General features: G+C 34.9%; 2 protein-coding genes, 3 long non-coding RNA genes and 1 pseudogene across 9 annotated transcripts; 2 read left to right on the plus strand and 4 right to left on the minus strand.

The window, feature by feature from the left end:
* Nucleotides 1–5,159: 5,159 nt before the first annotated feature.
* On the minus strand, nt 5,160–6,973 carry LOC147519354 (uncharacterized). The gene is made up of 3 exons (XR_015214216.1): nt 6,505–6,973; nt 5,844–5,977; nt 5,160–5,433 (listed from the first exon to the last, which is right to left on the minus strand). It is a non-coding gene; the product is annotated as an uncharacterized LOC147519354 (long non-coding RNA).
* A 104-nt stretch (nt 6,974–7,077) lies between these two features.
* LOC147519355 (uncharacterized) lies at nt 7,078–12,219 on the minus strand. 3 transcript variants are annotated; one of them, XR_015212178.1, is made up of 5 exons: nt 11,821–12,219; nt 11,610–11,720; nt 8,378–8,519; nt 7,286–7,412; nt 7,078–7,121 (listed from the first exon to the last, which is right to left on the minus strand). It is a non-coding gene; the product is annotated as an uncharacterized LOC147519355 (long non-coding RNA). The 3 variants fall into 3 exon arrangements; XR_015212177.1 differs by having other exon boundaries at nt 7,087–7,412; XR_015212176.1 differs by having other exon boundaries at nt 7,087–8,519.
* A 565-nt stretch (nt 12,220–12,784) lies between these two features.
* On the plus strand, nt 12,785–13,979 carry LOC147519356 (uncharacterized). Of its 2 annotated transcripts, XR_015214218.1 has the most exons (4): nt 12,785–12,930; nt 13,068–13,145; nt 13,344–13,436; nt 13,683–13,979. It is a non-coding gene; the product is annotated as an uncharacterized LOC147519356 (long non-coding RNA). The 2 variants fall into 2 exon arrangements; XR_015214217.1 differs by lacking the exon at nt 12,785–12,930 and having other exon boundaries at nt 12,949–13,145.
* Nucleotides 13,980–38,780: 24,801 nt separating this feature from the next.
* LOC147519357 (beta-mannosyltransferase-like protein) lies at nt 38,781–40,902 on the minus strand. Its single transcript, XM_086590964.1, is given in 3 exon segments — nt 38,781–39,121; nt 39,124–39,229; nt 40,581–40,902. Coding segments are annotated over 3 exon segments (351 nt in total). The 5' UTR covers nt 40,761–40,902; the 3' UTR covers nt 38,781–39,056.
* A 590-nt stretch (nt 40,903–41,492) lies between these two features.
* On the plus strand, nt 41,493–43,707 carry REME1 (Pentatricopeptide repeat (PPR) superfamily protein). The gene has a single exon (XM_086590965.1). The coding sequence runs from the start codon at nt 41,623–41,625 to the stop codon at nt 43,513–43,515; it is 1,893 nt and encodes a 630-aa protein (XP_086447091.1). The 5' UTR covers nt 41,493–41,622; the 3' UTR covers nt 43,516–43,707.
* A 592-nt stretch (nt 43,708–44,299) lies between these two features.
* LOC147519359 (cyclin-D3-1-like) lies at nt 44,300–53,817 on the minus strand (annotated as a pseudogene). Its single transcript, XR_015213142.1, has 13 exons — nt 53,731–53,817; nt 53,494–53,575; nt 50,393–50,544; nt 49,908–50,019; nt 49,708–49,806; nt 49,349–49,550; nt 49,111–49,243; nt 48,785–49,005; nt 47,614–47,685; nt 47,375–47,470; nt 46,451–46,735; nt 44,642–44,761; nt 44,300–44,557 (listed from the first exon to the last, which is right to left on the minus strand). The product of XR_015213142.1 is annotated as a cyclin-D3-1-like (transcript).
* Between the last annotated feature and the right edge of the window lie 18,272 nt (nt 53,818–72,089).

Here is a 72,089-nt window from a genome sequence, read left to right on the forward strand (position 1 = left end):
GCTGTTCTAGAGGGTAGTCTGTTCTAGTGCAAAGTCAGACTGCTGTTAACCATTGAATCATGTGAGGAAGACGCCACTGCTCCCTTTCTGCACCATTGGAAGGGGCGAAATATTTCCTTAAGGACAGCCTAATCCGCGCCTTGGTTATTACCTGTTAATTCTGTCCTTGTCTACTATTCCTTCTGTTCTACTCTAGTTGCTGTGTTGATACAACTATTCTAACAATCTTAAGGAAAGATTTTCGTAGTAGAACAAAAGAGAGTGCTTTAATACGGCAATCAAAAGACAAGTCTTTTACTTTGAGTTATTGTTTGTGTTATTGGGTTATGACTTTAGAAATTTTCTAATAATTTCGTTTTTGTTAGGGAAACCAATTAAAGATTGAATATTTATTAATCTTTTGTGGTTTATCAAACCCTATATGGTTGTAGACCTTTCTCCTACGTTTGTGGGAGTCAAATATGAGATTTCTATCAAGAAAAACGTCAAAGTTCGTCTTTTTTTGACAGTTCGTCACTGTTACTTAAAACTGCTGTAACTTTCAGCTCAGAGCTCGGTTTTACAATCCGGTTTTTGTGTTGGATAGCTGATTCAAAGAGCTTTCCAGTGGTATAAGGCTTGATACCCAATTCGACCTGAGCTGGTTCAGAATTACAGTTCTTTTGAACTATTTTTTCTAGAAGGAGGAAAATATGGTAATCCGGTTTTTCAATCGGTTAGGTATCGTATTCTTTCACTCTTTGCAATTCTTTTGGTTTGATTATATGGTGATATTCTTGCCTTGAGTTGCATGTTAGTTTTTCTTAGGAGGGAAATCCCTAAGCTTAAACTTTTTTAATAACCTAGTTAACAAATTATACATGTTTTTCACTAAGATATTAATTGGTTTGACTAGAAGTATTTTGATATTATTTTTCTTTATACATATGTAGATGTATGTAGATGGTCTAAGAGAGATCTTAAGATATTTAATATCAATCACACTCAAATCTTGGATAGTAATTATAATGTATTTAATGCATAATTGCTTACCTCTACTGAGTGTACGTATTGTTAGACGATGGTTATAATTGTACTATTGTGAAAATACATGTTAGATGAAGTAACTTGTAGCTTATATCAAATATAGCATATGTTAAAGTTATATAGCATGCTAGTTTTGGATATTAATCATCGTGGATTTACTTTGAACTTAATGATAGTTTATTGGTAAATTTTTCTAGTTGAAGACATTAATGGGTTGAGCCATTAGATGTTGTGGTAATACTTGAGGTCTTGTTGATAGGGTATCCTATCTTGCTTAAGCTCATGTAAAAAGAGGAGGTGAAGTCCTCAGTTGTTTTGCATATTCAGTGGCTAGATTTGCTTAAATATCGTATACTTTTTGTTGTGAGGGGTACAGTTAAGTTTACTTTTCCTGAACTTATGATATAATATTAACCATGTTTGGCATGAATGCATTATTTAATATAGGCATGAAGTTTAACCATGTCATATATTATTAAGTAATGAGCATCGTTGTCTACGAGAGAAAACAATATGGGAAACAATCAATATTCTCCTAAACCTAATTTAGTCAAGGAGATGTAAGGTTATGGATTGTCTTCTTAGACAATATCCTCCAGTGACTATTTTAGACAAGGAGATGTAACACTTGTAGATTGTCTTATTAGGCATTATCCTCCTATAACTATGAATAAATAGTCAAGGTGATGTACAAGTGCGTGAATTGTCTCACTATGTAAGTTGGAATGTTGAATGATGAAAAGAAGAATGATAATGATATTATCTTGGGTAAAATATTTTCATCTAATTCTTCTATTCTTTAAAATTCATTTGAATCACTTGTGGATTTCCTTTCATATAGATAGCATGAACATAATATAAATATGTTTAATATGATCTATAATCATAGACTTGAGTAAAGTATATTCTTGTAATAAGAGTGCATATTATTATTGTTGCTTCTTTTAGTGTTTGTAGCGGTATAATGTGTTTTGCATGTAAGTTTGATTAGGTTGAATAACCATTGAAATGTGAGGGGTGGTGACTCATATGCATGACACTGTTTTATCATAGTTCATCTCACAAGATAATTGGAAAGACACTGAACTACAAAGTATGGAAAGGTCTTGGGTCTATCCAAAAATGTTTCAAAATATGGGGGGTGTCTTGCCAAGGCTATTGTGAATGAATCTAAAAGAAATATTTTTGAGGCCTAGAACTATCTAGTAGATGTTCATTGGTGAAACTCATAATAGTGATATTTGTTTTAGTTGTCATGCGTGATAACAATCTTTTAGATATCACACTATTATTGAATGTCTTATATGTTAATTTTATTTGAGGACGTGCTTTCTGTGAAATTGGCATAGAGTGGTTGGATGTTCATAATGAACTATGTAAGAGGATCCCATAATTTCTGAACAAAAAATTTGGAAGACTATCAGTAAGTATATCCACCATTCATGGTGATGATGTTTATAAGTTTCTTGAGGAAAATTCATTAACCTATAAGGAAGTTATCTGTCTATGAGAAGTGTCCTTTTTTTAAGGATACAACTTCTCTAAACTGGACTCTTGTTTTATTGGGGGATCTATAGGTTGAATTGGATATTCAAGAGAAAAATAAAACGTGATAGTTGTATTGCAAAATACAAGGCTAATAATAATAGCCAAGGGGTTTCAATCAAAGACAAGATTTATACTACTTTGAAACCTTACTCATGTAACTAGAATTTATTCTACATAATTCTAAAGACTCTAGTTGAGTAGTTGTGCGGAACTACAATACCAAGTAGTACCAAGTGATGAGCTGAAGGTATACAATTTAGTTAAATCTTTGTATGAGTTGATTCAAGCGCCTATAAATGGCATGAGCAATTCAACAACATATTAGTGTCATATGGATGTCAAAGTACCGTTGTTGATAAAGGTGTGTCTTTTCTTTAGAGTAAAGCAAGACATATGTGTTCATCTCCCTTTGTTTAGATGATTTAATATCATGAGTGCTAGCATTGAGAATGTGTATGAGACAGAGAAATTCCTATTTGAAACACATAATAGACCGTCATTGAAAATGATAGTTCATTATGTTGTTAAACTCATTTCTCAGAATCGCTATATTCAATTGTCAAAATGTTGACGTTTGAATATGGTTGAAGCCCACAGTGTACCTTAAACCAGACCGGCCGGATGGTCTAAGGGAATTTCGGGCACTATAGAATTGAATGACTGGTGAATATAGGAATTATAACTCATGTTGGTCTTATTATATTATTTTAGCACGTAGTATAAATATTTTTCATTGAAAAGTATGGGTATTCTGATAGTAAGTATGCGTTAACACCTTTTGTGGCAAATATTCATCTTATGAAAAATAATCTACTTGTGTTTTCTCATACTAAATATGTCAATATCATTGGTAGCCTATTGTACTTGATGAATTATATATGTGAGACATGACATACTGAGTTGATAACCCATTGTTCTTATAAGAAACATTGGATGTATATTGTCAGTTTATCCAAGTACTATAGCGGAGCCATTGATTATGGAGTTATATTTAGTAGATTTCCATCATTGTTGGAAGGGTAATGTATTATAAACTGGATCCAGTAATGTTTATGTGTTTACCCTTGGTGGAAACTAAGTGTCTTGGATATTATCCAAGCTTATCGCCTTATAAAAGGCATGTGATGATGTTAAGTGGGTTAGCAACCTCTTGACAAATCTTCCCATTGGCTCTAAACAGCCTCTTGATGTGTCTATGTTTTGCAACTGTCTCATTGCAATAGCTAAGACATAAAATATATATATGCAATGGGAAATGTATACACATAAGTTTGAGATATAACTTAATCAAGCAGCTGCTAGAGATTATGTTAGGTCGGACTTAGTTTGGCCACATGTCTGACCGCACCACTTATTTGGAGGCAAGTGGTTATACGTCGAGGGGGATGGGACTTATGCCCATATATAGGGCGACACTGACGGCAACCCTACCTATGTGATTGGAGATCCCATGAAGTAGGTTCAAAGGGAAAAACAAATCACTTCGTCGTCCTGCAGTACTATCGTCTTATTTATTTATGAGACGTCCCACCCTATGGCGAGATGGTATTATAGTAGACTTTGTATAACTAGAATTGCAATGAGTAAGGATGAGTTATTTTACTCTTATTGGAATCCATAGTCCATTTTATAATGAGATAGTGTATTTTAACTGCAATGTACACTTGATGGATATCCACCTACATGAATGTAGAACTGGGTCGGTTCTTATGAGTATATGAGCAAGTACTCTAGAGCATTCATGGAACACGTGTATGAAGGGGCCAAAAAAGCACAACACCGCTTGAAGCAGGGCATATAATAAAAGAGCAATGTGTGTGCATATGATCTATTTTACTACAAGGGAATGTTGGTTCAAAGATTTTTTAATCCACCACTTTCACGTATTATAAGACATGTTACCCTATGACTGGTTCAAGCCCGTAAAGCACCAATATCTTATGCATTATTTTTTCGATTCTCTCTGGTATTTAGTTAACCCTTTTCTTTTGTAATATCCTATTCTAAAATAGTGGGGGACTATTAGTATTTTGAAATAGTGGGGGATTGTTGGAATTTCTTGTGTATTTCTAAAAACTAGTGTGTGTGTGTGTGTGCAAAGTGGAGGAGATGAACAAATAGTGCTCTCTCCACTTTAGTGCATAATAGATAGTCCCACATTGGTTATCCACCACATCGAGTCGGGTTCAGGCTTGGGCTTGGGCTTATTGTTGTGGGTAGTGGTTGGACCAATTGCCTAAACTTGTTTTGTTTTTTTCTTGCACTACACCAGAATTTGTGATTTGCGACGGTCAAATCCGTCGTTTTTTCTGATTTGCGACGGATTTTTGTGTCCCACGTTCCCGTCGTTAATCGCCCTGTCGTTAATATTTGCGACGGGATAGTCCGTCGTAAATGGAATTAGGAAACGACAAAAATATCCGTCGCAAGGTCGTCGCAAAGATAAAAGACGGCCTTAGCCGTCGTTGTTTAGAAAAATTATTTTAAAAAAAAATATGCAGGCCAAATGACCTGCAACTGCTTAGAGTGGCTGATTCAAAAGAGATCCCCCACCCTTACTACACATACAGACTACACAATTGTCACATACCAAATTTTAACTTCATAACAAAAGAATACAACATATGAGTTTCTTAGATAACTATAAATACATTTAAAAAGCACATAGTAACTCCATTGCATAAATATCATTATTTGCTAAGTGACTCTTTCAATCAATAATTTAGATGAACAAATAAATAAAAATCAAAGAGCTATTAACTAAACTTCATAACAAACTATAGGCTTTAGCTTTCCATCACTTGCACCATGCTTCCATGTATATTCTCGATAAGCTAGCCCTTGTGTAACATAAGGAGCCTGCACCGACAAAAGTTTTTAAAAAAAGATATAACTTGATTCTAGAATCTAAAAATAGGACATATCTAATAAACAAAAATTGTTATAAAAAGGAGCAATACACTAGTTCATCATATTTGAAGACGCAAAAAGCTAGAATATAGTTTATTCTTTAGACAATTCTAAGCATGAAGTAAAACAATCTTCTTCCGGTCAATACCACGCATACATAGCTGCATACACTTTAACATGTATCATAACCTTATAAAATAATAAATAGACTAGCCCTTTGATAAATCTAACTTCAGTAAATTATTTGGCTTATATGATACTAGAGGCATAGGGCTCGGATCCCGTCAACATCAATAAGTTACTATGTAAAAAAAATGTATAACCTTAGTTATACTGAGATACATGAAAAGATAACTTACTTGGATCAGTTAAAACAATCAGTCCATCTACTCCGAGTGGTTGTGTAGGTACATGGCTGAAAATACATGGCTTACTAGATAGTTTGGTGTGTAGCATGGACAACAATCTTTCTATACATTGCTACATAATCAACCTGAAAACAACGAAGTAATATATTTCGACTTAGTGAGGGATATTTAACCATAAAAAGGTACATATCCATGCAATAAAAATGATGTAAAGGTTCCTCAACCCTTTTGCTATCCATTATACTACTCTAAACTACAAACCAACCCATCTAGAAATCAAGTCCATCAATTTAGGATTAACTAAACCATGTTGTAATATCCAACTTGGTGATAACTTGAATTCATTCTCTCTGGCCATAATAGAAAGTCCAAGAAAAAAAAAAGACGAGTGAACAACCCTTACTCAAAAACCAACAAACAAATTCAAGTTCAAACGATTAAAATGCTAACAAGCTAAAAGACTTCATTGAAATGAAAGGTTCACAACTACAAGTAAAGATCAGAAATATTAAATCATCACAACTAACAATAATATTGAATTCAAAAGAAAACAATATAGAGTAAAGCTCAATACCAGTTTAGTAACTTAGCTACAGTTCTGCGCGCTTCACAGAGTTAAAAACTTATTTTGTGCAACGTTGCCAGAACTTACCTGATTCAAAGAATTCTGTGGAGTTGCATATTCAGCTGCTAGAAACACAAAAACCTGCAACATTTGGAAGGCAGTTAAATGAAATATGAACTTCAACATAAGAGTTAGTTCCAACTTGTTGTACAGAAACTTCTCTTTATACTAATGTCTGGCATTGAAATTAAAACTACATTAAGGGTATCAACTTAGAATGCCTGAGAGCAACACTTCCAAGCAAAACTAATTTTATCCGAAAATACATGAGAAAAAGAGATGGACGACAAAATAAAAAGTTTTAGGAGCTCATCCTACATTACATGAACAAATTAATTTCATATAATTGAATCCCTACGGAAGAGGATGGATACTATTTGTTTAACTGTGACCAGATGAGGAAAGGCATCCCTCAATTCATACTGCTGCTGCGTGTCTCGCTTGTTACAACCATACCAACAGCAGCAAGCACCAGCAGGTTCATGGCAGCAGCAGGCACCAGGCAGCGACGACACCAAAGAAGCACCAGCCAATGACAAATGAAGCGGCAGACAATGGCAGCAAGCAGCACCGCCAGTCCATGGCAGCAAAGCGGTGGCAGGTAGCAACACCCAGCAACAGCAAGCAGCAGCACCCAGCACACACTCCACCCAGCACACAGCACAAAACAAAACAGTTAGAATGAATGTCTAGAATGGCATAACCAAAAGCAGTTAGAATGGAGCAAATTTGAACAAACCAAAAGCACGTACTTTTCACGAATGGCATAAGAAAAACTATTGAAACTAAATGACACATGAGTACTCACAATTCCATAAAGCAGATGAGTAAAGCAACAAAAACGCTCACACCAACTAAACAATGAACCATCAGGCTGTCTCACAAACGCTTCAACCTCGTCCCACTCAGACTTGACAAACTAAACTAGATGGCACCTACAATGAGAAAAACTTTTATGTGAATTATCCTTTTTAAGCAATCTGCCTCTACTAAGCGACCTCTTCTAGCTACTTAAAATGTCTCTACTATGCAACTTGACTCCTAAAAGCAGTTGAATTTCCTCCAATTCCTGGCAGATATTTCATGTAAAGTCTTCAATATTTCCATCCAGCCCTTTGAGAGAGCTCCTTTTTCAGTTCTTTATATTTATTTCATATTTTCAAGCTTTTCCTAGTGCATTACAAGGGCAGTGAAATTTTTTAGAAGGGATAAAATGCTCAACTATGTGTCACACCTAAAGCCAATATAGAAATCTTCGATAGTACAAAGATCTAAAGAATAACAGTGGGGATTTTACATAGTTTCCCATCTGCTTAATCAGCCCTTACCAACATGAAGTCATTAACTGCCTAATACAAAGGGAATTCAAAATAGATCCATTTCAACCTCGTACTTCGTAAATATAAAACGTGGCATGTTCAGGAGTTTGTGATTATTACCAGTCTAAAGTGGTTTGCAGTTTGCAAAGTGACATGTCTACTCTAACCAATAGTTACTTCCAATAACCAAAATTAGGGATTCCATTTCAATCGATGAGAGTGATAGCCACCATTTCAAATACTACTCTGGCTAATTCCGCCCCCAATAACAGTATCCTTCTACATCACTTCTCATCATTTTTATTTCCTAACCTTCTCAACCTACACCTCCTTTACAACATCTACCTTTCAAGGGAAACCCCCCAATATGGCCCTCTTTTTCATATCAGTATCCTTCTACATCACTTCTCATCATTTTTATTTCCTAACCTTCTCAACCTAAACCTCCTTTACAACATCTACCTTTCAAGGGAAAATTTACACACAACGTAACTCATATCAATAAACAAGACAACAATATGAAACATTAAATAACAATATCACACAATAAAAACAACAATGCAATTAAAATTTGGACTTACGCGATTGTTTCCTGCCCACCACCTTGTGTCCCAGTACTAACAAAAATACCACTAGGCTTCCCAGCAAGTTTCTGCTCCTTCCACAATTGCCCAGTAGAATCGAAAAACAACTTCATTTGTACGTGCAGCCATTGACCCATACCTAGTAGGAAACCCAAACAAAATCCCATCAGCCTCAACCAAAATCTCGGCATTTGACATAACTTTAATCCCACCATCTTTCTCAGGAACTTTCATTTGTTCCAAAACTTGAATTGATAATGTTTCAGGCACCCTATATAAATACCCTTCAACCCCTTCAATTAAATCAACCCCTTTTTGTCCATACATTGAGTAAAACACTATAAAAATCTTCAGCTTTGAAGCTGTTGTTGAGGGTAATGGTAGTAAATTTGAATTGTTGTTCTCTTCTATGACAATGTCATTGTTACTAGTACGTTTGTTGTTCAATGTCTCTTTCTTCAGGTGATGCTACTGTTGGTGCTCGTTTCCATAATATATACACTAGTAGCCACATATATCATTAATCATCCCCACAAGCTTGTAAAATTAATTTATATAGACTTTTCAAGATGCACACAAATATCAAACAATCTACCCATAAATGGAATGAAATGAGAATTACTAAGAAAGAGACTTTGAGCACAGTACTTTTGTGTTTACGAGCCAAAGTTCTAGCACACGAAAGTCTAAGTATATACTTTATTCGATACAAACTCTTTTTTTTTTGAAGATCCGCTGTAATAATGAGAAAGACGTCTACATATACGAACAAATCTATCGATATTATCAGAATCTGATGAATCGGAACATTTCCCCTCTACTGAGCCTACTTCGGAAGCAACTAAGGATTAGAGCGGACGGGAGGGTACCACCCCTTCCATCCATCCGGATAAAACCGGATTGCACGGATTAGGCAGAAGAAAGATACCATTTACCTATGTTATATGCGACTGTGGAGCACGAGTATGACAACAAGAAGACCAATTATGGAGAGATATGCTACCAAATCAGAAGAGCAACTATCAGAGCACATAACAGATCAAGAGGACACACGAACAACTCTGTTCAGGACCTTTCTCGATGCACTCACCGGCTTCTGACCAAAACGAGAAGAGCTCCACAAATGTTTGAATGCTATTGGGCTACTCCATCTCCAGGCATGATAAAAGTTAATGCAGATGGGTGCTCTAGAGGCAACCCAGGAAGAGCTGGATGGGTCTAAAGGGGCGGAAGCTAGTAGCAAGCGAAGCGATAAACCAAGTACTCCTTGAAAACAAGCACTGCTTTAAAGGCTATTCCTCATTCTTGATAGCACAGGAAAGATTCTTTTATCAATGGAGCAGACGAGAATCCGATGTTTTAGAAGACTTTGTTTTATTGTCTGCTAATTATCGTCTTTTAATGCTATTCCCTTCCACAATGAATTCCTGTAAATGCATCTAAGGAAGCCCTGATCGCTCTACTGCTTGGAAAGGGACATCGCACTAAACCAGCCCACCTTTTTTATAGTAGGGCTTTTCTACTTCCTAACGAAGGGGTTTTTTCTTTCTATTTTTTTAAGAAAGATTCTTTTTTGAAGCTAGCTCTCTCACCCGCCTATCTGCCATTTCAATATCTATTGTCTCCGTTTACTCAGGACTCTTGCAGGGGCGGTCCCTTGCTCGGCTATTCGAACTCGCCTTAGGGCATACTTATTAGATCTCTTAAGGTGCTATTGGCAGAGGGGGAAGCGTCACTTAGATACTTTCAATCTGAAGGAAGGCAGTCGGGAAAGCCCTAAAGGTAAGAAGGTCTTTGTTCAAGTCAAGTCACGAACTCCTAATCAAAATGAATATAAAGAATTGAACTTGTTAGTCTTTCTATCCGAAACGTTTGTTATTATCCCTTTTTTAAATCTATTGGATTAAGGAATAATCTTTCGTATCAATCATAGTCGAACTGAAGAAGAAAAATATTGAAGATCTCAATAAATAGATGTAAGTACAAAGAATAGATATGCGATCTCAAGCATTCTTCTTTTTGGTCGACAATAAAGACGCATAAACGATATAGGAAATGGGAGAGACCGCCACTTATCTGGGTAAGTCAGTCCGCTTCCAAGACAGCTAATCACTAGTTGGCCAGCCATCCAATTTGAAGGAGAAAACCCATTGGCTTTGAAGCCGTACCGTAGCTCTTTCAGATCCTCTGTTTGCTACTACTTCTTTCTAGTTTAGTTCCGTCATGTTTAAGAATATCCTATCTCTCTCTTTTGCTTCCCCAACCGATTGCCAAACCTCTATCCTTGTCTCTATTCCGGACCACTGCTTTGTAACTCCACTAGAAAACCAACAAAGCGTAGGCCCAAAGAAGAAGATACACGCTGAAACTTCGAGATGTTCTACTTGAATGAAGGAGCGATCTATATAGAATAAGAATTGAGCGAAATATTGAAGGTTGAGTGTGATATACCTGGGGTGTTTTCTGCTAGATCGACAAAAGGAGAGTTGTATGGGATTGAGCTACGGCAGGTTTGCCCGAATGGTTCCCTCGCAGGTCTTAATCGAAGCAAAGAAACTAGCTAAAGAACATAACTTTCTGCGGGAGGTGAAAGAGACTCTTTTATAGTAACACGTATATCCTATGAATCAAAATTTCAACACTCAGTCTGCCCTTAAGGAACCACCGGATAATGGTATATGCTATAGAAGGTGAATCCCCAGTTCAGCTAGACGTTAGCCTGTAGTGACAGCTATTCCCTAGGGCATGAAAATCCTCGGTGATAGTTCTTTGCCTGCTACTCCTACTACCAGTCGACTAAGGAAGAGCGGGGAGGGAATGTTTACAGTAGTATAATAAAGAGGGTCTTGGTGCTAGATACACCGCTACGGATGCTGGTGGATCTGGTAATGGACTTGGTCTAGCTACCTCCGTGACTTCTTCTACTGGTGCAACTTCCCCTGCCATTTGTGGTTCTAGTGAAAGGGCTGGTATCACTCCAGTTTCTGGTCGATAAGTCAACTCCTCCATTCCCCGATGCATTGTTTCACTCAATTACTGCCTTCAGTAGACAAGAACACGGTTTGTACCAGCACAAATCGCAAAATTTCATCAATTGAATCACATCCTATTACTCAATAAATATTTTAATTCTTAAAACTAGTAACAGACCAAAACACATCTTGAGACTCCTTGTACACCTCTCTAGAGACTAACAAAAAGTGTAGTACAAAATGAGGGTTTAGCTAACCTTGGAATTTTTTGCTCCAAATGAGTGTAAACCCAACACATTCGAGGATTTTCATGTCATCCCCAACACGAAAATCAATTTCTCAGCACCGCTCAACCATTTTTTTGAACCCTAACCCACAAACAAACAAAAATTAAAAAGAAAAAATCTATCCAAATGCTATTAACTAGTAAATAGAGAGTCTCCAATCAATAGGAAAGAAAAATCGTACCTTGAAGCCTTATAGGAAGGGGATGAAATACACTGATCCAAGAGAGAAAGAGATAAGGAGGAAGACTATGGCTGGTGGGGATTGAATACTTTTGTTGGTGGAGAAATCATTGATGGGTTGAAGAAATTTTACAAAAATCTTTCAGCGAGACAAGGGTTACAGACGAAGAAGACAAAACTTTAGTTTTGAGGCAACTAGGGTTCAATTGACTGGCGACGACATAAAAGAAAATTAGATATGCTTTCGCCCGTCCTAGATTGAGGACAAAAAAAGTTGTCGCCTATTTTTCGGGTTAAGGCCTTGCGACGGATTTTCTCACGTTAAGGACTCAAAAGCCCGTCCTAAATTTAAGACAGCAATATCTGTCTTAATAGGTCGTCCTATTTCAACAATTCTGGTGTAGTGTTGAGCAACAAATTTTGGTGTTCTATTAGGAGTTGGTCTCTCTTCCTTATTTGTTTAGGAGACCGACCTAACCTCTATAAATAGGACTGTGAGTCCATAGAGGGGATAGACTTTAACAGATCAGAAACCCATCTCAGAGAAATAGAAACTATAACTTATCATATTCTTCTTCTCTTCTTCCTGTAGCCGCCAGAGAGAGTTATATTGATGTTCTAGATAATAGTCTGTTCTAGTGCAAAGTCAAACTGCTGTTAACCATTGAATCCTGTGAGGAAGACGTCACTGCTGTCTTTCTGCACCATTAGAAGGGGAGAAATATTTCCTTAAGGACAGCCTAATCCGCACCTTGGTTATTACCTGTTAATTCTATCCTTGTCTACTGTTCTTTCTGTTCTACTCTAGTTGCTGTGTTGATACAACTATTCTAACAATAATTTACACTCTTAAATTGTAACTGTTTGAAACAATTCTTATTTCTAGTTTTGTGCTTAAACAATTTTAAGTTAAAACAATTTGGATTTCGACAGCTTATATGTTAGTATGTTCGAAGTTGATAATCATTTTCTGTTATAAATTGTATTTGAAATATAATGAATATTTTAGTCATTATATTGTAGTAGTGAATGCAGGAATAGGGTGCCAAGCCCATGACGAGGGATGCCGTTGAATGATGGTTTCACATCGAGTAATGTTTGTCAAGTCGTGGTAAGTTGTTCTTACATATGTGTTTTTCAAGTGTTCCAAATGGTATAATACTATAATCAGTAGACTTGTATGCAATAAATTATAGTTCTTGATATTTTGGAAGAGGAATTGTGTTCCAACTTCTATATATTTTCCAGATGTGGTTACGTGACTCTCAGGATTGCAAGGGACTAAGCAGTTGGAGAGGCTTAAACAAGTGCTGATGGGTGAACAAGGTAGCATGTTGTCTTTGATCTTCATACATCATGCCTTAACTGTATTATTATAACTTTATTATGCATCTGTAACGGTTGGTAGATTTGTTATTCAAAGAATTCTTTCAGCCTTTAGGGTTTATCAATTACCTTATGATTATTGTTCCACACATTAAATTGTCATGAGTGTCAAATTTGATAATTTGGGTCTTGTTTCAGGGTGAGGAGCTATTGGGAAGTCTTGGTTATATTCTCTAAAACATGGAAGCCTAAGATGACTAAAAGCAATTACAGTGCCAGTAATTACGAGAGGTAATGATCATATTATTCTCAATCTTTGGAATTTACCAGCTGGAATCGTGTCTGTGTGTTTACTTGTGTTGGGTTGCAGGTTATTAATTGAAAAGAAAGGGAAGTCTATGTGCTTACCTGTGTTGCCTTTGATTTCTTTAAATTTATGGTTTTTACCACAAGCAATTGAAGAGAACATCTCATAGTTGGACATCGCAATTCAACGGTAAGCAAAACATCTCATTGTTTGCTTGGAAACTTTTGCAGGATTAATATAATTACAGAAGGGATGAATGAGCAAGAAGCACAAAGACGTAACTGTTGAGATACCAAGATACAGATTGGATACAAGCAATAGCAATAGCAATAACAATAGCACAGTAATTACTATAAAACCACTGATTGTTAGTGGTCCGACTATTTAAGTTACCTTTCAGTCTATTTCGCCTAGTTCCAAGTACCAACTGATTCGTTGTCCTATGTTTTCAGTATATACAATTTGTTAAGTTGTTAAGTAACTTTCTTCAGTATTTAACTTTATTGAGTAACTATTTGATTTCGGCATTTTGGGACTTGTAGTGTGACTGCCCCCTGAAAAAGGAGTATGTGGTCATGTAATCCTCCTAACCAAATGCAAATTTGGTGGAGGGTGTTTTCCTTCAAAATAACCCTTTATACTTTTGTATCATACCTTGTGTTGTAATTGACCTAGGACAAACAACTCAATTAATATAGTTGAACTCTGTGTCCAACTTTTTCTGCAAATTGGTCTCTTATTTGTTAATGATGATACTTAATATATTTTGAAAACACAGGGTTCCAACGTTCAATCAATGGCATTGTGGATAGTTTAGAACCCCTTGAAGCTCACTACCTCTGTGAGACTTAAGCCTCTATATCATGAAGATAAAAAAATAAATAAATAAAATAGAGATAGAGAGGGGAGAGACATAGAGAATGAAAAGCTCAAAAAATAATAATAATAAAATGGCTGTAAATAAAAATTCCACAAAATGAGAAACAGCATGCAATATTAATGATACTAGCCTCATGCCACATACCTATCACGTGGAACAATCTCAAGCCCCACTATTATTATTTTTTCTAATTTTAAATTTATAATAGAAGTGAATTACTATTTTATCTCTATATGTGCAATCATTTTTCTTACCCCGGAGCCCACTAAATTTACACTTTTGCTAGAAAACAAATTTGATAATTATGAAAATACAATTTCACCTCCAAAAAATAAAAAAAACAAAAATAATTATAAAATTACCAAAATACTCCTACGTCCATACCAATCACTATTCACTCAACCCCTCATTTTTCTATATATTAAAGATTTGACGTTCACACATGCCGTAGCAAATTAGTATAGGTTCAAGTTACCAAAATAGAATACTTTAACTAGTCAAATAAGTTACAATTAAATACTGACAAAGTCACAAATTTCTAGGCACAGGAATATAGTCAGCTAGTCAGCTTTAAGTATTTAAGTCTTCATCACTAGCTGTGTGAAGTACTCGAATGTCAACTCGGCCAAAACAATTTATTGACAACATGCTCACCCAACTGAATAATATCAGAGGCAATAGCAACAAAGTATTGAACCGGTGTAGTAGTGAACCTGTTACCGGTGTAGTAGTAAACCTGTTACACAGGGGGACGGAGTTAGGATTCTAAGTCAAAAGTACGAGATTATGTGCCCACTTTATTCCATCCAATTATCTTTTGTGAGAAGGTCTAAACAATAAAGATTAATAAAATTATGTGTTTATTTTAATTCATAAAATTAAAGTGTGTTGACTACTAAAAATTTAATATGAACTGACAAAAGTAACTACTTAAACACTTAAGCCATTAATTGATACTACTATGTCTATATATATCTACATAATCTAGTCGACAAGTCTACAACAATTCAACAAATTGTTAATTTTCTATAATGTTATAAATCTATATAATCCTACTATTATGTAAAGAAAACTGTAAAAGATTAACATTGAAAGTAAAAAATTATTTTGTTTTTTTAAGTGAAAATTTTATTGATAATGATAATGAGTTTTAATTACAAATAATTATGACAAACGTCAAACAAACTGCACAAGTTCTTTTTATATATATATATATATATATATATATATATATATATATATATATATATATATATATATATATATTTTTGAGGTCTAACACTTGTTTAAGAATTAAGAGTGAAAGAAATGAGGGATAACTTACTGGTTGGACTTTGAGCCTTTGGATATTTGTTTTAGTCTCATTAACCCATTAAACATTTAAAGACACACTTGTCTCTATTTAATGGTTTTGGACTCAAATAAATGATAAATGATAATTTTGTAAGGACAAAAAGAGAATTAAAAAAATCGTTTGTTTATTGGAATGTTTTTTATTAGTTTTTTTTTATATAATATTTTTCTTTGTTAATTATATTCTTACTATAGTTGTGAAAATGTTAGGAGTGCAGTAGTGGAAGTTTGTTAAAAAAAAGTAGGGGGTGCGAGTCCTTATAATTTGAAAAAATTTCTAGACAATTAGTTATATGATAGCGGAGATTTTCTAATCTCAAGGGATACAACCGCCCCCACACGCACCCCTTTATATCCATCTATGTTGTTACAATAAACAAATGTTATATAGACCACATAATTGATTGAAGAATGAGCAATTTTACGCCATAGAAAATTACTCTGCCTATCTTTATTATCTGTAAAACTCACTAATAATTGATTAAGTATAGAACGTATTAAATGACAATAAGACAACCAAGTTTATATTTGGGGTATTTTCAATATCCCAATAACCGCCTTAATCCAATAATATCTCCCAAATTCATTTGGGGTATTTTCAATAGGGACAAAAAAATAATAATTAAAAAAAAAAACAAACAAACAAAAAATACAACAACAAAAAACAAAAAACACAACAACAACAACAACAACAACAACAACAACAACAACAACATAACCTTGTAATCTTGTACTTTAGAATTCAAAATCATTAGTTGTTGATTGAGACATAGGCTAGACAAAAAACGTGGGTAGTGATGTCTAAGAACAATTTTTGGATGATCGATCTAAGATCACACGAATTACTGTTCGTAATTGAAGATGAGTGATAGGAATCTAGTTTGAATGAGGTTGAATTGAAGTGAAACAAAGCTTTTTATATATCAATAATGGAAGTTTGCAATTGCTCTGTTTATCTATTTTGTTTTCTAACAATTTTTGTGAGAATAATCGAATGAATCTTTTTTCTTCTCATCTAGTCTTTATATAATGTCTTCAATTAGCTTTAACCCAATCAACTCCTGACACGTGTCCATTGTTTTCTTTCTTTTCCCACTAAATACCTGCAAATGTTTGAAATAACTACGAAATATACTGAGATATTGACCCTTATGTTGATATCTCAAGTTTTGAAATATCAGATAAAATATCTAAAAACACAATATTTGCCCACTACATGTGGTACCAAAACCAAAATGATTAAGTGATCGTTCTTGTTGACCCATTATGAGTAATGGTGAACACCGTTGACCCATTTTGAATTATATTAATCATAGCTTTCTTGTTCATTTAATGGAATCGACTATTAAATTAATCATAACTATATTAATCAATTCAAAAAACAATAAGAAAGATATATCAACTCACATTGGTGAAATGAATAAAAATCCAATGGCCACAACACCTAGCAAATCAAATGAATAAGAAGATTAATAAATTATCAAGAAAGTTGAAACCATGGTGGTGAAGAAATAATAATGAGCTAGTTAAATAGCTAGCATGCATTAACTTACCAAGCACACATATTGCCTCGTTCACTACAGTTGTCTCCATTAATCAAGTCCAGAGCTTAAAGAGTAAGGGGATGCCTCAAAATTATAAGAACGAATAAGGAACTTTTCCATTTCCCATTTTATAAGCAAGATTTTCAAATACGGTTTGGTAGAAGTGTATAACAGATTTTCAAAAAAATTCAGCGAAACTGTTTCTGTTTGAAGCGGCGAAAACCGTTTTTGGTTGGGAAATGTGAAATTTTTGTCTTATTACAAATACTCCGAACAATTAGGAAAAGCATGACACCTGGAAGGGGTTTATGTTTGTTCGGTCTTACAAACATTCTAAAAGAGTATGTACAATCGTTATGGTATTTTCACTATTTTGGCCTCAAAACCCGGCTTGTATAGTATAGCATGGTACATTGTCAATTATTTGTATGAGAAAAACTCACTTTATGGGTTTATGAGAGCATTCCCAATGTAAATCATTTTTTTTCACCTCCACGTAGGACTATTTTTCTTTTTTGCTATTTTTGTGGTGAAAAACAAAAAAAAGTTGTCCAATGCAGAAGTGGCTTTAAACCTCGAACGGAATATTTGATTCCGTCTGAATGTAAAAATCGAAAAAACGGGCGGACAGAATGAAAAAAAAAAAAACAAAAAACAAAAAACAAAAAACAAAAAACAAAAAACAAAAAAAAAACAAAAAAAAAAAAACGAAAAAACACATGGACAGACCATCCGAAAAAATATAAAAAAAATATATATATATACACGAGACGGAATAAAATGTTCCGTCCATAGCTCACAACTCAGTGACAATCTCGATAGCAACTGTTATCCTCGTTGTGACTTAGTTACAAGTCACCGCATTGTCACCCTTAGAGCATTCCCAAATGCGGTGAAAAAGAGGGGATGTGAAAATTTTCATTTCCTTTTGGTTCAAAACCAAAGCCCAATGCGAGTGTGAAAAAAGATGGTGACTATTTTCCCAAGTCATTGGTGAAACCTTCAATCGGGATAGTGGTCGACTTGTGAACTTTTTGACCGGATGTTGGATTCCGTCTCGTGTTTTTTTAAAAATCGGTTTTTTTCCGAACGAATGTTTCATTCCATCTCGCGTGTTTTTCGGTTTTTTTTTTAACTTCGCAACAAAATACCATACGGGATGTTACATTCCGCCTCCATAAAAAGCCTCGGGCGAATCCAATATCCCGTCCGTCGAGATTATTTTTCACATTTTCATTGGACAGCTTCACCTTTGTTTTTCACCAAAAGCGGTGATAAGAGAGTGATGCCTACGTGGAGGTGATAAGAGGGAGAAAATATTGACTTGCACTGGAAATGCTCTTACATTGGGGAAGTGTTTTCTGGTCCAAAAGGTGAAAACTCTCAATTTTCCCTCACAGTGACTTGCATTGGAAATGCAAGAATGTAGATAACTTTGTGGAACTTTCTAAATTTTTAATTTTTATATAAGGTCAAAGTTGGCAATTAACGTAAAAAGTCTCTAAGTTCAATGGTAGGGGCCTAGAGCAAAACACTGTTTTGGCGGGAAGCTGTATACATTTTGAGGAGGATACGGACAATACAGTTTTGGAATCATATTGTACAGAAAGTTGCGAAGCATATGCAATTTATTCTTGTCATATAAGTTACGAGTGCGAATTTGTTGCACACGGTCAATCCGTGTGCTTGTTGACACTGCACCATATTCGTCCACGTGTGATACTTAAGACTTTGCTTTGACTCAATAAAGTAAAAAAAGAAATAAGCAGAAAAAACAAAGTAAATAGAAAACAAAATTGAATACATGATGATTTTCTTCTTCTCCATTAATCACCTCTTTATTTCTTTTTCATCCAACTGTAGATGGGATTGGTCAGAAAAAATCGTCATTAACCAAACTTTTACAATCTAAGAACTCAACACACAATTATAAAATCAATATGAAGTTCCATTAATTCAACCAACTCTTATAGAAAACCCAAAACATTCCTGCAAAAAACTTAGATAACATGTTTCAATTCAAAGACATGTTACCCAAAACCCAACTTTCTCTCTTGAATGTGCACATTCATTATTTAATTTGAGTTAAAGTGAGTAGTTTATGGAACGAATTTAGTTTGAAGATAACCAAGGCTTTTTTTGTTTGGTCCCCATGCCATCCTCATTTAGCCCTTAGAGCATTTGCAATGCAGGTGATAGAGAGGGGGTAGTGAAAACTATCACCTACTTGGGTCCAAAACTGCTGTGCAATGCAGGGTGATAATGAAGGTGATAATTTTCCCCGAGTTCAAAACGAGAGGTGAAACCTTCCACCGAAGTTTTTCACTCGACTTGTTAACTTCGACGGGATGTTGGATTCCGTGCCTGATTAAAAAATCACCGACGGAATCCAACATCCCCGTCCCGAGTCCTAACGGGCTAGTTTACCAACGTCAAAAAGTCGAACGGTCAAAACGGTCAAAATAAAAACTTTGGTATATATACAACATTTGTTTCATTTCAACTCACACTTCCAACAATCGAACTTCATATTTCTTCTTCTTTAAAATCAGTTCTTAAAAAACCAAATATCAAATGGCATCAACTCAAGCATCTCAAGCAAGTGGTAGCACTCAAAAAGCGAAGAGCTCACTTTAGCATGTCCGATGATCAAGCTCTATGTCTTGCTTGGATAAAAATTAGTGAAGACTCTATTATTGGTGCTTTCCAAAATGCAAAAGGATTTTGGAATCGTGGTAACAAACGAGTTCAATCAAGCACGTGGGTCGAATAGGTCTCCCGATTCAATTAGCGGAAGGTGGAAATATATTTCAAAAATGATGAACAAATTTGTTGCAATTGTGAATGCGGTGGAGGCTCGACATGCAAGTGGTACAACAATACAAAGCCGGGTAATTACAACGTTGTCAATTTGGAATTTATTGATTATCTTAGTCTTAGTCTAATTATTTCCGTCTTCGTCTAATTATCTTAGTGTATTTATTATTTCCATTTTAGTCTTAGTCTAATTATTATTGCAGTTTAATTATCTTAGTCCTAGTGATTATTTTAGTCTAATTACCACCATTTTTTTTTTTAGTTGTCCGAGGCAAGGATGACGTACCAACTACAAGAAAAATCGGCTTTTTCACTTGATCATTGTTACGTTATACTCAAGGATAATCCAAAGTGGAGTAACGCTTTTGAGGCAAAGTCAAGCCCCCACAAAGGGAAAAAGGTCGCAAAATGATGGTGAAGATTCAACTTCTAATTCACCAAGTATTGGTGGAGTTGAATTGGAGGGTTCTCAAGAAATAGAGTCCAAAAAGAAATGGAGCGTCCTCTTGGATCGAAGAAAGCCAAGTCCAAAAAGGAACCAAGAAAAATCAATTGGTATGTTGGAGGGTTACTTTTACATCGTTTAGAGGATACATTTTCACAGGATGCAAATGAAACACAAAAATGCTTAGAACTTAGGGAAAGGGAACTTGCATATGGTCAAAGAACTGTAATGGCAAGAGAAGAAAAAAATCGGATTCAAGCAGAAAAAAATCAGGTTCAATTGGAAAAAAATCGGCTTCAAAAGATGCAATATGAAGCTAAGATTTTAGCGACCGATACAAGTGTCCTCCATCCCGATACCGCTTTTATAATCGAGCAACAACAAGCTGAAATACGTGCTGAATGGGGAAGGGCTAGAGGTGGTTCTAGCTCTAACTAAGCTTATGTATTTTAATTATCTAGTATTTTATTTTAATTAAAGCACTATGTATTTTAATTAATGCACTATGTATTTTAATTTCACTGTCTTTTTAATTAATGCACTATGTATTTTAATTTCATTGTATTTTTAATTAATGAACTATGTATTTTTATCTAACTGTTTTTTTTTTTAATTAATGCACTATGTATGTTCTGTCCAATATAATTATTTTCATAGAAATACAATTACCAATAAAATTAAAATACATTGTAATATAGTTCATTAAAATACAACTGATTAAATACGTTGGAACTACATAGGAAATACATTAGGAAATACATAGGAAATACGTTGGAACTACATAGGAAATACATTAGGAAATACATAGGAAATACATTAGGAAATACATAGGAACTACATAGGAAATACATTAGGAACTACATAGGAAATACATAGGAAATACATTAGGAAATACATAGGAAATACGTTGGAACTTAATAGTTCACGTTAGGAAATACATAGGAAATACATTTTCATTTCCATTTTAAATTTCGCCTCCTTCTCCCTCATCTGGATCCGACCAATTTGGATCATAAATTGGTACCGGATCTGCTGTTTCTTCAATGCCAGTCCAATTAAAAACATGTTCAACTAAGTCCTTTTGAAGATTAGTATGTGTAACTTCATTTCTGATCTTATTTCTTGCTTCAATCATCTGATAGACAAAATGAAAACCATCATCTTCTTCAAAAGAAAGCGCGGTATTGTTTCTTTCCTCCGACCTTTCCAATTCCAAACTCCACTTTCCGCTCATTCTCAACAATCATATTATACATTATAATGCATGCCTTCATTATATCTCCAAGAACAACAACACTATGACAACGCGCTAAGCCTTAACAATATGCCATCGTGCACCGCAAAACTCAAAACGTCCTTTCAACATCCTTTCTTGCAAAGCTTCTTGGCGTTGAGTAAAGATCTTTTCATGCTTATTTCTTGGATAACGAATGGCTTGAACAAATGTGCCCCATTTTGGGTAAATACCATCGACAAGATAATATCCCATATCATAGTCATTACCATTCACATTAAATGCAACGGCGGAGGAGCCTCACCTTTGCTCTAATGATTCAAAACATGAGAACGATGAAGCCGTTAATGTCATTATCGCGAACTTTGGTAGGCCGAAGAAGCAATGCGGATCCAACAATGTTTGTCCGCAACGGCTTCAAGTATCAAAGTTGGTTCCTTCTTGTACCTACATGTGTTCCAGCCCGTCCACTTGGGCAATTCTTCCACACCCGGTGCATACAATCGATTGATCCAAGCATTCTGGAAACCCCTTGCCGCATTTTCAGCTAATATCCTAGCGATTAATGCGCGCGCCTCACTTGGTCGATCTCAAAGTACTCTTCCCTCAAACGCCCGTGATAATTGCCTTGCACCAATGACTTCATAGATACATTTCTTTGTGGAATCTCAATTTGTAAATACTCATCCGTTGAATCGGAAGAACTACCGGTTGCTAATTGTGCAACTGCAGCTAGTCCCTTTTGTAACCCGAAATTGCTTGCCGACCCAATCCATCCACCTTGTCTTTAAAGTAATGTCGTCGAATGATGCAAAGTATGCAACATATACATAAAAGCTCTCTTGTCATCCACGTACCTTCGCCTAAACTTATGAGGAGGCCACCTAAAGGTGTTGTGAAGTAATCCCTCATTATCTTTTGTTTCTTGAAATCACCACCATCTCTAAAGCGTGTACTCTACGCCCCTTCCACCAGATCCGCGTTTATGCGTATCCACATCTTCAATTTTAATGGCTGCTTGAGTCATTAATGCCCTGACTGATGGATAATAACTGCAACCTCCTCCTCCTCCTTAGCCTCATCATATCATTATGCTCATCTCTTACTCTTTCCATGTAGTCATCTTCTGAAATTACCCGGATGACGACGGTGAAACGGAAGGCGAACTATTACTACTAGATCCTCCCATAACCTTTGGTTATATGCAATTCTTTCTTCTCTAGACATTTTTCCTATTTTAGCTAGCTTGGTTGTGGGGAAGAAGATGGGTGTTGTTTGTTTGATCTAAAAGAAAGAAGAGTAAAACGAAATATGAAAGGTAAGGTCACATATGATAAGGTCACATGTGATACTTTGATTTTGGTCCACTTACCAATTGACAACACATTTTATTAGATTTTTGTTCACTCTCAAAGTGACAACACATTGTATCTAAATGTCTATCAAATGTACCCTCAATAATTCCGATTTTGGTCCACTTACCAATTGACAACACATTTTATTAGATTTTTGTTCACTCTCAAAGTGACAACACATTGTATCTAAATGTCTATCCAAATGTACCCTCAATAATTCCGATTTTGGTCCACTTACCAATTGACAACACATTTTATTAGATTTTTGTTCACTCTCCAAGTGACAACACATTGTATCTAAATGTCTATCCAAATGTACCCTCAATAATTCCGATTTTGGTCCACTTACCAATTGACAACACATTTTATTAGATTTTTGTTCACTCTCCAAGTGACAACACATTGTATCCAAATGTCTATCCAAATGTACCCTCAATAATTCCGATTTTGGTCCACTTACCAATTGACAACACATTTTATTAGATTTTTGTTCACTCTCCAAGTGACAAACATTGTATCAAATGTACCCTCAATAATTCCGACATAAAATTGCATTATTTGGAATAGTAAAATGTCGCGAGGAGGAGGGCTTAAAAACCCGGGCGGATGTTACATTCCGTCTCGGTCAAAAAAAACCAGACGGGGATGTTACATTCCGTCTCGGCATCCCCATACACTATTCTGTCGAGAACCTGTTTAACTTCACCTTGTGCAAAATGAGTGATATTCCAAACTAAAATTTTTGTTTCAACAAAAACAGGAAATGAGTGAAACAAATATGAAGCGAGTGAAACGAATGTGAAGCGAAGCCGAAACGAATGTTCCATTTTTGGAAACATCTGAACTTATAAATTTTTTATTTTTTTTTTGCCATAACCTCATTTGTTTTATTGACATATTCATATCAAAACCTGCTAATATACTTTGAAAATAATAAATAAGACAAACAACAATCATGAACAACACCCAAGTCTAACACGAAAACTTCGTAAAAAAACTAACTTATAATTTCTAAAAAAATTGGACATAACCTCCTTTGTTTAATGACATATTCATATCCAAAATCATCAAAGAAAAACACGCTAATCAAAAATCATTACAAACAACAATCCCAAACGCGCCATAAGACAAGTAATGGCATACGGTTAATACAAACTACAAAAAATCTATCTTGAGACCTCCTCCCCCCTACGAAGGCTCGGTCGAAGAGCTCTCCCCCCTGCGTCGTTGTCGCCTCTGGTTGAGCTTGAGCTTGAGGTACTCCACTTCCGGCATTCTCCAACTCTTGCACCGTCCTCTGAAGGCGCGCAAAGTTCGATTCACGTTCTTCTTGTAAGCACTCAAAACTTCGGACGAGAGGACTCCATGAAGGACTCACGCGTGGCATAAGCGAGAGAGAGTGTAGTTAAGGAGCTCGACCTTACTTCATCTGTTTAACAAAACAAATGCAAGTTAGGGGTTATAGTGAATACTAATAATAACAAATCATAAATAAATTCAAATCATACTAACCTCGGCTAAGCTGCTTTCGGTAATCAGACAAATCTGCTACCACCTGCGGCATCTTGGGTAGAATAGGTATTCTCATATCTTGCCCACGAGAAGTAATCATGCTCGATGCCAAAGGTCATCATCATCAAATATCACGTGGAGTTCTTTGCGGCATCTGAATATCATGAAACACCACGGCCGTGGTAGTGGCAACTCCACTCCTCACAGGGAAATGAATGTCGGGCCTCGATGCTCCGAGTAACCCGCTTCAAAATTGGTGCCCCGGTATAACGCACCTAGCAAGAGACCTCGACCAACCCTCTTCCAATATAAGTCATAATTAAGCCCGTAAACTGAAAGTGATCGCGTCGGCCACTCATTTGGGTTTGCTCTATAGTGTGAAAAAGCGGCGGGGAAGAATATCGAGGTATCATATCCATAGGTGGTGGGTAAGGTATAACAATCTCTCCGATACTTGCCGCCACATCTGTCCCCAAGGTACCATCACGATGGCCCGACCCTATAAGTATCATTAATTCGGCCCGAAAAGAAACCTTGCTCTATGACACATATATGATAGTCTACGGTACTCACCGTTCTTCCGGAACATCACGGAATATCCGCGTAAAGAAGTCGAAAGATGAAGGACTCGACCCGGGGTTGCCACTCGATTCGACTAGCTCCTAAAAGCTCAATCTGGCGGCGAGTGTTATGAATATTATGTGATAGGTCCCCATACCCCCTCGCTACGATGAAGCCCCCATGCTTGAATCGTGGAATCAGGTCATGAGTCTCATCCTCTTCCAACCTCTTCACACACAGATGCATCACCGCGAAAATGTTAGGTACCACCAATCTTGTCATCAATAGATAAAATACAATATCAATATATATATAAACATGTCAACATTAATAATTAGATAAATAAATGAAATGAAACAATAACTTAATAAATAAGACTTACGGTATAATCCAAACAAAGCCGCTTAAATTGCCTTTAAGCGGCTTTTCGTCTCAATTCGCGAGGTCTAGCCCGGTAAAGGTATGCCAAGATGGATTGACCCGGTCATAATCCCACATCCTCTCTACGCCCGCGGTGACCATCCACCCGATCGTAAATAACTATCGGCATATCCAAATAATACCGCACCAACAAAGTAGAAGAGGAAGGCATTATATACTTCGTGGATCGACTCCTCACCAATATGATAGTCTTTTCGGCTTCTCCTTGAGTCTATTCAAATATCTCAAGTAAACCAACTCATATTTATAGCTCCTCCCTTAAACCCTTTCGGCCGATAATCTCAAAACTTCGTCTTGCTCATCATCTTCAACCAAATCAAAACCTTCAAAGAAACTTCATCGCCGTAGTAAAACCTCTAAAGTTTCATCAAAAGGAACGGCATCTCCATAACCAATTGGGATACCGTGAGCATTGTGAAATCAAGAGGGTAATCCCAAGCTCACCCCATGGGAAATGAAATGTGTGGGTAGTTGGCCACCACCGCTCAACTATCCCAAACAACAACGCTGATCATTTTGTCCCAAATTAGAATTCAAAAACTCCCCAAATGGTGTGGCCGGATATAATATCGAATAACCGTGACAAAATTAGGATCCGTTTTTGATTTCATACAACGCCACCCACGACACAACATTTGAAAGTGCACAACGCACTTTCCATAAGTGTACTTCCTACATTCAACAAACACAAAATACGATATAATTACAACTATTTTTTTTTTTTAAAATACGACAAATTCAAACTAAAATAAACTAATATAAACTAATACAAATTCAAACTAAAATAATACGACAAATTCAAACAACAACAAACTTGATATAAACTAACATAAATAATAATAATTAACATAAAAAAAAATCAAAACTTACTTGAGATTCCGCCACTCGATTTGCTCGTGTGTCGGACCGATGTTGACGCTAATGGTGGGTGGTCCTCGATTTCCTGGGTGGAAAATTAAACCCAAGTTCAATTTAGTCCTCCTAAGCCCACATTCTACGCGTTCTCGGCGGCGATCCTTTTTGCCCATTTTTTGGAAATTTTAACATTTCCAAACCATCGGAATGCTCTACATGTGGTGAGGTTGGTGGGGATGGGTTGGGGGTGGAGAAGTCATTATGAATGGAAATTTGTGTTCAAAGGTTGTTAATGGAGGCTACAAAATCGAATTTTTGGTGGAAATGAAGTGAAAATGGAGCCTGTTTGCGTCTGTTGATATTGAGCTATCGACGGGGATGTTACATCCGCCTCGTTATAAAATATCGGATGGGATGTTACATTCCGTCTCAGTATTAAAACCTCCGCATCGAATCCAACATCCCGTCCGAAATATTTTTTATCACCTCTGCATTGCACAACTTCACCTTGTTTTTCACCGGATTGGTGAAAAGGGGGGTGAAAAGTGATGAGGTGGCGGTGATAGAGGGGGGGAAAACTATGACTTGCATTGCAAATGCTCTTAGTAAACTCAGTTGGATTTTTTTGGGAAGAAGTAATGAAATAATCACTTTGAATGATTTAATTAGTGGAGAAGAAAGAAGAACCTCTTTGAATGATTTGATTGTTCATTTTAGTTTTATCTTTCTCTCTCTTTTATCATTTTTTTATAATTTAATTTGGGAAGTCAAGGCAATTGCTGTAAAGTGTATACATGGACGGTTTAGATGAAGTGTCAACAAACACACGGATTCAGTGTGTGCAACAAATTTGCACTCGTTGTTTTACACCCTGATCACAAGAGACCTCTAACGCTGACATCAGTCATGTTTGCATTGCATATATCCAATTTATTCTTAAGCGCAGCTTAGGTTTTATGTTTTTGATAATGTAATAATTATGTAGCTTTGTGAAGATCACCCTTACTATGTCTATAACTTTGCGTTTCTAGATTCCACGTTGCCTTTGGTTGTGTCATGGTTGACTCATGCTAAATCAGGGATCGGAGTGACTCTCAAGGACAAAACAGCCGAAAAAGTAACTCTCTAACACTATTTTTTTTTAATCACTCACAAGAATCGGATAGATGAAAGATCAAATATACCCTTAATACGAAATAAAAGCGGACCTAGATAAAATATCAAGTATACCCCTAACGCGAAATAATAAACGGCACAACCCAACCAAAACGACCCGGTGCATATAGTATGAACCCCAACATACTGTATAATCAGTAATAACACCTATTGAGAGCTATGCATAGTCACTGTTTATTTCGCAACATAGTGAACAATTATTGTTCATACAATAACATAGTGTGCGTACGAGGAATATTCACCTATTTGGGTACGAACAATCACCAAATTTCTCTGCTTTATAAACATAACACAGGGGGGGAGGGTGAAATTGGTATTTTAAAAAAATAAAAATTTCTATGTTTTATATTTATAATAACACAAAGGGATATAATTGGTATTTTAAAAAAATTAAAAAGGCTGGACCAATTTATTTTGTCCTTGAAGATTACTAAAATTGAAATTATGGGTTCGTGAGTTACTTAATGCTGAAATTTTTTCTTGTGAGTTACTTAAAAAAAAACAGTGTCCTCTACAGTTACTTTGGCCCGAAATTGTCAAAATTGGTCATCTGGACTCTTTTCTTGCTTGCTAAATAATAGAGGAGCAAAGTTGCACTAGATAGAGTGAATGAATCTCTCAATATGGATGAGTCAATCGTCAACGACATATTAAAACAAAAATAAATTAAACCTCTGTCATCTTATTCCCTTTGTTCACAGTTCCCACTATTTCTTCCTCCATGCTATGAAACACATATCCCCAACCAGTATGATATGATGATCACAACAACAGTGTTTGTAAATTATTTGATTCGACTAATAGCTTTAATAATCGAATTGTTCAAAACTAAAGGCAGTAATTTTGTTGATTATTGAAAAGTGTAAAATTTCCATCATTGATTTATGTGTGTTAGTTTGCTAGAGTCTAAGGAACATCAAAATGTCAATTTGTAACAAGCACAAAGCTTATAAAAAGAAGAGATGGAGGTGAAGAAGATGAGGGCTGAAGTGTCATTTCATTTGTATTTTTTTCCTTAAAAATTGTGTGGTTCTCTTTTCGATGTCAGTCACGTTGTCATAGCCAAACAAAAGGACAATTTTGTTCTCTTTTTTGGATGGTATTTGCTTCTAACGGTTTACAATGAGGATAGAACTAACCCACATGGTCTAGCACAAAAATAAAAACATCTAAAGTCGACTCTAATTGGTGTATTACAATAAAATAATGAGTCAAACTCTCTCTCACTTCTCTCCTCTTTCCTCACCAGCCAATCACAACTGACTTTACAAATGTTTTTTTGTGCTAGGCCATGTGTTGTAGTCGCCCTCTTATAATGATGTTAGATCCTTGGCAAGGAAAGATCCTTATCAGGACTCTATCTGAATTTGTAACATTTATAGGGCCGTTTGGAAACCATTTTGGATAATCCATTTTATGACAAATAATCTATTATGAACTCCATAATCAATTTTAGATATATAAAAAAAAAAATTGGTAAATTTTTTAGAAACTATTATCTCATTCTCAACATTGGAAACAAAAATTATGGAGCTTTCCTCTTGAAATGACTTACCATATTTTAATTCTTTTTTGTTTTTGGTAATTTCAATTTCCATTTTTGGTTTAGTCACTAAATCAAAATTTGATTTGGATTTGGTTGTTTGGTATCATTTCTAGCATAAAAGTTTATCTCAAAATTATTTATGTTAGAATTGGTTTTAAACACATAATTATTTTTGGATATGTGCACATGTAAAATAGTTGGTGTATGTGGTTTTAGCCTTTTAGACACATCGTAAGCTCACGTTGGCTGGCTTTCGATCACTTAGTCTCTAATAGTGCACGTTTTTTATGTATCGTGGGACCCATTTATATTTATATAAAAAATGAGTAGTAGTTCTACTCAAACTCTCCCTATGACTTCCTTGGAACACCATTTCATACTTGGCATCAAAATCCCATTCTCTCTTTCCAAAATTCAAAAAACAAAATAGAAATAAATTAAATAACAAACAACTAACCTAATTAAATAACTAAAACCAAAAATAGTAATAAATATATAATAAAAAAATTATATATATTTTCACAAACAAATCAAACAAAAGAATAAATAATAAACTTTAAAACCCAAAAAAAAAAATTGGGTGCACTTGCAAGACATATCATCATATTTTTTTGACATAATCATCTAAACATTTGTTCAAAGAAATAGATAGAAAATTATATAATTTTTTTTGTTCTCCATTTTAGTATAAACTAAAGTGATAAAAACTATATTTTGTGACAAGAAAGATAGAGAGCGGAGTGAGAACGGTGAAATTTTTGGGCACCCAAGTTCTTTTTGGCACCATTAGGGATTTTTTCTTACTCTATTTGTTTCTTTTGTTTGTTTGATTTGTTTGGGGAAATATGTGTAAGATTGTTGTTATTTATTTGTTACTATTTTGGGTTTTCGTTATTTAATTGGATAAGTTATTAATTATTTATTTGTTTTAAATTTTGTTTTTGATTATTAGAAAGAGAAATATAATTTGGATGTCAGGTAATATAGGTAATATACTATAGGGAGTTATTAAGTGAGTCTAAATAGATTTTTTTTTATATATAAAACGATTTTGTTTGTTAGGGTGGGGCTAGAAATTTTATAAAAAAAACAAAAAGGTATATGGAGCCTACAGAATAAAAGTCGAGTTTGTTTTAGTTATGGTGGGACCTAAAAAATAAAAAACAAATGAAAATAAAAATAAGGGGCAAAAAAAACAAAAAGGTCCGCAAGGTGTTGTGGTTTAGTTTTTTTGTGTAGGACCCGTATGTGTGGCCAACAAGAAGGAAAAATAAAATAATAATGTAGTATAATATATATATATATATATATTTCGATAATCCTAGTATAAAACATACTCTACTAGTTAAAATCAAGGCCCAAAATATCGATATCGATGAATATATCGGTGTACCCAAAAACCGATATATATCGGATATTTCATATATATCTATTTTTTTGGTAACCAGTCCAAACTATTTAAAATATCAAAAATATCGGATATATCGGAAATATATTGGAAATATCGGATTTATATTTTAAAATGGTCAAAAAGTCAACCGATATATATCGATTATATCGAAAATATCGATTATATCGGCGATAAAAAGTTTCATATAGAAAATTCCGATATATATCGGAAAAAAAAAAGAGTTCTATATTCGGTGGATATATGTCGGAAATATCGATATCGGTGTACCAAAATACCGATATATATCGGCGATATTTTGGTCCATGGTTAAAATTTGGTGGGAGGCAGAAGTGTCTTTTCAACTGCAGACTAATAATTTTGTGCTATAACCGTAATTATCTCCACCCGTATCGTGCAGCTCTAAATCCTGTAATTAAGAAGTCCAATTTTGTCTTTGATGGCCTGTGGGCTGAAAATCGAGTTTGTTGATAGTAACGAACAAATTGAGAACCGAAAACAATGTTGATAGTATACTGGACGATCTCATTGTAGTATTGTACAAACTAGAATTAGACTTTGTTTATTTTTAAACAAATCCTTCAAACATTTGTAATATTGTTCCCTTTGCTTGATCTCAATGTACTAGAACTAAAATTAGATTTCGTTTATTTTTAGAATTCTGAATCCTTCAAACATTTGTAATATTGTTCCCTTTGCTTGTATATATTGATTCGTTGATGATTCAAACAACTAGTATTATGAGTTGGTTATTAGCTAGGGGTGGAACTTGGGTCGAGTTAGCCCAAACTCGATGGATTAAGATCTGACTTTTGTTGGTCCTAGGCTAACATGTTAGATCCGTGATCCGAGTTTGGTTTTGTAAAATCAAAACCCGACTTGATTTTGGATTGGGTTCCGATTAGAATATCAAAAAACTGAAAAACCCAAGCCCGTGTGCATATATGTACGTATATATTTCATTCCTTCTATTTTTGTAAAAAATAAGATTGAAAATCTCTATTTTAGAGAGAACTAGATTTTGGACCCGGGCATACGCCCGAGATCTATTAAATATTTTGTGTGCTGAAAAAGCTTTACAAAATGACTCACACAAATTTTCGAATCAGAATATATTTTTATTGAAAATCAAGCGAAATACGTTAATGACCAGCGATTATGGTGTATAAGATTGGGTACTAATGGATCAAATTGAGATAGCCTATTTACTTTGTGGTTTAGGATATTAAATCCATAATTTTCAAATAGAATTATCTTAAACTCGATCTAGCTTGTATAATAGTTTTCTTAGATTTATGGTGATTTAGCGGCAAATTTTCGAATCATAATATATTTTTATTTAAAATAAACTGAAATACGTTAATGAGCAGCGATTATGGTGCACAAGTACTTAGAAACTAAGGGATCAAATTGAGATAGTCTCTTCACTTTGTGGTTTAGGATATTAATCCGTAATTTTCAAATAGAATTATCTTAAACTCGATCTAGCTTGTATAATAGTTTTATTAGATTTATGGTGATTTAGTAGTAAATCATCACTGCTCGGCTTACGTACTAATGTGTACAATTCACTAAAACAGATTGATTGTTTCCATATCCTCAAAGAATACACTACTCCTACTTGAAAAGATTTATCACATGAACGTGTCTTACGAACGGGTGCCGTTATATTAAATTATTCTAAACAATATTAGCAACTATGTATAGCTATGAGATATGAAAATTATATTAATTACTTATTTAAATTTATTATTGCACCACTCTTTATAAAAAGGAAGTATCAAACCTTGATAAAACTCATCGACTTCTTTTTATTGTTAGGTTTAACAATAGAAGTTTGATTGAAGTTTTGTGAGAATGCCTAATGTGACGAAGATAATATTGAAGATACTTGAATAGCAAGACATTCTCAATCACAATAAAAGAATTATGATAAACACTACTTAAAATGCAAAACTATATTTGTCGAGACATTTATTCCCTCTACATATAATACAAATATGTTTTAGGGTTATTAGTTCAATGTATTTGCATCAAGTTTCTGATTTTCCATTAATTATTCTTTGAGATTAGTTTAATGTAGTACATTGTATCCAGTTTACAATTTCTCATTAATTATTATTTGAGGTTAGTTCAATGCAGTTACATCAAGTTTCCAATTTCCCGTGAATTATTATTTGAGGTTAGTTCAATGCAGTTACATCAAGTTTCCAATTTCCCTTGAATTATTATTTGAGGTTAGTTCAGTGCAATTACATCCACTTTATGATTTTCCGTTAGTTATTCATTAAGGTTAATTCAATACAGTTGCATCCAGTTTTTGATGTTTTGTTAATTAGTATTTGAGATTAGTTCATTGCATTTGCATCCAGGTTCCAATCTCCCGTTAATTACTCTTTGAGGTTAGTTCAATACATCTGCATCCAGTTTCTGATTTTCGGTTAATTGTTTTTCTAGGTTAGCTCGATAGTTTATAATTTCTATACAGTTTACATACATGTAAGAGTCTGTTTTTATAAACTCACTTTCGTTTTGGGTTCCTAATTGATCGTAATTACTCTTGTGAGAAGGCTAAAAAAACGGATATTTATGCTTTGAGGTCAGTGCAATGCAGTTATATCCGACTTCCGATTTTCAGTTAACTATTTTTTGAGGTTATTTCAATACATTTGCATCCAATTTCTAATTTCCCGTTAGTTAATCTCTAATTTTAGTTTAATACAGTTGTATCCAGTTTTTGGTTTTCCGTTAATTATTCTTTGAAGTTAGTTCAATGCAGTTGCATCCAATTTTCGATTTTATGTTAATTGTTCTTTGAGGTTAGTTTAATGCATTTTCATAAAGTTTTCGATTTTCCGTTAATTATTTTTTGAGGTTAGTTTAATGCAGTTACATCAAATTTATAATTTCCCGTTAATTATTCATTTAGGTTAGTTCAGTGCAGTTTCATCCATTTTTCAATGTTTCGTTAATTAGTCTTTGAGATTAGTTCATTGCATTTGGATCCATTTTCCGATTTCTCGTTAATAACTCTATAAGGTTAGTTTAATACATCTGCATCTAGTTTCTAATTATTTATGCTTTGAGGTTAGTTTGATGCAATTATATCTGATTTCTGATTTCCCGCTAATTATTCTTTGAGATTATTTCAATGCATTTGCATTTAGTTTCTGATTTTCCACCAATTAATCTATGAAGTTAGTTCAATGTAGTTGCATTCAGTTTTTGATTTTTTGTTAATTATTTTTTGAGTTTAGTTCAATGCATTTGCATCCAGTTTCCGGTTTCCCATTAATTATTATATGAGGTTTGTTTGATGTATTTGCATATCATTTTTTATTTCCCATTAAATATTTTTCAAGGATTTGCATCCAATTTCTAATTTCCCGTTAGTTATTATCTTACGTTAGTTTAATGCAATTGTATCTAGTTTTCGATTTCTAGTTAATTACTTTTTGAGTTTAGTTTATTGCATTTACATAAAGTTTTCGATTTCCCGTTAATTACTATTTGAGCTCAGTTATATATTTGAATACAGTTTCCGATTTCTTTTTAATTATCCAATGTGGTGTGTAATACCAATTTCTACTAATCCATCTGTAGTGTCCTTGCAAACATAACATAAAAAGTAAATTATGTTTGATTTACTATGTGGGATCATCGAAGATTATCTAGTTCCCGATTTCCTATTAATTATTCTTTAAATTATGCATGACTCACTATATGGAATCTTCAAAAATTATCTACGAATGGATATTGTTATATTAATTATTATGAAAAATATGTGCAAATATGCATAACTATTACATATTAATATTATATTAATTACTCAACCAAATTTTTTATAACGTGAAAACCTCACTCTCCATTAAAAGAAGTTTGATTGAAGTTTTGTGAGATTTCCTAATAAGGTGAAGTTCATATATATTGAAACTACTCAAATAGTAAGGAGTTCCCAATCATACGGAAAAAGATAAGATAAACACCATTTTAAATGCAAAATTATACTTATCGAGACATTCCCACAACATATAACCCAACTATGTTTTGAGGTTAGTTCAATGCATTTGCATCCAGTTTTTAATTTTTCGTTATTTATATTTTGGGGTTAGTTCAATACAGTTGCATCCAATTTCCAATTCCCGTTATTTATTTTTTGAGATCAGTTCAATACAGTTGCATCCAGTTTCCGATTTCTCCTTAATTATTTTTTTTTAATTAGTTCAATAAACTTGCATCCAGTTTCCAATTCCCAATTTTATGTTAATTGTTCTTTGAGGTCACTTCAATACATTTGTATCCAGTTTCTGATTTTCCGTTAATTATTCTGTGAGATTAGTTTAATGTATTTGCATCCAGTTTCTGATTTCTCGTTTATTAGATAAAGTTACATTTGCATCTAGTTTCCGATTTCCCATTAATTATTGTTTGAGGTTAGTTCAATAAATTTGCATCCAGTTTCTGATTTTCCGTTAATTATTTCTTGAAGTTAGTTTAATGCATTTGCATCCAGTTTATTTTTTGATATTAGTTTAGTGCATTTGCATTCAGTTTCCGATTTCCCGTTAATTATTTTCCACGCATTTATATCATGTTTCTAATTTATAATTAATTTTTCTTTGAGGTTAATTCAATGCAGTTGCATCCAGTTCCTGATTTCCCGTTAATTTAATCTTTGAGGGTTAGCTCAATACATTTGCATCCAGTTTCCGATTTTCCGACAATTATGTTTTTATATTAGTTTGATGTATTTGCATCCAAGTTTTGATTTTCCGTTAATTATTCTTTTAGGTTAGTTTAATGCAATTTTGTATTCATATTCCAAATTTATATTAATTACTTTTTAAGATTAGTTTAATGCTTGCATTTGCATCCAGTTTTTTATTTTACGTTAAATATTATTTGAGGTTAGTTCAATGCATTTACATCTAGTTTTCTGTTCCCCATTAATTGTTTTTTGACGTTAGTTTCATTCAATATTATATATATTTTTAAATATTTGTCATTATTGCTTTGCCGTTATTTTTTTTTTCATTTTCTATTATATATTTTGTAATGTTATTTTTTGTATAATTGTTTTTAACTATGTTTTGAGGCCGTGTTAAGGATATATTCGAAATAAGTTGGTGTTTTATCATAGACACTAAAGTTGTATGATTTGTAATAAAGAATTATAGTTTATACAAATCACCTATTTTTTAGCAATTTTTTTTTATTTGATCAAATATATAAGAATTGGAACACTAAAAGTGTTTGATTCGTAATAGGAAATTACCTTTTACAAATCACCTATTTTTTAGTAATTTTTTTTATTTGATAAAATATATAATAATTGGAAATACACTCAAACTCTCCAAAGAGATTCCGTGTACGTGGGATTGTAGACTATTAGAAAATAATATCTTTCATATTAGAGTGTCACATAGAAGAGAGAAAAAACTAACTCTCATATTAGAGTGTCACATAGGAGAGAGAAAATCCTCCATTAGAGGTCTCTGCTTTAGTATATAGATAGTAGATAGTAGATAATGTAATCAACAACGTTAGTTTTACTTTCAAACACTCAAATCTCTTTAATTTTATTATAATATTTCAATTTCGGTGTTTTATACCTCATAATTCCAAAAAAAATCCGAAAAATTTGACCAACCCGACATAATCTAACCCAATCCGAATTGGTCGAGCTAAGACTTGAGTTGAAAATTTAAGGACCAACTAGAGTTTGGTCCCGAGTTAAAACATTTGAAACTTGGATTGGGCTCGGATTATACCTCAACCCGACCCAACCCGCCCGAGTTCCACCCCTCTTATTAGGTATGGGCCCATTAGCTATTACCCAGTACAAGCTAGAACATAGTTAGTGCTCCCAAACTAGTTAGCCCTTAACTAACTTTTTTTTTTTTTTTTTTGTGAAGTAGCCCTTAACTCCATTTCCATAATTTTGTTTCCGAAAAGCCCATTTTCTTTTTGGGTAAACAAACGGAACTATGGAAAAGATGGGACCACTCTTATTTTCCTTTTCTTTTCCTAGTGTTTCTATCATAACAAGCACACTAACTTTATTTACTCAACATAACAAGCATTTTGAGTTTTCTTTTTAGTACTCTCTCCATCATATGGCGCAATGCCCCGAACGATAAAGCCTTATAACTCCCCTAACTCCCCAGCACTTGAACAATCAGTTTCTAGTTATAACCGTGATCACAAGAAGTTAATCCTCATTGTGATAGTCATAGTTTTGGTCTTCTATGCTAGTTAGATATATACGCTCTAGACTTCGGAGAATAAATAATCCAGAGATGGTTACATATATGGTCACCTCGAGAGCTTATTTACCGATTTTCAGATGGAGTAATTTTACTCGTCGTCAGGATCGGCAAGCCAGAATCAATCCAAACGAGTTAATAATAGAGTTGTTACAAAATTCTCAACTAAGTGGTTCTCTTTCCAACTCCAACACAGTACCTGATCCATCAGCCGAGTGTGTAATTTGTTTGGATATTTTGATAGAAGAGATGTGGACTCTCCCAGAATGCCAACTCAAGTTTCATAAGCAATGTATTTGTAGGTGGGTGGGAAATTCTTGTGGAAGAACATTTCCAATTTGTAGAAGTAAGCTTGTTAATATTTGAGTTTTATGTGATCACGAAATTGAGATGTAATCACAAAGTTGAGAACCTGTTTAGCAGTATGATCAGTTAGTTGTTTACTTGTTTTGATTTTGAAGTGCACTAATATTCCTTACGGTGTTGACATGTTGACGTCCTTTTAAGGAACTTTCTTGAGAGTGAATTTGTGGACATCCAAGCAAATCACAATGCTGAAGTTAAGTGCTTGCTTGTACTCTCGATGATAAAAGCGAAGATCACAATGCTGAAGTTGGCTGAAGACTAATAAAATGTTGAACTATTGCCAATGACCACATCATATCTTGTTGCATCCATAACTCAATTCTAAAAGCAAGTCCAATGGGACTATATGGGCTGCCCAAACAAATATAGCACTCCACCTACAAAAATGTCATTCCAATAAAATCTAAAAGGGTCTTAAATTTGGAAAGAAATTAAAACCCAACCAAAATTAAGACCTTCTTGCAAGATTCTTTATAATAAGTTCGAGTCGGACGACATAGTTTCTGCCGTCATGTGTTAAATTTCGACGATTTGGACGGCAGAAATTGTGTTCCGGCCCAAAAATTTCAACTTAAGTTACAAAAATAATGGACCGGATGGCGAAACTATGCCGTCCAGATCATTTAAGACTTCAAAACAAAACACGATTGGATGGGTTTTTGATTTTGGGGTGCCAAATTTGATTGGGTAAGCTAAAAGACCTATGTGGCACCTTCTAACAGCCCAATTTAGCAGCTCTCAATTAGACTTGCTCTAACTCCTTTAAATGACTCCCCGTCTCCCTCCCTAACTGGACACAGTTGATTTTTATAACACATCAATTTTTATGATATTAAGTAACTTACTTTCTTTACTAACCTTAAATTTGTAATTTGAACTTCGGAAGTATGGTTTCAAACATGAATCCAAATAGATCTTTTATTCTGCTCTTGGAAAAAGGCACTCAAGAGCCCAGCTAAGATACGTTGTGGCTAGTAGTCTGCCATCCTCGAGGGTTGTGGTTACTATTCTGGAGTACTCTATCCACCACAATGTCTTGTACTCTCATCACTTGATGTTTCATCCGACCTCTTCACAACCTCCTCACACTTTACTAACTTGATAACAACTTGATCTCGTGTTTGGCTATAACTTAATCTAGAAGATTATCAAACTGTCTTTTAGATTACACAAAATAAAATTGATATTATGAAATCAAAATGTTTTCAAGTCTACACAACTATTTTCTTATATTTTCTTATTTTCAGAGAAAAAGGGCATCATAAAACTTAAATCAGAACTCTAAATTTCTGAGTAAGCCCAATCTCTGTCACACAAATCCCTCAGGTTTACAGTGTCAACACATAAGCTCACAACATTATCTTGAGACCTGACACTCCGAAAGAAAGGTTTGTCACAAACCAACATTACAAACAGAAAGATTTAATAAATGGACATTTTTAATACTGCCAAAAACATGAAAACTTGATATGGCATTTTTAGTCATTTTAGTCGTCTATTGAGTGCCAGGACCGTTTGTTTGGTAAATCAAAGTTTGGGATGGTACTATATGTCTTTGCTCACAAGAAAAAAGAGAAGCATCCATCATGAATATATTTCATTTCAATTGGAAACAATACCAACACCATTTCCTATCCGAATTAATCAGGATACAAGCATAACAAAATTACCAGTTTCTATTGGAAGAGGACTAAGAAAGGTTACCTACACGAAATGTACAAATCAATGTAATGAACATATAAGAACTTCCTGATCTGTCAGCTCCACTTGCTGGACACGTACTGTATCTGTCAAAAGAGGTTTAATTGTATTGCCTCACGATCACTTTTCTCAGCACTTAAAACTTCACTTTTTTGCCTTGGCAAACCTGAGACACCGATACTTTTCTCCACTGACAGTGATTTCAAGAGCCCGCCTTGGTTATCTTGAGTTGATGCGGTGCCCATTAGAACACTCTTCTCTTTCTCAAGGTTGTCCTTTTCCATCTTCAATCTTGCCTCTTGTCGAGCAATCTCAGCCTGGTAGGTTACACAAGGTTTGAATGAAGTACAGAAGTCATAAATGTGGTACTTAGAAAAAAGTAAGCAGAATCAACATTTCATTTCAGTACTCACAAAATAGAAATACTAAGCAACATAAACTACTTGAGCAATAATTTGAAATTATCATATCTAATCCATAAATCAAGCAATACCTAGATCATGTAACTACTCAAAAAAACAAGAGTCATGTGAAATTATGAGGAAAGGTGCATACGATCAAGATTATCTATTCTAGTCATTGATCGGAAGCCAGGAAAACTCTTTTCCTTGCAGAAAGAAACTCTGATCATATCTCTTTAGGAATAAACTCCTGAAAGTGATACCCTTCTAATTGCTATTGTATGTAGGATCTGAACGCTAGAAACTATTCATTCTTTCAAGAGCTTCAGCTTTGTGAATTGCTCTGCCATACAATCGTAACAAAGCAAACCTTGTGGATCTATTATAATAAGATGGTAACAGGATGAAGCTCTTGGTAACCACCTAATTGCTTTCTTCATTACATCTAGAAACTGTGGACTTGAAAATAAATTGGTGGAAAACACATAGACTAGGCTCTTAGTAACTACATAATTGCTTTATTCATCTTTCACAGTAGTACTTTTTCCCCCCGTTCTAGTTAGTGTTGTACTAAAAGTTTGATGCTATACAGCAGAAGCTCGTGGAAGATTAAAAAGAAATATAAAAAAAGGACAGCAAAATAGCACTCAAGAAACTAAATGATAGGATGTCCTCCTATATATGTGCCTACAGGGCTACAAATTGTTCTGGCAATACATATTATTCCTCATGGCTGTCAAAATATGACCCCCAAAATGTAGAAATTGCAAACTGGATCTCTGCACTCCAAGGTGTTGATCCTATCTCTCCTCAAAAAAAGTACTCCAAGGTATAGATCCTACCCTATTCAAAAGTTTGCAAAGTTATGCATAACCTTGCCAGTTTCCACTCGTCACATTTCCCCCAAAGTTAAACCTCCTCCTTCACAAAGTCCAACTTGATCACTCTTGTTCAATACAGCATATGTAAATAAACTCTGCACATTTCAACCAATTCATATACCCTCCCAAAGTTCCACTCAACCAAGTCTACAAAAGCTCCTTCACGTCAAAGTCGCCTCCCCTCTAAACCCCAGAGCCATAACTAGCCCGTTGTCATTCCCCACTCCCAAAACACTACTCTCAAGTAACAAACAATAGTCCCATGTCATACATCCTCCCAAAGTTGTATGTAACACAAGTCTTATACTATAGACAATAATATCCAAGAAACTAAAACATAACAAGTTTCTTCTAAGTAGTTTAAACAATCATATTAATTGTATTACCTCTCTTCTTGACAACTCAGCTTTCCAAGCAGCTTCTCGTTCCGCGACTTCTCGCTCCCGTTCTTCAATATAACTCTGCATCTCTCTTTCCTTCATGATCCTGTCTTGTATGTCTGCATCTAATGCTTCTTTCAACTCCTTCACGAACTTATCTACCACTGCTTTTATTCTCAATGACATTTTTCTCTTCCACTTGTATTAACTAATAAACAAACAGCTGCTCATCAATTCTCAATGACAATAAAGACCAATCTAATCTCAAAGCCAATATTCTTAATGCTTACAAATTAAAATAACGTAATTATGGTGAAAAATAACTGAGGAATTAAGCAAATCAGAGAGAGAAAATGATTTTCATCTTATTTTGTCTTTACAATTTGTGAATTGGAAGTAGCATTAATTACTAAAAAACCAACATTTTCCTCTAACCCAGTCAGTTCTTTTTGGTATGTAGTGGGTTAGGATGGTCCTACCTCAAAATAGGGCTGTCAATGGGCCGGGCCAGGCCCAAAACCCAATTGAATCCAAACCGATAAAATAGGAATTTAGGACTTAAATGCTGTCCGATAAGGTTATTAGGCCAGTTATGGACATACCCCATCCGACCCAATAACGGCCCAGCTAAAAAACTAAGGTTATTTTTTTAGTTTTTCAAATAAATACTATTAAATTTGTAACTACTAGTATACATAAAATATTAAGAGGCTTGATAGATTAGTGTTGTAGTGCTACGTATAAGGTTTGGGTTGGGGTCTTACTACATTCTACTTCAGTTTTTTAGAAAATAATAAAAAAATACACTATTTTTATGTAACATTATTGAACCTAGACCAGGCCCGAATCCGATCATGTCCAACGGGACTTACACTAAGACTTGGACCTTCTAAATTTAAATATAATTTGACATAAGTGATTCCTGTTCAAATCCGGCCCGTTGACAGCCATACCCCAAAATCCTCACGTTCGGGCGGCGGGTTGTTGTTGGGCTTGGACTCATTCCTTACCGCCTTAAATCAAAATTCGTCATTTTAAAACGTTGCCCATGAAATCCATCACGCCAAATAAAATTCAAAAACTACTGTCTCCTCTACGATGCTCTTTCACTACTCAAATTTCGATTACCTTATTACTCGATGACTTCACTAAATTCTGTTACCAAAAAGACCTTAAAAGAGCCATAAACACAATGCACTCCATGCAAAAACATGGACTAAAAGCTGACCCCGTCACTTACTCACAGCTCATCAAATGCTGCATTGCCCGCCGCGCTATCGAACAAGGTAAACTCATTCACAAACACGTTTACTCAAATGGGCACGACCCGAAAATGTTTATAAACAATGTTTTGCTTAATATGTACGTGAAGTTTAATTTATTGGACGAGGCGAGAATTTTGTTTGATAATATGTCTGAGAGAAATGTTGTTTCTTGGACTACGATGGTTTCGGGTTATTGTAACTGTAAATTGTATGGAGAGGCTTTGAAGTACTTGGTTTTAATGCAGAGGGAAGGTGTTCTTCCTAATATGTATACTTTTTCTTCTGTTCTTAGAGCTTGCGATGGGTTAGAGACACTTAGACAGCTGCATTGTAGTATAATTAAGTGTGGGTTGGATTCGGACATATTTGTTCGGAGTGCGCTTATTGATATTTACTCGAAATGGGGAGAATTGGGGAACGGGTTTCGTGTTTTTTGTGAAATGGTTACAGGGGACTTGGTTGTCTGGAATTCTATTATTGGAGGTTTTGCTCAAAATGGTAACTGTGATGAAGCTTTGGATTTATTTAAGCGTATGAAAAGAGCTGGATTTCCAGCTAACCAGGCTACATTGACAAGTGTGTTGAGAGCTTGCACTGGTTTGGTACTTCTAGAATTTGGGAGACAAGTCCATGCTCATGTGATAAAGTTTGAGAGGGATTTGATTATAAATAACGCGATCTTGGATATGTATTGCAAGTGTGGGAGCTTAGAGGATGCAGAATTTGCTTTCAAGCGGATGTCGGAGAGAGATGTGATATCATGGAGTACAATGATCACAGGGTTAGCCCAGAATGGGCGTAGCATTGAAGCGCTGGATATGTTTGAGTCAATGAAAGCTTCTGGGCCAACACCAAACTATATTACGATGGTTGGGGTTTTGTTTGCTTGCAGCCATGCTGGTTTGGTAGATGACGGGTGGTGCCACTTTCAGTCAATGAAGAGACTTTACGGGATAGATCCTGGAAGGGAACACTATGGTTGTATAGTGGATCTTCTTGGAAGAGCAGGGAAGCTTGATGAAGCAATTCAGTTCATCCAAGAAATGGAAGATGAACCAGATCCTGTGATCTGGAGAACACTTCTTGGTGCATGTAGGGTTCATAAAAATGCTGATCTAGCAACCTATGTAGCAAAGCAAATTCTAGAAATAGAACCCCATGATGAGGGGACTTACGTACTTCTGTCAAACATTTATGCAAATTCTCAAAGATGGGAAGATGTTGCCGGGGTGAGGAAGAACATGAGCGGGAGAGGTATAAAGAAAGAACCAGGGTGTAGCTGGATTGAGCTCAATAAGCAAGTACATGCCTTTGTTTTAGGAGATGAATCACACCCACAGATAAAAACTATATATAGGGAGATGAACCATTTGATCAAGAGAATAACAGAAGTGGGTTATACCCCAGACATGAACTTTGTTTTACATGATCTTGAGGGGGAACAGAAAGAAGACTCTCTCCGTTGCCATAGTGAAAAGTTGGCCATTGTGTTAGGTCTCATAAGCTTGCCAAAGGAGAAGCCTATAAGGATCATGAAGAACTTGAGAATTTGTGGTGACTGTCATGCCTTTGCAAAACTTGCCACCAAGACTGAGATTAGGTATATTGTGATCAGGGATCCCGTTCGTTATCATCATTTTAAAGATGGAATTTGCTCTTGTGGAGATTATTGGTAGAGAAGCACTAGTACATGTATTATCACTTTATTACTCCACTTGCTTCTATTTGTGCATTAACCAACTCCTAGCCTTCAGCTAATGGAGCTAAGGGTCTTATCATGTAGAACTGTGATAGCCAAAACTGGTGGCCGAGATTCACGAAATACAGAAGCGAGATCCATTTCTTTTCTTTACTGATCTGGAATAAAACTTTGGACTCCTAGATGGCGAGATAGTAGATTGGATACTGAATCACTATCAAATATATACGTATAAAATTTCTTTCTTCTGGAAAGTTTTCGATAATTGTAAACTAACTCGCTAAGAGAGAATTTTTTTTTCTAGTTCGTCTTACAGTTCGTTTTCTGTCAATAATGTTGAAAACAATGCATACAGAATTCTGAATTAATATGTACACGGCTACACGCTACTCCTGATATGAATAAGCTTTGAGGTACTTGGATTTAATGCAAAGGGACGGTGTGATGTCCAAATGTTAACCTTTTCTTCTGTTCTTAGAGCTTGTGATGGGTTAGAGACACTTAGACAGCTGCATTATAGCATATATTTAAGTAAGTGTGGACTGGATTCGGATATAATTGTTCAGAGTGCGTTTAATTATACTTATTCGAAATGGGGGAAGTGGCAATGGATTTCGTGTTCAAGTTTGAGAGGGATTTGATTGTAAATAGCGCGATCGTGGATATGTATTGTAAATGTGGAGCTTGAAGGATGCAGAATCTGCTTTCAAGAGAATGTCCGAGCGAGACGTTATGGATGTAGCATTGGACCTTCGGAAATGTTTGGCAATGAAAGTCTATGGGCCATCAATAATGCGTGCTTTGTGACTTACAGGCCCTTACGACTCAATAGTCAAGTTTTTCCTTAAGTACAAAAAACAGAGTGATAAACAAGTTTTTACTTAAGTAGGGTTGCTTGGTTGGTTGACTTGGTTCCTGCTTGCTTCAATTGGTTGCTTCTTCTTGGTTGGTGGGTTCCGATATATAGCATATAGGATCAGCTGCAACATTCCCATTAGAGCTCCACAACCATTTGTAAACTATCACAATTGGATCAAAACATCATTTATATTCTTATATTGTCTAAGCCCAAAACCGAATTTTGAATTGTGGTAATGACTCACCATGATGAAATAGTCCATCCTCAGAACCCCATAAGCCAACCATAGAAGACCCGCAACAAATATAAAGAGGGATGGGAAGAACGGCATTGATTCTACACTTTTTGTTCGATAAACTTGGACCTGCAAATTCAATGGCACTGACAATTAGAAACAATCACAAGGTTTTTAGACTCCTCACCCACCCCCACATACACACACCAACACCAACACACTAAGGGTGTGTTTGTTAAATTTTAACTCATGGAAAAGAAAGGAAATAAAATGGGTGGTCCACTATGGAATGGAATAGAATGGAAAGGAAATAATTTTAAATGGTATATGTTTGGTAAACTGGGGAAAGAAAAGTAAAAACTGGGAAAAGGAATAATCATGTTTGTTTGCAAAAGCTATGGAAAGGAATAATTGTATTGTTGAGTGGAGTGTATTAGTAGTAAGTCCCTATTTATCTATTTCCTTTCCTTTCCTTTCCACAAAATTTTCAGGGGTTAGCTAAAGACACAAAACCTTTTCCATTTGTTTCCATATGGAAAAGCCCATTTCCTTTCTATGAGTAAACAAACGCCTTAAAAACTATGGAAAAGGTGGACCACTCTTATTTTCCTTTCCTTTCCATAGTGTTTCCATCATAACAAACACACCCTAAATTTGCCAAAAGTGACTTACGACAACAAAGAGAGGTGACATCAGGGCCGGTTCTACCCTATAACAAAATAAGCTGCCAACACCCACACGCTAAATTTGCCAAAAGTGACATACCACAACAAAGAGAGGTGACATTAGGGCTGGTTCTACTGTATAACAAAATAAGCATCCGCTTAGGCCCCCACAGTCCAAGGGCCCCAATATATCCTAGCCCATCTACAGTCCTAAGTCTATTATTGTCTTATTGTGAAAAAAGAGCTCACTATTTGTTTTTCATTTATTTTAATCCATTAAATAAACGGTTTTACATTGGAAAATTGGAAATTAGAAAATCGCATTAAACCCCTTCGTTTCCATCGTGTTTTCGCCTTCTCCAATAAATAAACAGGTACGCCTCTATAACTAATTAAACTTCTTTATCACCCTATGACAATTTATCAAATTGAAGCCAACACTTCAATATTATCTCTATCATTCTTTTGTTTTATTTGGTTTTTCTATATTGTTTAATTTGGTATAGAATTCTCTCTCTCTCTCTTGTGTAATTATTTGTTAAATAAATCTATTGAAATTTCAAGTTTGTGACATTGTTGTTTGGCCATGATCTGCTACGATGTTATAGGTGTAAGACATTTATTTATTCTTCCACTCTTCCTCATGTATTTATAGTGTTTTGTCTTGGATCTCTCTGTATGTGAGGATCTCCCTCACAACACTCCTATGTTTCTACTTCACTTTGTATTTCTGTTCTTTTTATCAATAAAATTCAATTAAAAAAAAATTTTGTGGAGAGACTATTTAAGAAAAAAAAAAAAAATGTTAGGATTAATTTTTACAATAATTGTTATTTTCTAAATTTTTTGTTATTAAAAAAAAATGTTTGTGGGAGAGACTATTCAAGAAAGAAAAAATAAAATATTAGGATCAATTTTTACAATAATTGTTATCTTCTAAATTTTTTGTTATAAAAAAAAAATGTTTGTGGGAGAGACTATTCAAGAAAGAAAAAAGAAAATGTTAGGATCAATTTTTACAATAATTATTATCTTCTAAATTTTTTGTTAAATAAACTAAGTGTTTGCATTTATATGAAATAACGTAAACAAATCATATCGATCTATGAGATGTAACAATTTTATTATAACTTTGCTTAGGGCCCCCGATTACCTTGAGCTGCCCTTGGGTGACATATATGCAACAACTGAAATTAAACCGGTAGTAGTGCCACAGATATAATGTCTAATCTTCTTGTTGTCATTAACTGCATAGTAGCTGAGGAGTGCATATGTTGCCAACACCAAGAGACCCAAGAACAAATAAGCTATCAAGCTTCTCCTGTTTACAGGAGCATACAACATATATATGATGATGCAGGCAAGATACAATAGGGCTCCAGTGCCACTGATAGCACTAAGAACTATAGCATGTGTTGTGATGAACAGCAGTGTATACCTATAAAAAATATATGTTATCTTATTAAATGATCTTCTACCTTACAAATAATGTAACATTAAAAAAATCCTACACCAACTTTCCCATATATATCAAGTATTTTATTTACAAACTCAAGCTATATTCATCAAATCCCACACCGGCAATAGCAATTAAAAGTCCTATTTAATTTGTTAGTTAGTTTAATTAAAACTTTGAAAAATGGAAAAAAAAAAAAAAAAAAAAAAAAAAAAAAAACAACAACAACAACTTCCTAAGTAAAAAAATATATGCACATCATATTCAGGCGCAATTTAGAAGAGTACTAGACGGCTAGACCAAGCCGCACTTTATTCTTCTTCTTCTTTTTTGTCTTTTGCAAAAGCTAAATATAAGGACTTGGACCATAGTTCAAGATTTCATAATCTCTGGAATTCCGACAAATCCAAAAATCAGAATTCTGAGTCTTATTCCGTTATATTCGAGTGCATTTTGAAATTTATGTTTTTTCAACCTTTGATTCAGAATTCCAAATTTCTCAAAAAAAAACTAAATATTCATGGAATTTCAAAAATTCTGTCAAAATCACAAACTATGACTTGGGCACATAATACAAAACATAAAAAAAAATGCAAAAGGAACTCTATTGGTAAAACATACCACACAGAAGCGAGACAGCAATACAATGACAAGAAGTATGATAAAACAGGAAAGTCCCCAGTTGTTGCATTCTGTGCAATACATATGCATGTTGGTCTGCAATAGAAAATATCATAAAAAGGAAAAGAAAATAAAGAGTGTCGGAAAATAGCTATATATGCAGTAATTAAGAACTTAAAACTAGCGTACATGCCAACATCAATAAATAAATGACAACCTGAGAAGAAGAAAAAACTTACATTGGCGAAAGCTAAAGACAAAAAGAAGCAATGCAACCCAACACTTGCAGTACAGTAAGGATTGTTGACATTCTGCAAAATAAGTGCAAAAGTATGAAAAATGATTCATCTCAAATTAGAAGTAAAAGAATTGAAAGAGAAGATACAATATAATTTATAAGCAATAATTACTTGAAATTCAATAGAAAAAAACTTTTCGTGCTAACAGTTGGAATCTCTAGCAGTTTTAACTATAGTCCGAGATTTAATAATATACAGAATTTGAACAGCTCTAAAAATTAAAATTCCGTACAAATTTATAAAATATTTTGGGCCGGAATTTGTTTTTCGTCCCTTATTTATAACTTTGATTTCTTAAAATACTTAAATATTTAGCGGAATTTCGAGATTCCATTGTAATCACGGAATTTGGTTTTAACTAATTAAGATATCAAAGTTCAAACACATGCAACAAAGTCATCAACATAGCAATTGTACAAATACAATCATTGATGTCCAGATCAGCATAGAATTATTAGTTGTAACTTAAGCCAGATGTCCTCAGCTCCGAAGAAATTAATAGGTAATTGATTACTTGTTACTGCTAAAATCATTTATGCAAGCTAACCAATTAGCAAGGAACCAAAATTGATAAAACAAACGTCAAAAGTCAAACCTTACTTTGAATACTGGTCAACTAATTTAGAATGATTAATCATCTCAAAAAACCAAGACTAAAACAAAGGTGATTTTGGACATACCCATAAAAACACTTTCCTACCCCAATTTTAAAATAAATAAATAAAATAATTTTAGACACATTTAATTTCCTAAATTACCTTTCTTTTTATTAGACATATCCAAGATATTTACTGACTAAAACAAATTATTTATTGAATATAATTAATGGGACCCATACTAAACCATACGTGGACGATTTTTTTTCTTCTTCTCCAATAATCTTTTATTTTATCTCACCAATAAACATACGAACTGAATCTCCCTCACATTTGGTCCTTCAATGACTTTCTTCTCTTAGGCTGTTCAAAGTGCTGATATATGACAGCCTGGTGCCAGTTTCATTCATGCTTTGAGCATAAGCTCTGTTGATTCCAAATCCCCGACTCGAATTATTCATATTAATTATTTTGTTTGTTCACCTTTTTTGGTCTTTTCTTGGGGGTTGGTTCACCTGAATTTAATTTCATGGCTCTGGCCCTCTGGACTTGAATGAGAAGAATTTGCACATGAGCCAACTGTTAGATCATCACTTTTATAGCTTAAGCAAGCAGCATCTAGCACCCCAATTGGACTCTGAGGCACATATGGAACTGATGCACCATTTGCAACCTTAATAGCTCCACTAATCAATGAAACATCTTGGATGAGCTTAATACACTTCAACACCCTCTCCTGCAATAGAAAAAACAAAGGGGACCTCATTACTAAAATTGCATACTAACCAAATTCAAGGAGTGAAACAGAAATGCAATCCTCTTAAGGGTCCACCACAATTACCTTTTCTACATGTTGGATGATACAAGATGTTGCCTTAATGCTTTATCAACATCTACTGTTTGAGTTTCTCTCAGTACAGATATTGCCACTGCTGCAGCAACTTCAGAAGGCCTGAAGTTCAAATGTTCAATACCTACATTCAATTCCCAACTAACATTGGCTTAGGACATTTCTCAATTAAAATTGTTTTATCTTGCATTTTGGAATAGAACAGCGATTAAAAAAAATGGAAATAGACCTTTAAGTATACTTAATATAATGTCGACGGATTGAGAGATGGATGATCTCAATGGAGGTTGATCGTGGTTGAACTTCCAAAGGAAGTAATCCATGAAGGAGAATGGAATAATTGCTTGCATTCTCCAATTCAGAGTGCTCAATACAAGAAGCTCCATTCTCAGTATGGTTCTAGCTTCAAAGATGAATTTCGATTCACAAACCTACAAACATATATAAATCTACCAATATCAGGCAATGCGTTTGTTGAATGTGAAGTAAATCTCACATATTCAAACTAGTGATCACAGTAATTCAACAACATATCTGATTGGTTCTGCAATCAATACCATTTAATCTAACATGTTTTCTTTCTTTCACCTATAAATCTAAAGAAAGAGGTACATCAGTTTCCTCCATTTTGGCTGCTAGGGATAAACAAGCTACAGCTAAAAGTTGCATCATCCAAGCTTTACCTTTCTAGACACAATCAAGAAAAACAAATTAAGACAGTTGAATTGGTACAAATAAATGGTGACAATGAAAGATATACTCATGAGTGTCAATTTAGTCAAACTTACACGAAGTTCATAGGCTGATAAGTGATAAGAACCTATCCAAGTAATTAATTGATAAATAGACACTCAAAGTTCCAAAGCTGTAATAAGCCGTTTCCAAAGCATTGGCCAATGCCTCATATGATGTAATAGTCAATTAGTCACTCAGCAATCATTGGATGAAATCAAGAAGTTCGCTGACACTGTTAAGCTTCGCAGACCCTCCCTCATCCAAAGTACAGATGATGGATTTGTCCTTAATTTTACTAATGTTATACAGAAGATGCACCCTGCCAATATATCCTTATTTGGAGCAGTCCTCATAAATGAATACAGTTATTGCTTTTGACTTCTTCTCGGATCCAATCATCGAGATAGCTAGATAGCTACTTATGTCCAAAGACTTGAGGTCGACGGTATCGTAACTGAATTCGCTGCCACTGCAACTTCATACAAGAGATGCCCATGCACCGATACTCGTTCTCAAAATTCCCCTTACAACATCTTACCGGCCGAACCTCAAGCCTTGCTCGCAGCGGCTGAAGTGGAACCTCCTGCTGAACCCCCGCACCAACACTTAAACCATCAGATGTCACTGATCCACCCCTACCCCCAGTATTTCTGTTTCTGGTTTCTGAAGTCTTTGTTTTATGATTATTATCTGTGAAAGAATGATTCCAACAGTAAGTTCTCTTCAATAAGCATAAATTGTTTCCTATGCCTTGACGTCTTGTTTAGAAGCTTCTGAGTGTTGATTCCAACCAAAATTTCTACCCTCTCACTAATATAAATAAACTTACTTAATGTTCATGGAAGAGTCTTGACGTCTTGTTCACTAGATAAGGGACCCTAGGAAAGCCATTATATACAGGTCATACGTCTCATCCAGAGTCGATGCTACATGTAACAGTGACAACTTATCTACATGAGGTTTTTGTCAGATGATCAACAAGGACACACCCTCATTATTCCGCTCAATTTATTGCATATATGATCTCATCATTGAACATATTCCTGCGCCACAGCTTTTACGAAAAGACTTAAAACGCGAGTGAAAGTGCAAAATATAACACAATCAAAACCAGCATATCAAATATCATAATATCATAATATCAACTGAACATGTTTTCATCTAGCTTATATATGATAATATTATCACTGCTAAGGTAGAATTCTTTAACCTTTTCTTGTGGTAGATGATACAATTATTTCAAAATATAAAATACACTTTTCTTGTATCATGATATTAGATCCAGATGGATTCGAACCATCAACCTCTCAACTAGTGAGCGCTCTTTCCATTTTGAGCTTATGGATCCATTAATAGCAAACATAGGGAAACAAACATTTATTTTGATGAAGTAAATAAAAACCATCTAAAGTCGTTTACATTGTTTACATTACAACTACGAAAACATCTTAGCATAGATAATGTTACCTCAAGAAGTAATAGTAAAAGAAGTCAGCATAGAGAGCTGTCTGAACAAAGCCAGAGACACAAGCTGGATACAAGACAATAAAACAAGAGTCAAACTTCAATATCAGTTCGAGTTTTGACTTCTGAACATGAAATGTATACGAAACTTACATATCCATGGACTAAACTGCTTCTCCACAAAGTAACGGTAGATCCAATTTAGGATATAGACAGGGGCAGCCTTGAGTTTTGGGGGGCCCTAGGCGAGATCCTAAAGTGTGGCCTCTACCGATAAATGATGAAAAATACATAAGCCAAATTTTTTCTTATTTGATCAAAAATTAAGTCCAAATTCCTTCGTACTCTTACGGAATCAAATGTGTGCTTAATATCAACAAATTCACACCAAAATTCAATTACAAAAATTAAGTACTATTGAAAAGCTAGTCTTCTTATATTTCTAGCTGCGAAATCACTAATTAAGTCTTCATAATCAAGTTTTTCTACTAAAGACTTTTCAATAGATAACATAGCTAATCCATTTAATATTTCTTGATACATGCTCGATCAAAGGTAAGATTTGATCAACTTCAGCTTTGAAAAATTTCTTTCTGCAAATGCGATGGTAACTGGTATAGTCAACAAAAAAGAGAGGAATGGAGATGGTGGAGTGCAAGTTGGAGAACTGGAGAGACCTTAGAGAATTGCAGAGACCGAGAGATTGAGAGGAGAAGTGGAGTCGTGGAGAACAAGCCTATGTATAGTTTAGTATCGATGTTTAATGATTTATGTTTAGGCAAAATTTGGAGCCAATGTTGGGTCGAAAAAAGAACAGTAGGATGTTTGTTTGCTAAAGTATTTTTGGGCCGAAAAAAAAATAATTGAACACAACTGCTTTTAACCATGGGGGGCCTAATATTTGGCCAACTTTCGGGGCCCCAGCCGGCCGCCTGTGTAGGCTGTCCTCAGGGCCGGCCTTGGATATAGAATGTGCGATAAGCCCTGCATGGAGAACGATATCACGATTTACAGGTTAACCACATTGACAACTTCTGATATAAATGTACTATACTTAACAAGTGTTTATGTTATGAAACTATAACCTAAAAAGCATAAACCCATTCACACCAGATTTTGAAAAAATTCTGAAGTTACAATATCATGAATATTATGACAAGGTTAACCCATCAAATTAAAAGTTTAAAGAGAATAGTTATAATGCTAATTCAATTCTTCCCTCACAGAGAGTGGAAGTTTACGCGGTCTAGGTAAGACACTAGAAATCCTAACGAGATGGCAACATGATTCTTAATTGAATTCTATTAAGATTAACAAAATCAGTTGAAAATCATTTGTTTTTAATTAACTATGTACTATAGAAATTAAAAACAGTATAACACACTAACCGCTCATTCTTGGCTCTACGGAGTCATTTCTTTTGGTTTATGAATAAACATATATGATTCAGTCATAGTAATTTCTGATTCAGGAATACCTTTCTCCAAAGCCAATTCATTCCGAGCTATAGCCACTAAAGTTCTTCCCAGACATGAAGGCACAATTTGTTGCAATAGCCATTGTGTTTGCAAGGCTCGAAAGAGTTTTTTTGTTCTTTTTTTCTTTTTTGATTTTCCTTTGTGTAGAAGATAGAGCGAGGGGAAGAAGAATGTGTAAAGAAACTTTCACTAACAAAAACGGATGACGTGTGTGTGTGTGTGTGTGTTTTTTTTTTTTTTTTTTTTCCATTTTAATCTTTCTACCCCTATTGAAAATACCCCAAATTAATTTGGGAGATATTACTGGATTCAAGTAGTTATTGGGGTACAACAAAAAATTATGTTAGTTATGGGGTAGGGAGTATTTTTATGGGTGTGTCCAAGATCCTAAAACAACACTCATTTATTATAACAACAAACAAAATAAGAATAACCACGTAAATATTAATTCGTTATTTATATAGATCTTGGGTAGAAACCCATTACTATAGACTTTTTTATTTTGGTCAAAAAAATAAAGCAACAACATGATTAACATTTATATTACAACAAATATACAAAATAATGAGTGCAAAATAAACGTAACACAATGCTGCAGCTCCAAATAACATGAGAACAAGTATTAAAATAGAAGCTTTTATTATTACTTGGAACTGTGATGGTGACGGCGGTTTGCGGCTTTGGTAGCTGAAGAGACCTGAGAGAGACTCTTCACTCTGGTAGGGACTAGAGGAGCCCATTTTTGCTACAATTTGGGTAATGCTTAGTTTGCTTCTGGCCTAATCAAAACAAGACACGTGTATAACTAACAAAACAAAAACTAAAGTGAAAACGAGTATTGTTCTCTGTTAATATTCTTCCTATTTTGCCCTCTCCTCCCACCTCAACTGATTTTGCCCTCTCCTTCCACCTCTCCATTTCCACCGCAACCTACCGATCTACCACCACCTTCTTTTCCATACGTCTCTCTCTCTCTCATCTCTTTATTCTTTCCAATTATCAAATCCAACCGCGCACCCATTGTACTAAGTATTGGACCAAGTCAAGAGAAGATCTCGTCAAAGCCAAGAGAAGATCTCGTCAAAGCCAAGAGAAGATAATCTGACTCTTTAAAATCCTACTTCAGTTATGAAGTATTGTTAGTTTAGATATTATGTAACAAACTAAGTTGAGTATAAATACATAATGACTCAATGCAAGTGAGTTATTCAAAGTTAACCAAAATAATAAGACTTTACATGGTATCAGGCCTATTCCGATCCTATCTATCCTACAAAACCTTCGAATCTTTGTGTCTTCTCTCATGGCTCCTTCCACTAACAACAACACCACAGAAATCACTCCCTCTCCTACCCTTCAAACTACTTCTATTCATCATCTCATCTCTGTCAAGCTAGACACAAACAACTACTTACTATGGCTAACACAGTTGTATTTAAACCATTACTTAGAGGATATGACCTTGGAGGCTATGTTGATGGAACAAACAAATGTTCACCAACAACTCTTTCTCCCACAGATCCAACAATTAACCCAGCCTATTTACAATGGCAGAAGCAAGACCAAATTCTTCTAGGATGGTTATTATCATCTCTTACAGCACATACTCTTGCTCAAGTAGTGGGATTGGACACCTCTCGTGACGTATGGATCGCTCTTGAAAAGCAATATGCTTCGAAATCTTGGGCAAGGATTATGCATCTCAAACGTGAGTTACAAAGCTCGCGCAAAGGGGCAAAATCGATGCAAGAATATATGTCTCATGCCAAACAATTAAGAGACAGCCTTGCCGCTTCTGGTGAACATATCAACGATGCCGATCTTCAACAAATAATTCTCATCGGTCTTGATACTACATATGATCCCATTGTTGCTGTACTCACTGCTATACTGGAAAATAATATTCCAATAGATGATTTTCAAGCTCACTTGCTTGCGTTTGATCAAAGGATTGAAGCTCAGAATGCTCTCCTTCAGCAACATCCAGTAGCTAATATTGCTACCCAGCACAGGTCAATGGCTTCAAAGCCACACTACAATCAAAACAGATCCGAGAAAAATTCACGAAGGCAACATTCCAATGGTGGCTATCAAAATTGCCCTCGTGGTCAAGGCAATAATCGCCCACACTATCATCATTCACAAAATGCAGTTGGGCCCTATAAAATATGTGGTCGCAGAAACCATGATGCCAACACCTGTTGGTATCGATCTAATAAGCCATACAATGCTTCTTCCACACCTCCTATAGCATATGTTGTGGCACCAGGTTCCATAGCTGACGAAAATTGGATACCAGATAGTGGAGCTACACATCATCTCACGTTGGACTTGAACAATCTTCATCTCCGAACCGAGTATGATGGTCCCGATCAAATCCGAGTTGGTAATGGTAAACATCTTCCAATTGCAAACATTGGTACTGCTTCATTTACCCATAATTCCAGAAATTTTCATTTACATAATCTTTATCATGTTCCTAATATATCTGCCAACTTACTTTCTGTTTCTCAATTCTCGAAAGATAACAATGTTAGTTTTCTTTGAATTTCACCCAAATTTTGTTGTTGTGAAGGATTGCCGCAAGAGGAATGTAATCTTGCAAGGAAAGAATAAGGGAGGTCTATATTGTTTTGACAATGGCTACGAGGTGCAAAACCCGGTTCCACCTTCTTCTGCATATCTTTCAGTGTCTCTTTCTCAATGGCATCAACGTTTAGGTCATCCGATGATTCGGACAATCAATAAAGTTATTAAGTCTAATTAGTTGCTAGTGTCTAGCAAGTCATTTTCATTTTGCAATGCATGTCATGTCAGTAAGAGTTGTAAGCTTCCTTTTTTGTCAAGTTCGATCAACTTCGTATGCACCTTTAGATTTAATTGTTTCTGATTTATGGGGACCTGCACCAGTTTTATCAAGAGATGGCTTTCGGCATTATTTGTTACTTATGGATGCTTACACTCACTACACTTGGATTTATCCTCTTGCTCGCAAATCTGATGCACTTTCGGTCTTTATAACATTCAAAAATAAAATTCAAAATCTCCTTGACTGCAAAATTAAAAAATTTCAATCTGATAATGGTGGGGAGTACAAGAAATTTACTTCATATCTTGATAGTCAAGGAATTTTCCATCGTTTTACATGCCCCCACACATCTGAACAAAATGGACTAGCTGAACGTCGTCATCGGCATGTGGTTGAAACTGGTCTTTCCCTTTTGAATCATGCCTCGGTTCCTTTAAGTTTCTGATTTGAAGCATTCATCACAGCATGCTATTTAATCAATAGGTTACCATCTAAAAATCATATAAATAAAACTCCTATTGAACTCCTTTTTGGTACAAAACCAGACTATACAACTCTCTGTGTCTTTGGATGTCTATGTTATCCATACTTACGGCCATATAGTCCTCACAAGTTAGCATCTAGGTCTCTTCCTTGAGTATTCATTGGTTATTGCAGCACTCAGAAAGGCTACATGTGCTATCATCATCCTACTAACCGGGTTTACATCTCGCGGCATGTTCGTTTCGAAGAAACAGCCTTCCCTTTTTCAGAGCAATCACAGTCCTTGTGTGTGCAACAAAGAGCTACATCGGCCTCACCCTTTGTACCAACCCCGCCACCCCAACTAAATCAGTCCACTTTCACCCAAACTCCTCCCATCACAATTAGTTTAACCCATTCACAAAATCTAACAAATGCCAACACCCCAACTTTAACCCTAACTAGTCCTCAACCAACCACTCAAACACCAGTAACTTCGTCCACTCCAAGTTCACCTCACATGCCTTCCCCACCTACTGAAACCCAAACAAACTTATCTCCTCCTTTAGCATCCATAACAACAGTCCTTGAACCTTTGCAACAAAATACCACCACCAACTCAGAGATCGAACATCACATGGTTACTCGAGGTAAAGAAGGAATTTATAAACCTATTGATAAGTTGTGTCTAACAGCAACAAAGTACCCTTTGCAGGTGGATGATGAAACTGCCTACTTGCTTCACTCAAGCTTCTTCTAATCCTATTTGGCGGCGTGCAATGGATGATGAAATTAATGCTCTTCTTAGAAATGGCACATGGACACTAGTTCCATCACATCCCGACATGAATGTAGTGAACAACAAATGGGTTTTCCGACTCAAGCACAAAGTTGACGGTTCAATTGATCGTCCTAAAGCCCGATTAGTTGCCAAAGGATTTAATCAAAAGGCAGGAGTTGACTATGGTGAAACATTCAGTCCGGTGGTCAAGCCTTGCACAATTCATATAGTTCTATCAATTGCACTTCAGCGACACTGGCCTCTTCGACAATTAAATGTTCAAAATGCATTTTTGCACAGCATCCTAAACGAAGAAGTTTATATGAAGCAACCTCCTGGTTATGTTGATCAACGGTATCCTAATCATGTATGTCGTCTTCACAAATCATTGTACGGCCTAAAGCAAGCTCCCCGTCAATGGTACACTCGCCTAAGTACTTTTCTTATTGGCTTGGGCTTTCGAGTATCAAAATCAAACTCCTCACTTCTGTTTCGGTAAGACTCTGTTGTAACTATCTATATTCTCATCTATATCGACGACATTATTGTCATCGGATTTGACTCAAACACCATTGATACACTGATCTCTCAGCTGAATTCAGTATTTGCTATTAAGGATTTGGGCAGCCTACACTATTCCTTGGGTGTTAAGGTCATTCCAAACAGTGAAGGACTTTTTTTGTCACAACGCAAGTATGTTAGAGACATCGTATATCGCACAAAACTTGATGGCACCAAACCAGTTCACACTCCTCTAGCTACCAACACTCAGTTAACTAAAGAAGGCAGCCACAAATTTTCAAATCCTTCGCATTATCGCAGTGTTGTAGGAGCCCTCCAATATCTCACACTTACCAGACCTGATATATCAGTAGCAGTGAACAAAGTTTGCCAATTCATGCATGACCCAACAGATGAGCATTGGGCAGCAGTTAAAAGAATTATACGGTACCTAAAAAACACCATTGATTATGGCTTACTTTTACGTCGACCATCCACTCTACAACTTCATGCTTATTCGAATGCTGATTGGGCAAGGTGCCCCGATGATCGACGATCAACAAGTGGCTACTGTATATATATATTGGTGGTAATCTAATTTCATGGAGTGCTCGCAAGCAAAAGACGGTTTCACGTTCAAGTACTGAAGCCGAATATCGTGGTATAGCTATTGTTACAGCTGAAATTATATGGATTAAATCCCTTATGAAAGAACTTGGCATTTCTTCTTCATCTTTAATTCTTTGGTGTGACAACTTGGGGGCCACCTACCTCACTGCCAATCCTATGTTTCATACTCGTACGAAGCATATCGAAATCGATTACCACTTTGTAAGAGAGCGTGTTGCTCAAAAACAACTTGATGTTCGTTTTATCTCCATGAAGGGTCAAATTGCTAATATCTTCACGAAAGGGCTGGGATCACCACGATTTCAACAAATGCGAAACAAGCTGACCATTCGACCACTCATGCTTAGCTTGAGGGAGGGTATTGGACCAATTAAGTCAAGAGAAGATCTCGTCAAAGCCAAGAGAAGATAATCTGACTCCTTAAAATCCTACTTCAGTTATGAAGTATTGTTAGTTTAGATATTATGTAACAAATCAAGTTGAGTATAAATACAGAATGACTCAATGCAAGTGAGTTATTCAAAGTTAACCAAAATAATAAGACTTTACACTAAGCCTCCATCTTCACTTACAATTATTGTTGCAAATGAGTTCTTCATTAACTAATTTAGTGATGCAAATGATCTTGCTTCGTTATGCTCGATAATTTAATTTATTGAGCAACATAGAAAAAGTGGGGTTGGTTGTGGATTTGTGGCAGTAGGGAGGGAGGAGAGGGCAAAGTAGGAAGAAAACTAAGTGAGAACAGTACCCGTTTTTAATTTAGTTTTTGTTTTGATTTTACACGTGTCGTGTACCGATTAGGCCAGAAACAAACTGGACGTTACAAAAATTGGAGCAAAAATGAATCCGGGACTAGAGAATCACTCCTTTTGCCGCCTTAACTTTTGTCTTTACTCTCCTTTTCCTTGCATGGTTTACAACGCCACGATCAAATACTAATGCAAATACCTTTTCCAATCATTGGCCATCATTTCATCACCTGAAATATTCTTTTAGTAATCTCCACGTGGCGTAATATTCTGCTGTCCGTACAAAACATGTCCGCGAAGGTTTATTTTGCCATGTTCATGCGATCATGATGAGCTCAAAAGTTGCACATTTTGCAACAGCCCGACACGTGGCCTTAAGATCTGATGGGTCCAAGAATAAAAGATCGCAACTGATTATCTCACGGCACATTTGACTTGGGCCCAGAAAAGGATCTTGTTGGGCCCGTGAATAAAGATCACACCTGATGATTTCAGTTGGGCACAAATGGAGTTCATTTTTGCTGCAATTTTTATAATGCTCATTAGTTTGCTTCTGGTGATCTGGTCTAATCCGTGCAGGCCACGTGTATAACCAACAAAACATAAAGTAATAAAACAAATATCTTATGAGCGGGTGTCGTTATATTAAATTATTCTAAAAAATATTTACAACTATGCATAGCTACTTGAATAACAAGACATTCTCCATCATACGGAAAAAATATATGATAAACACCATTTTAAATGCAAAACTATACTTGTGGAGACAATATTTCAGTCCCACTATATATAATACAACTAAGTTTTGAGGATGGTTCAATGCATTTACATCCAGTTTCATATTTCTCATTAATTATTTTTTGAGGTTAGTTCACTACATTTGCATTCAGTTTTTTATTTTCTGTTAATTATTTTTTTATATTAGTTCAATGCATTTCCATTCGGTCAGTTTTTTATTTTCCGTTAATTATTTTTCGAGGTTAATTCAATGCATTTGCATTCAGTTTCGATTTTCCCTTAATTATTCTTTGATGTCAATTCAATGCATTTTCAGCCAAATTTTGATTTCGCGTTAATTATTCTTTAAGGTTAGTTCAATGCATTTGCATCCAATTTTCGATTTTTCGTCAATTATTCTTTGAAGTTAGTTCAATGCATTTGCATCCAGTTTATAATTTTGCTTTAATTATTCTTTTTTTTAGGTTAGTTCAATTCATTTGCATCAAGTTTCTGATTTTCTATTAATTATTCATTGCATTGAGGTTAGTTCAATGTATTTGCATCCAGTTTCTGATTTATCGTTAATTATTATTCTTCTTTGAGGTTAGTCCAATGCAATTGCATCCAATTTCTGATTTTATGTTAATTATTCTTTGAGTTAAGTTCATTGCATTTGCATACAATTTCTGATTTTATGTTAATTACCCCTTCTTTATTAGTTTAATGCATTTGCATCTAGTTTCCGATTTCCCATTAATTATTCTTTTTTTAGGTTAGTTCAATGTGGTTGCATCCAGTTTCCGATTTCTCGTTTATTATTCTTTGAGTCTAGTTCAATGCATTTGCAACCAGTTTCTGATTTCCTGTTAATTATTCTTCTTTTAGGCTAGTTAAGTGCAGTTGCATCCAGTTTTCGATTTTCCATCAATTGTTCTTCTTTGAGGTTAGTTCAATGTGTTTGCATCCATTTTCCAAATCATGTTAATTATTATTCTCTAAGGTTAATTCAATGCAGTTGCATCCAGTTTTCGATTTTCTATTAATTATTTTTTGAGTTTAGTTAAATGATTTGCATATAGTTTCCGATTTTATGTTAATTATTCTTTAATGTTAGTTTAATGTAGTTGCATCAAATTTCCAATTTTCTGTTAATTATTCTTCTTTGAGGTTAGTTCAATACATTTGCATCCAGTTTTTAACTGTACGTTAATTATTGTTTGAGGTAAGTTCACAGTTTCTAATTTCCCATTAATTATTATTATTTTAGGTTAGTTCAATTCAATTGCATCTAGTTTCCGATTTCCGGTTAATTATTATTTGAGATTATGTTTATTCAAGGCAACATAGTTATTGGCACCATATTACTCATATAATAAAACCTAGGTTACATTGACATGGGTAGGTGTGTCCATATCGAACACGAATACGAAGTGTCTGACAAGGCAAAATATCAAAATTCGAGGTAAATTACATACAATATGTGTCCGGCATGAACACATGGATATGTATCCAACATAGGTCTTTTTCCAAAATATGGTGTGTCCATATAACCTTTTTCTCTGCATAAAAAATTGTTTGATGCTTGACATGTTGTACGGTTGTACCTTTTGTGCATTATGGAAAATGTTTTCTCTTTTATTTGATCTAAGCCATGTTGTTGACTTAAACTCCTCATAGAGTCCAACCCAGATCCTACTTGGTCAAGCTTGATCAGCATATTTATAGACCTTGATCCACCTATCGATCAAGTCTTGGTTATGTCGGGCTCAAGCTCCTGTTAGATTTAGTTCATACAAAAGGGTGAATCAAATTGTTGTCTCAAAATTGGCGCGCATGCATCAATCCCCTGTTTATTTATGTGTGTTGTTACTCGATATTCTTATACCGTTTCACTTTTATGGTAGGGCATACATATTACTCATTATAGTTTTTTTTTTAAATTTAGTTCTCAGTCATGTATGGTGTGGTGGAGGTGAACATAATTCAATCGCTCTATTGAAGGAGAAGATAAGGTTTAGACTTTCAGTACTTAGATTATTAGTTTTATGGCTCGCGACACCCACACCATTTTTCGAGACATATATTGAACAACTTCACTCCTTTCAATTCACCAATGGATGAACAAAAAAAACTAGCTTTTAACTTAAAAGTGTAGTATTATATTAAGTTAAGATAATTTCATAGCATATGCATTTGATTGTAATGTCTATAGGCTAGGTAAAAAGTGTAGTAGGATATCGGGAACAATACATTCGGCACGCCATCATTCTCTTATTTGGAATCTCATAGTGAACCAAAGTTGGGGACATCGAGTCTCTCACTGAAAATGACGTTGCCACTTGCTAAGATGCAACTTTTACATACACATGCAGTTGTACGAATCAGATATAAGATTGATAGCTTGGTAAATATAAGGGCTACAATTTATTTTCTTTATGGAGGTATATAAGAGTGTATTTCCTCAAGTACCCAACGGCAGTCACGATGTTGTTACCAATCATAGAGTGAAGTTGCTCTTTGGAAAAAGGAATCCCACTTAGAAGAGCAACCTGGAAGGTTAGAACCTCCTAAAGTACATCCTGAGCGTGTTACCAATTTAGCTAATGCTTGAGTGATATGGAGAGTTGAATCATGGGGATTTTGTTGTTTAATTTGAATGAGTGAGTGCAACGTATCATTAATCTCTCCTCTTATCAGATTTTTAATTCCTCATCATTTTAAAGACAAAACTTTAATTTCCTTAAATTTGGTATCAAGGTTTTAGTATTGTTAAAGCTTTCAACCTCTCTTTGTATTTTAAAGTGGTATGCAGTTAATGGGATTCGTAATCTCAGAGTATATGAATTTGGTATGCACGTACATGTGATTGTTCATTCAATTGATTCCACCACCTCAAGCTGAGATTGGGATAGCCTACCAACATTAAAACAAATATAGAACATGAGGTGAGTTACATTTAAATGTTCTGGTCTCTTTCTATGTCCAACGAAATGAAACATGCTTTTGTTGTATCAATTTACTCTACATGCAACATGTTGTTATCCCTTTCTCTACGACAACATTATGAATTCTAGGTGCAATTGGTATATTACAAGTGCAATTAATAACTCAAATTAGCTTAGGAAAATATGGTGGTTGCTACATGATCATCTATATGAGTACCTCACTCACTACATGATATTGAGGAAACACGCTCTTTTGGAAAAGAACTTTTTGGTTTGGAATAGATAGGTGATAATGGCGTAATCAGTCTTTGGAAGCTATTGATCAATCATATGATTGTTATAACGTGGATTTGTGATGATAGTTTTCATTGTATGTTTTCTGTCAATTTGATTTTCGCACTGCAATTTGTCAATTCTTTTTGGTATTCTACCTGCCTCATTACCTTGGACAGTTGTACCCCAAACCCTTTATCATCCCCAATCCCCGCCCAATCCTCAAACTAGAATTTATTTTGATCAATTCAACTATTTTCAAGATTTAGGTGTCAATTATATTTGAGTTTTTAAGGATGTCTTTACGACCAAACACGAGGACTGAAGTCTAAAGGAACAGGTATGAAGTAGCTGTGGTTCATTATCAAATTGAAAGAGGAATATTAACCATCAATCCAGAGGATTCTGTTTCTAAGGTTCGTCTCATCAAATCTTTTCTTTAGGTTATTTGGATTTTCAATGATCTGTCTCTAGCCTGCCTTGCTCTCTGCTATTTCTTATATGCTTTCTTACAGAAATTGGTCACCACAACAGTTACATGAAAATTCATTGAAGTATCAATAGTTATTTTCATTTTGACTCATCGTTTTCTAATTCAATCTTAATTAAATGCTTTATATAATTGATCGATCAATGGTTTGTTATTGTCGTCATTTTTTTGTCCATATTGTATCCAATATTGATTAGGATATCACTATACTGTATCTTTTCCTAATATATTAAACGTACTTTCACGAATTTTTGAACTATCAATGCTCTTTGAAATTTTATTTTAAAGTTATGCTCTAGGAAACTGGTGGGTGAGACCAAGTTAGTCCACAAAGATGATGTTTTTGACCTATAAGCGAAAGTAAAATCGATCATTACTTACTCTATTGTATATACACTATTCCCAGTTAAAAAGGAATTTGGAAACCAACTCTAATGATAGGAATGTGAGTTTTCATTGCAACATAAAAACTGTATTACATCACTGAAAAAGTAATGTTAAAACTATATCACTTTCGAAAGTGATGTTAGTAGTGGTAACGTTAAAAGTTTGTTTTTTTATCATCACTTTTTAACTGATGTCTAGAAGTGATGTCGTAACATTTTAAATCACTTTTGAAAAGATGTTATAAGAGTAAAGATACAACATCACTTTAAGAAGTGATGTCCAAATGTGATGTTGTAAAAATAGAAATCACTTTTATCATGATGTAATATTTGGCAGTTTGACATCACTTTTGAAAAAGTGACGTTAGAAAGGCCCATTGACATCACTTAAAAAAGAGTGTTTGATTCACAAAAGCATAAATTTAAATTGAAAAACAAAAATATAATTGGATCCAAATAGATTCGAACCATCAACCTCTCAAATATTTGAGCGCTCTTGCCATTTTGAGCTTATGAATCCATTTTTTCTAGCTACTAGAGAAAACGCAAAAGTAGCCTAAAAAACCATATACAAATAAGCAAAACATTTGTTTTTTGCAATTTAAAAATTAAGTTACTAACTACGGAAGCACCAACCATGCCATTGAACCATATAATCATGAGAATGTTTAACTACTAACTCTGTCCATTAAAGTCTAACCATTGTAACTCTCAAAAACCAACTAGACAAAAAAGTTTCACAAGCAATGGAAAGTAGACGACTGTAATATATGATTACAGTGGTTATGATGGATGCTTTCTCATCTAGGACCCTGTCCATTAAAGTTTCGTTGACTGCCCATTAAAGTTTCGCTGCCTGCCCATTGGTACTATACAGAAAATAGAATTCGAATTAGCAACCCCACATATAAAAGCTACATACATATCTATAAGGAACAAAAAGGTAATGTAAAAAAATGAACAAAAATCCAAGATACTAGTGTCACACCCCAATTTTCAGACAATTGAATATCCTATATTCAACCATCTAAAATATCAATCAGGACGTGAACGAAGTTGACTCGCATGAGTTCAGACTAGAACTAAAATATAAAACAACCACTGTATTTCTTCTGTATTTTCAACATTTCGTAAATTTAAAACTTGTCATAAATCCTGAAAATCAAATAAAACTACACCCAACTACTAAAAGATATACTAATTCATAGAACTAGCTATTTAACCATCTCGACCAGTGTCAGTTAAGTCAAGTAACCAATCTTCGAATCAAAAGAAAATAATAAATTTACAAACAATATCCCAAAAACCCTAATGCATGTCTTATACAATACATTTTCCATATAAAACAAATAAAGCTAATCAAATACAATACCTTCCATCCGTTATTAGGTCTCCCGCTGCTGCTCTCCATCTAACGTTCCAACATTGGAATGCACCCCATGCAAAAGCATACTACGGGGGCATAAAGTCCGTGTGAGTGATTCAAGAATACGACATGTAATTCCTCACTCGGAGGCATTATAGTTCCTTATTCCCTTAACAAAATAGTTAAAGTAACATATACACGATTATACAAAATAACTACATTTAACTTATTTTTACCTGGCCTTTACCCGAGTTAGTTTCATAGGGTAGACACGCGCACTGCACAAAGATCTAGTAGGGTCTACCCTCCTGCAAATCACAGTTCAATCAAGCGAATATAACTAACACTTAACACATTCATAACTTAACTATATCATCATAGTTTATTCATAACATTACAAACAAATATCCCTAGCCACGACCACGATAGTCACTTCGTTCTACACTACTTTGACTGACACATATATCCATGTGTCTCCTCGTATAACCCGATCCACTCTCAGTAACAGGCATCCATCATTATCAGGATATCGACTAGGACCACATAACGCCAAGTCGACCGGGATCTATCGTTACAAGACTATATATCATATCTCTCGCCTACTTTTGAGGTCGAGGTTTAAAACAGCCATTATTGGGCTAACGGGCTATACCTATCCACCTTGGTGATCAACCAAGAAATTTTTCTAACACCTTGATCTTAACAAAGAATTTTATCCGACATTCTCATCCCAAGCCTAATATATAAATACAATATCAAAACCAGGAGTCATGGCGGACTATGGACAACACACAAACATACAATATTTCTTATAAGTTATATCTAAAAACTTACAGAACAAGAGTTTTCAACTTATACGATAACGCTAGTCAAATCACCTATAATTAAAATATATGAGAACCAAAGATAGTATCATATCAATAATAAAATGAAACCAAATACCAATCCAATGACTTTACAAGCCTCTTCATGCAGAGTATATCTCTCACAATACCCCTCTACTAATCCCAATACATCATTCATCGGGTATACCATTAAATACCCATTTATTAATATCCAAAGTTATGAATCAACACAAGCTTATCGTAAAGCTTAAACGAATGTTTTCATACTTAAACTCCTTTCTATATGGCACTATGTAGTACTGCTAGTCTTTAGTAACAACTTAAATAAAATCTTAATATCCACATATCCAAAACCATATATTTTTAGTTCGATCTATACCTAAACTTTATAGAACTTCGAAAATGCACTCGAAGCATCAAATTAAATCGATTCGATAACCCCCAAACCTTTAGGGATTCAAGCAATACACCAATCCAAGTAAAATTTTAACAGATAAATAAAAGCAAGAATCTACTCACCTTTATCAAAAGAATAAAGTTATGCATTGGAAACATTCCAACCATCCCAACAAATCCATTTGTAATAACTTGTATCCGAAATATAGCACTCCAATATCATTACTTTATAAACCATAAAAAGGAACGATATACTCCACTAATAATACACGTCAAAAGTTAAAACATACATTTTTATGTATATCCATAAACGTACACTACATACTCAAAGTTCACAATTTAAGTTATAGTTTATCAGCGTACTCAACATCTCAACATTTTATACAGTACTAAAACATTCACTTTTCATAAATTTATAAAATAAAATAAAATAAATATATTACTGTATTACCTACCAAAACAAAGCCCCAAATTCTTGGATTTTAATTACGCATATACTAATCCCTTGAAATTAACTAAAATTTAATGAAAGAATTCACTCACCTTAATCGAATCCTGCTTTGTAAGTTTTGTCATTGCCCTTGTAGATTACTTAATACACATGCTGGAACATACTTCTCATATCACCAATATCAAATTCAATAAACCCATAGCCATTTGATTTTTACATATCCCGTCTTTTTTGTTTCCATAGGTGGAGCAAGGCATTTGCTTGGGAATCCAGTCCCTTAGTTGCGACACTGATTGGAAAAGAATTGTTGAGCCTGTGATGAGATTGTATATAGAGACAACTAATGGATATTGGATATAATCTAGGGAGAGTGCATTGATCTTGCACCATCAGGATGTAGATCTGGATTTTGAGTCCTATCAGTGCAAGGAGCTATTGGACCATTTGGAAAGTGTACTTACAAATGAACCTGTTGTTGTTAAAGAGGGGAGACATATTGTCAAAGTTAAGCCACAGGTGTGACAGGTCTTCTTACATAAAAGTGTTATTTTTTCTCCTCATTTAGTTGCTAAGTGTTTGTTGTAAATATTGTTTATTGGCTTGCAGGGAATCATCAGTAAAGGTTTAGTTGCAGAGAAGGTTCTCTTTACATTGATTAGCAGTGGGAAGCCACCTGATTTTGTTATGTGTATTGGAGATGACAGATCTAACGAGGACATGTTTGAAGCTAGGAGTTATGAGAGGACTACAAGGAGCTACCCAGCTGGGAGTAAAGCGATTGCATGTACATTCTGACTCCATGAGGGCTGTACGTATTCTAAACTTGAAGGAGGAGCCACATTGGACGGAGAGGAATAGCGTAGCCCAGATAAAGCGCATTATGGACGAGTTTGAATTGGTGGACTTTGTACATGTTTACAGAGAAGGGAATCAGGCTGCAGATTATTTATCTAAGCTTAGTGATGCTATAGACGATAGTGTTTTGTATTTCATTCCCCCTTTAGACCAAAGTCTGCATGTTTTGGTCAAAGAGGATGAAGAGGGTAAGTTGTACTTGAGATCATGATCAAATAAAGGTTGGGGCATCCTTAACCCCTAGCTTTTTCCAAAAAAAAAAAAAAAAAAGTGCAGCTTTTAATCCATCACTTCTAGCAGTTTTAGAAATCTTTGTATGTGCAAATAAGGTAGTTTAGCAAGGCCAAATATACTATTTAAATGGCCCAGTCCAATAGTATGTTTTAAGTGATTTACAGCCAACCTACTAGTTCTACACTTAATTTGCATCATGTACTTAAGAGTTGGGGCTTCAAAAGGGTTTCATCTCTCACTGTACTTAGCAACCTGGTAAGCTCTCTTCTCTGCATTCTCAATTTCAATTAATTTAATTTTCAATTCAATTAAGAGGAAGAAGTACTACAATAAGATTTTAGAAGATCGATTTGTATTCTAAGCACACACTGAACTAACTTTGGATACAAAGTGCTTTAGTATACTGTAGACCTATGCCATCTCTCTCAATAAACTCGGATAACATGTCTATCTTTAATGAGCTTTTTATTTATTTAATTTTTTTTTGCTTGGTTAATGATTATTTGTCAAAGATATCAAACACATTTGAAATTGATGAGCAAGCACTATAGAGTAATTGGTCTGCAATATATATTTTGACGGTGCTTATGACAGGGGTACAAATAGTGGAGCAGTGACAATCTTCTGTAAAAGCCATGATGGATGGCTTCTAGGTGCAGTTTACAGCAAGTTCAAGTGTCATAATGCTATGCAAGCAGAGTTTAAGGGAGGAGAATTAGCAGTACTGTTAGCAAAAAAATTATATACAGCCAACACAGTAGTAATAGGTGACAACCAAAAGCTCATGAAGGCTTTTGCAATAAGGGATAGCAGTTTGACATGGAGATTAGAAGACCACTATAATAGTATTCAAAAAGCTTTTGAAGAGTATTTTTCAAGTGATTTTACAGCCGGTTTTAAGTTTTTTTGGGTTCAAAATAAATCTAATTATAACGCTCATAGTATAGCTAAATGGGTAGCTGGGTATGTAACTTTGTACAGCCCATAGTACAAAATATCGCAATTGATTGTACATCAATAATTTTGTTGACTAATAATATATTGATAAATCGTGATAAATTCATTAAAACACGATAAATTGAAAATATCCACGATATATTCAATATATTATTAGTCGACAAAATTATTGATGCCCCTAAAACTAACCAAATTTACAATAAAACCAAGTGACTTTATCTTACTTTTGGCATAGCAAAAACATAATTATACCCACTTTTGACACTTTTTTTTTTTTTTAACTTAGATTATATAATATTATTTTTTGTAATAGAGTATATAATATTAGAATTAGATTATCAAATTTATACATCTTTTATTTTATGTTCTTTTGTCTATCTCTCTTTTGCTCAAATTAAAAAATAAATACAAAAATATCTACATTTAAACAAAACAAAACTAATTTGATTGGTTGGAAAAAGTAAAACGTTAATTATGGCTATTATCTACACTTGAGGGGGGTTTTTTTTTGGGGGGGGGGGGACTCTTTCTTTTATTCACGCAAATATGACGCTCATTGAGAGTGCAACAATAGCTAGTACAATTTAAAGGAAAAAAAATTGACTAGTTTTTTTTAGAGACGAAAAAAAATTGTGAGGTGATTTTATGGTGATGATTTTTTTATTTCTTTTTTATCATGGAAATGGTGATAATTAAATTACAACTAATTAAGAATTAGAGTGCTTCATGGGTGTGGTTTTAACTTGTAAGAGGAAATAAATTATGGGATTAGTGCTTCATTAGCATAGTCTTACTATTGATATTTGTGGATATTTATCGATATATCGTAATATATTCTCGATATTTACAATAAAAATACCCACTTGCACACATAGTTTGTTGATTTTTGTGGATATATCCACGGTATTTGCAAGTGCCCCAATGTAAAATATCCTCATATAGAGAGATATATCCACAATACATATCCATAAATCAGATTAGCGGAAAAAAAAAAAAATCCATAAATCACGAATTAGACTATATATCCCAATATTTTATACTATGGTACAGCTATATTTTTAATTTAGGGTTAAGTTTTAAAGTATCAATACAAAGTTCCTGATTTCATATCCGTACTTTTAAGGGGTCGCACGTGCATATTGGTAATTTAAATAGTTACAGTGTTAATTGATGACTGATTTTACCATTTTAAGAATCTAATCCAACTAATGGAATTGAAGTGTTATAAATTATTGGACGGTGAGATTTACACCGCAAGTAAATTTCTGTGGGCCTTTGGGTCAACAGATAATTATTAAGGTATTTTGGAAGAACAAAAAAAAAACAATTTTCATGGCCTTTGGGCTGAAGAAACATCTTTTTCTTTTTCTTTTCTCTCAGTAAGCAAAAATTTGTATTGATGAAAAGTGGTTGGGGAGTACACGAAGAGTTACTTACAATCTACGCAAACAGTAGCACTATAAAAACTTAACAAAACCTATAATAAACATATTCTGGAACCTCTCATTTGGTTATCTATGGGGGTTTTACAATAAAAATAACTTGATCATTGTCTTGCAAACTGACCGAGTACTTTGCCAATTGATTTGCTATGAAATTGGCTTCTCTCCAAATTGGAGTCAATTTGCAGTAGTCTAAAAGATTTATGCATCTCTGCCATCTCTACTTCATACACCAAGGTACACTTGAAGTTCCAAAAGCATTAACCGCAGATGTCGAATCTGACTCCACCTAGACCTTCCTCCAATTTCTCTTAATAGCATACTCCACCGCCTCTAAAATTGCTAAACATTCAGCTATGAAATTCGTATGATGTCCAATATTCCTGCAAAGAAACGCTAGGAACACACATTCATAATTTCTAAAGCACACACCATAGCCCGAAGGCCCAGGATTACCACAAGAGGCCCCATCGACATTAGCTTTTATGATGTCACCCTCGGGTGGGTACCATTTGCAATCCTTGATCCTAGGTGCCCTCCCTAGCTTATCTTGCAAACCCCAATTCTTCAAGATACGAGACTCACTACCCCTCTTTTCATCTAACTTGTAGCTAGGCAAGAAGAGAAATGGATATTAGTCCTCAATTGTGCTTTTCTTTGACATAGACTCAGCTGTTCCCCTTCAAAGATGCATCAATTTCTACTTCTCTAGTTGATGATCATGCCTGCTAATACTATCGACACCCACAACTGCTTAACGAGAGAACCACTTCTTCTATGTAGCCTAAGTGCCTCTGAAAAATTTGCAAAATTGTTGTTACATCCAAACTAAAATCTAGCCCATTCCCATAACTTCTTTGCCTCTGTACAATCCCACAAAATATGTTGGAGTGTATCAGCCGCATTACATCCCATGTAGTATCTGGAAACTAGTTTAACACCTCTTTTTTGGAAAGACTCGTCGGTAGCAGCACAGTTTCTCAATAGCTTCCAAGCAGTACCCGAGATCTTTGGTTGCAACCAATTGTGCCACAAATGTTTCTACCACCAAGAACCTGGTGCTTTCCTTCTAATTGACTCAAATGCAGATTGAACCGAAAATTGACCTTGTTGGTCAGGCTTCCAGATTGCATGGTCTTCCCCATTGATAATAGGCAGCTGATTTAAGTTAAAACCTACAATCAAAAGAATGACTTGAAGAGCTCGAGGGATAGACCATGCACCATCAGAGATAATACTGCTAACCTTAGCTCTACAGCCCTTAAGAACCTCTGGTTGTAATTTTCGCTCACTTGAATTGATTGGTCCCCGATCCAACAGTTTCTCTGTAGAATTCCATATTTAAAATACATATTTATTTACTAATTAATTAATTTAATTATTATTTAAAATTATTTGGATTGGATTTGGGATCGTGGGCCGGTTTCGGGCCCCGAATATGTTTGGCTTGGGTTTCAAACCCAAGTATATAATCACATTGTTTCACCCCCACCTACGTGGCAAACGCGTCCATTAGTAGGGTCTCTATTTTATTCATTTAATCAACGGGGCTAAAGCCCAATTATTATCATGGATCAATGTACGGCCCATTAACTCATGTAATGCGTCTAAAGTCGAACCTTAGCCGCATGGCTTGCCACTAATGTACATTGATTTATATCCATATTCATTTCTTATCAAAGATATAATTATCAGTTGACAGTTATATTCTATCACAATTACTCAAGCAACAAGATTACTTGAGCTACAAGGACTCTCTACTCTACCTATATAAATACCAAACTATTTTTCATAAGGAACTACATTGAAACTTGATCCCTAGATAATAGATCTTGGGTACGTAGGCAGCTATTATTTGGTTCAGTTTCATCTCCCCCAATATCAAATTCCTCTGTTTCTTAGTGTGTTCGTCACCATTGCTCTCGTTGTTGTGTTGAAGCGGTTTCTTTGCCGAAAACATAATTAGCGCCGTCGTGGGGATTTTGAATCCATTATCAC

The sequence above is a fragment of the Coptis chinensis genome, chromosome 2 (assembly GCF_015680905.1).
Source record: "Coptis chinensis isolate HL-2020 chromosome 2, ASM1568090v1, whole genome shotgun sequence".
Classification (NCBI taxonomy): Eukaryota; Viridiplantae; Streptophyta; class Magnoliopsida; order Ranunculales; family Ranunculaceae; genus Coptis; species Coptis chinensis.

What these genes read in the sequence shown, in the direction of transcription:
- REME1 (XM_086590965.1), top strand. Translation starts at nt 41,623, where the DNA reads ATGAAATCCATCACGCCAAATAAAATTCAAAAACTACTGTCTCCTCTA.